This window comes from Geospiza fortis, unplaced genomic scaffold (assembly GCF_000277835.1).
Source record: "Geospiza fortis unplaced genomic scaffold, GeoFor_1.0 scaffold112, whole genome shotgun sequence".
Classification (NCBI taxonomy): Eukaryota; Metazoa; Chordata; class Aves; order Passeriformes; family Thraupidae; genus Geospiza; species Geospiza fortis.
In genome coordinates this window covers 5,802,555-5,874,643 of record NW_005054298.1, presented here as the reverse complement: position 1 = coordinate 5,874,643, position 72,089 = coordinate 5,802,555, and the positions used below count along the sequence as shown (strand labels likewise).

The window sequence follows — 72,089 nt, the reverse complement described above, 5'->3', positions numbered from 1 at the left end:
TTTTCAATCCTTTGCTTGCTGCTCCTGCCTTGGCAATGAGATGTGAGCTTCATGGTATAATCAGATGTCAAGCTGTGAACAAACTTGGTAGTAGATCAAAATGAGTAATTGTCAGTGTGCACTAATGGATCTTAATGGCTCTAAGAAGCCTCACCAGGCGTCTCCACCCCACAGTCTTTGTCCCAGAGTACTGGACACCCAGTTAAGCTCAACTCTGGCCCTTCAGATTTTGCCTAAACTAAGCTGTAGGTCTGTGCTGTCCTAGCCTGGTTTCTAGCCTGGCTTGCAGTCTTGATATTAGACTTGCCTTGTCCCTCTGGTAGCCTCCACACTGCTCCTAGTCCTGCTCTGACATCCTGACTTCACCTTGGAGCTGTGTGGCTGCAGGTGTCCCTTAGGGAACCCTCCAAGTATTCTCACAGTAGTCCTGCTTCCTTCTTCAAGCATGTTCTCCTCACCTGGTTTCAGCTATCTCTAATTAATAGCCTCTTTGCTTTTTTTCACTGGAGGGATAGACTGGAGTCAGTGCCAAAGCAAAGGAAGGACTAGGTACATGCCCTTCAGGATGAGATAGGAGAGAGCAAAACCGTCCCTTTCAGTAGCTGCAGCCAGGCAGTTCTTTTGGGAAGTTCAAGTCACCATCTGGCTTCTGTGGGCTGCCAGATCTTCCTGAGGAACATAAGCAAGGAAAGGAGATATTGAGAATATTAACATTTCTATTTTAATGTCAAAGCAAATTATGACTAGAACATTATGAGACATTTTACAGATAATGAAAGGGAGTTCTGCAGGATATTGTGTAGCTTGTGAGCTGTGCTGAACTAGAATATTAAAGATGAATATCTCTGAAAGCTTTTCAGAGAAAGTGCAAATAGCCCTTTCCTTTGTATGTGCTGCTGTGTGTGCATAGGTAAATATTTATCTAAAATAAATACAGTCAGGATATAAACTACCATGTGGACTTTTCACTCTCCTCTCAGTTTTATTACATGGTAGTCAGGGTTATACATGCAGCAGGTTCAACTGCTGCATCTGGCAGATGGAATCGCAGAATGAGAGAGCAGCTTTGGGCTCCAGCTGTTGGAAGTAAAGTATCCTCCCAGAGGAGCACAAAACAAGGTCCAAAACCCTGAGGTATGTGGAAAGGATGGAGCTAGCAGATCCCGACCAGGCCATACAGCACAGAGGGGATCAGGACCAGAGTTAATTTACCCAGCTGCAGTGAGATTTAAACAGACCAATCATTAGTGTTCCATAGCTGGCCAGCCTTTATTACCTAATATTTCCAAATAATGCTCCTGATTAGTCTTATTAACCTTAATAGCAAAGCCAAAGGACAGAGAGTAGAGTGGCTGTAATAGTGTGCTGGAGACTTTCTGCTAGCAGAAGCATCATTTCACTATAAAACTTTAAATCACAGCCAAAAGCACTTACTGTAATGCACTCTCCAGAAAATATCCCAGTGCTGAATTCATCTTTTCCTCCCTGTGAATATAAGTGTTTTCTGGGAGATGGTGGGGCACTGAGCAGAACAAAAGGCTTGAGCAGAACAGAAAAGTGCTTCAGGTCATATGGAAAGTGAAACAACTCTGTTAAGCAACTCCTCTGCAATCTCTTGCTATCAGTGTGTGTTCTTCCTGAGTCTGCATGAAGAACGACATTGAAAAAGAGCAGTGCTGGTGCATTATAATTTACTGAATTGCAGTGGAATTTACATTTGAGGACCAAAGAGCATAGGATTTCTCTCAGTATCAAGATGCCAAATGAATCACAGTTTTGCCAGGGCAGGGGTTGAAAGACCCTGGCCATGAGATATCCTGTTTCATTTTATTAGCCTTGCCAGATGCAGTTTTCAGATGGCTGTGGACACAGGCACCAGCCCAATAAAATAAAGGGGCAAGATTTCTCTTTAAGCAATATTATCTCACATTGTTGGACCATAAACATAAGTTTGATATATTAACTCATCCAAATTCAAATAGATCAATCTAAATTTCAATACTGGTTTCTGTATAGACCTTTTGTAGTTTTATGCATTGGCATCTCGATTATCTTGGTGGGTATTTTTAGCACAGAAGTCTTGTGCTTAAATTACAAAATTGAGCTTATAAAGCTGAAATTCAGCTAGATCCAGCAGGATTGCTGTACTGATTGGTATATTTCTTTCATGGAAAGATTTTCCACCCTTTATTTCCAACCTTTCGGTACAAGAGCAGTAGAAAAGCCTACAGTCTCTTTTCATGGTGTAATTTTCTGAATCTTTTCATCCTTATTTGGCCAGAAGTCAGTTCCTGTGTTATGAAAAGCTTTTTATTGTTTCAGGGTGTACCATAAATGAAATGTTTAATGGGCAGAAGAAATGTCTTAGTATATTCTCAATCTTACTGTTAGAATGGGATTGAACAAAAGCCTGAATTGCCTTTATCTGGTACCATCTCTGGAAGTGTTCAAAAAGCATGGAGATGTGGCACTTAGGGACATGGTCTAGCTGTGAGCATGGTGGCGCTGGGCTGGTCTTAGAGGTCTTTTCCAACCTTTATGATTCTGTGAAATCCTATACAGCACAAATAATCCAGCAACAGCATCCTTCAATGATGCACCAAGTCCAGGTTTGTAGGCACAGTTGGATTGCAGGTGATCTCCTAAACATCCATGCTAACAGAAGTAATTACCATTGCAGAGCATCCTCCTTCTGTTGCCATCTGCCTGCAGGCAGTTTACAATGTAAACACAGAGCAAGGGAATGCAGATGAATACAAATGGATAAGGAATGAGAGGATTAAAGTCAGGAGGAAAGTGTTTCTATTAATCAACAGGTAAACAGAGATGCAGTCTAACAGTTTGATTCAGAGGGAAGGAATTTGCAGACAGCACTCTACAAGTGTTGTACAAATCAGTCGTGGGGCTCCATAGTTCTCCAAGATGCTTTGTGTGGTTTACCAGCTACAGCAATGCTAAGTATTAAAATTTCACACAAGTACCTCAGCCTGAAGAGGTGTGTACCTAGACAAAAGCATTACAAATCCCTTGCTAAGCTGTGTGGGAAGCTTTTCAGCATCCTGCTCACCCTGGATCGTTTTCATGCAGTTAATGGCCTGCCCTTGAACATACAGAAGAAACAACTCTGTAAATCCATATATAGATCCAGGCCTGGGAAGTGCAGCAAAGTGCAAGAGGAAAGCAAAAAAAAAAAAAAAAAAAAAAAAAAAAAAAAAAAAAAAAAAAAAAAAAAAAAAAAAAAAAAAAAAAAAAAAAAAAAAACAAAATAAAAAAAAAAGAGGAAGTTCCAGGGATTTTGAAAATGCCCAGGAGGGCTGAGAATCTGATGCCTGGATCAGCATGTTGCCATTCAGATTGGTATAAACTGAATTTAAAAGGCACCTTAATATCCAGTACATCACACTGAACAGCCCTTAAGTCCAGCTAAACATGACAATAAAAGTTAGAGGAACAGCCAAGAAAAATCATGTCTAGGTTATCCATTAGACATTATTCCTTTATTGTTAAGTATTTGTTAAAAATTACACTGCTTAATCACTTAGCCATCACGTTCTGAGTATTTTAATATAAATAAGTTTTCCAGTAGTTGAGAGAATACTACAGAGAGCTAAAAATACCCAAAACATTTTATCTACCCAGATAAAGGATGTGTGTAGATTTCCTCCAAGAAGGGCCACAAGCAAGATTACGGTGTAATTGGTTGATTTTGGCATAGCTATAGCAACAACCATATGGGAGGCATGTAATTTCATGGAGCTGCACATGGTGGAGTCATGGCAAATTACCAGGAACTCATTTGATGTGGCTGCTCTCCAAGAGTTCAAGGTAGATACACTAAAACCATTAACTTTCAAAATATAATTAGTCCATATTTTTTTCTAAATGAAGGATGGGAAAAAACCCAGCTATAATTCTTGGTACACTAAAACAAGGTGTGTAAGAAATAGAGAAACTTATAAACTGGGGCTTGTTTATGTCCTTGGACTATTATGATGATAACACCACTATTGCCCATTTTATTTGGTAGGCATAACAGCAAATTGTATATCAAAAGACAAACCCAGAAAAAGAGTTTGATGAAAATATGATGCCTTAAGAACTTTATTTTCTGGGCTGAGGCAAAATCTGCAAAAGTTGAGGGAAACTGCATTCCTATTTACAGCTTGCTTTTCCATTCAAAATTGGCTATCTGCATGCTGTTATTCTGTTCTCACTCATAACATCTTAATTCTTTATATTGCCACTGAAAGTGAACTAGCAGAAGGATGGCAGCAGAATCCCTCCAGCTGCAAAGCAGGGCACAAACCTCTGTCCTGGAGTTGTATCTGTACTGCACAGGCTCCACACAGTCACACCCGGAGCCAAGGAACAGCAGTGCATAGTTTGCCCATGACCAGAAAATCTGGGCTTCTTTGTGTAATAGAAATATTATTACGTGTTCTCTGTTGCACCTCTTTACTTCCTTGCCTGGAACAAATGTGGATTGCTGCCTTTTTCATGTGACTTATCCACTTCAACTGAACTGAGAACCTGAATCAGTCACAGCTGTGCATGCCTGACCTGCATCAACTTCCACTCTCACTGTGTCATGAACACTAATTTGAGTAAAAGCCATGATAACTCAAAAATTTACGTTAAATCACCGTTTTTATTTTAGTGGTCCTTTATTTGTTTTTTTCAAGGATGTCAGCAATGTGCTAAATAAAATCAGTGTGTCACCAGTTTGCAGTTAGCAGGTGTTTAACTGTTATGTGAGCTTTTCAGCAGAGCACAGAAGTCCACAGGGGCAAAACTGAGCCTTAAAAGAGTGCTAAGTACCAGAGCAAGGAAAACTGGATTGGAAAAGAGGATCAAGGTGAACCTAGTGGGTCATTTCACAAAAGAAGTAGCATGAAGAGTCACAGAGAGTGCAGTGGCACCATGGGGTTTTTTTGCTACCCACCCACTTGAAACTTCAAGTAATTGAATGTGTGACAGGTAAACAAATGGGTTTCTGTTCTGAGACATTTTTTTGGCTTTCACCATTGCTTATCAACTTTTGAGAGGGTTTGGCTGCTAATATTTGACCTCTCACTCTAAATGGCTTTTCATAAGAGGATTGTTTAGAAACACTCATATTTTATGTGTTTGGATTTCTCCTTGGTGTGTGACTTTTGATAAAAATATATTCTCTTCAGCTGACCCAAACTGTGGACTCCTCAGATTGTCTTTGAGAAGACAATAGATGTGATAAGGTCATTATATCACATCTGTGGTCGTTGTGCCACATTACTCTTATTGTATTTACTTTAAGATAGTGTAGGGAGGAGAGGAGGCCTAGGAGGAGAATTTGGGACTCACATGGACAGGAGTCCTTCTCTGGATGAAGCAGGGTTCTGCTTGAATATAAGGTATCAGTCATCTGGACATTATAGCATCCACAGCTCTATCAGAGAAGCATGGATGAGCAATCTCCAATTGTCTCTAGACAAAATGGAACATAACTAAAAATACTCCTGATGGGTTAAATTATTTGGCTGCCTTCTTTCTAGCAGGATGGGGAATGTTCTCTCACAGAATAGGGAATGTTCCCTCCACCAGAGCTGGGGGAAGGCAATGAACAGCTCGTGCAGCATCTTTTTCAATTATCACAGCTATCTGCAGTCCAAGTTTCTTATTAGGATGTATGATTTATTTAGAAACAATATACAATGCCACTTAAGTTAGTCAGCGGTGGAACACTTTAAAAATACTGTGTTCTTCAATAACTGTATAACTCAATCTATTTCTAGTGACAATGCTGCTTGCATAAAAAATGGAAAAAATTTCAAAGCACTGTTTCTGAATGCTGGGTGCCTCCATACAGGGTTTATTGTTTCTCTTTGGTAGTATACTAAGAAACTGTTAACTCATTTCTGTAAAATTGCTTGTCCTGCTCAAAGACCGTGGGAAATTTTCCTGAAATAATACCTTAATGAATCACCAAAAAGTTTAAAAGCTGATTTGCAGCTCTGCAGTGCTGTGTCTGACACTGTAAGGATCATGTGGATGTCTTTGAAGAAGGCCACAGCCAATTTTTAATGATGTGGTCTTCACATGTCCAGTATCAAAAATATATCAAAACTAACACATTGTATTCAAGTGTTTCTCTCACTCTGCTGCTTTAAAAAACAGTGTTAAAAGCAATCACTCTGGTAAATTATGCCAATGAATATGTAAATTGGACAAAATCTTCTAGACAAACAGATTACATTAATTATGTTAGTCCTTACTGTGAGAATAGGGGCATTAAAATCTCTATTTGCAGCACTACATGCCTGTTCAATTTGGTGCGCCATCCTAACAAGCCAACAGACTTGACCTTTATGAACAATACACTTTGAAACCTTTTGATCTAAAAATAATGCACCAGCAAAGCCCCAAACCAGTAGCTCTGTCCATGCAATTCTTCACCTGATAAAATTTCATTTTTGGTGCAGTTTAAGATCATCTGCACTGAGAGGACCAGTGGTCTTAAAATTAGAAGATGTGAAAAACAAAACTTGCGTTTCCCTGCAGAACAGCTTCCAGTTTAATCCATTTGTGGGCTCTCTCTATAGAACCCCCACACACACAGGAGGTCTCCCTTGCTAGTGGGGTAAGAATCCACGTGGGACATTGATTCCTTTGCTTTAGGCCCATCCCAGGAGAGCCCCTGCCCTCTCCGGAGCATTGTGCATTCCCAGCAAGGGATCAGTTCCCTTTTGCCATATTGGGCAATGCTTCCATTCCCTTTGAATGCCACCTTATGTTGCAATGTGCCTCCCTGAATCATTGTGATTATTCACCCAGGAATGTGCAGAAGCACAAATGTAAAAATCTGTTCTGTGTTCTGAACATGCGGGGTCACATTATCAGCAGTTCCATCTGGTTGGACTTGTGCTGAGAGAACTGCTTGACTTGACCTTTAGAAGAGTTGCTTTCATGGGGATATTCAGTGTAAATAAAACTCACTTTTGGCTCTCTGCTAAGGCCTGTTTGGTGTTTTTGGCTCACATCTCCAGCAGGACAGGTATTCATGCTCACACATGCATTTCTGCCAGCCCTGGTGTTCTAATGGCTGTCTGGTTGTCAACATGCATGAATATTACACGTGCAATCCACTCCTACATATGATTTCTCTCAATGGTATGGTAATTCAGTAATTCAGAACACTTCCAAAAGGTTTACTTTCCATTTACTTTTTGGTTTGCTTGAGTGGGCTTGCAAATGGTTTTTAAATTGTCCTTTTTATAACAATTAATGATCACAACTCATCTACAGAAAATAATTGAGTGATAGCAATTTAATAATTTTCAGTCTGGGAAATCCCATTGGCAATTAAGCTTCCCGTTTTCTTTCCTGTTATAAATCAGCAGAGTAAAGAGACTGAAGTAAGTGATGGCAAGTTCCCCGAACAAGTTGTTTTACTCATCTGTAATTTTATTATTAGCTAATATTTGCAAGTAATATTCAGTAGGAAGCAGAAAAAGCTCTCAGTTCCAATTAATTTTCTACAGCTATTAAAAGTAATGGTTGATACAAAATTACAAAAATATTTGTGGGTTTTTTCTAGTATTACATCTGCAGAGTAACATTTTTCCTGTAAGTACCAGTAGTTCTCATAGTAGTCATCATAGATTTTATTCAAAATAATACATTCTTAAGTACTAAGATCTCTTAGAGCCTTGTCATCAGGTAAAACATTAAGAAAACAGCCATATAACAGCTCAGCAAGGTCAAAACCACAAAATGTTTGTGAATACACAAAAGAGGGACTGAAAACAGATTGGATATCATAACTTTAACAGTCTAACTATATTTCATGTATTCATATGAATGTTTTCATTTCAGCCTCTCAAGAATTGGGCCAGAAGGAGAGGAAGGCCGTGGGGATAATTGAGCAATAAAATCACTCCCTCAGTCACAAGAAGCTTCTTGCAAAGCTGAACTTTGGATGTGAGAACACCTCAAAGACAGTTGAGGACAAATATAAGGCAATTAAAACTCAAATAATGCAAAGAAGAAGAAATGGAACAAGGATTACAAGTTGTGTGACAAGATGAGTATCCAGTGGCCTAAACCTAAGCAAACCAAAACATTTTCTGCTATGTCATAAGACTCTGCCTTTGTAAATCCATAACAGCTCTGGTGTTACTGGGTTCACAAAAGGGAGTAGCCAAATTCATGGGTCCATCACAGCCATTAAATGCATTGTCTTAATTACATCCTTCCAGATAAGGATGCTGGTATCCATTTGTTTCTAAAGACTAGAAGGATGTGCCATGGAAACAAATCCCTTGTTTCCAACACCATTTTCCCCAGGCATCCATTATGAAACACTGGGGATTCTGAGCTAGATGGACTTTTGGTCTAACCCAACAGGACAAGGTAACACCCCACTGTCTGCATCCTACACTGAGTCTACTCCTGAACACTCAGACTGTGTCCTTTCCCTAAGGAGAACAGAAGTTGATCAAAACTGACTTTGTCACTTTGAATTTTTAATACAGTTTCTTCTGCTGCTTTGCCTTGTTCATCAACATGAACATTTTGTTCATCAAAGATCTGTTCCAAATCCTTTTGATGGAGGTATTTCTCTAAAATAAGTAGATTCCATTCCTTTGTAGAGCTCTATTATGAGACCAACAGAGTATTAAATTTCATTCTTGGGATCTGATCTATTTCTTTCAAATCAGCTTTTGTGTTCTTGTAAGTAGAACATATATGAGCAGAAACTAAATTCAAATTTTATTGATAAGTGCAATTTAGAAGCTTTGCATGTTTTGTGGATGTTTTATCTTATGAAAATATTATGGTGATGCTGGGAAATAGAATTTCGGTTTGCCTACAAAAATGCTGTGCATGTAACTAAAATATTCACAGCAAGAAAAATAAACATGCAGTATGTGTACACTTTCAAGATACATATTGTTTTATTACATGTGTTTACTAAAATCTAATTCCTGAAAAAGGCTCAGTAAAAACAAAAGACAAATCATTCTCATAATAGTTCCTTTCAGAGAAGACGCAAGATCATCACGTGAACTTTTACAATAGGAAGCTAATTACTTAATCAAGAGCTAAAAATACAGAAGTCCTGTGACATTTTTAAGTGTAATAACTACAAACTTCTGGGCTTTTGACAATGCTTATCTGTTTCTCTCAAAATTCCCCAGGAACCACAGTGTAAGTGCTTCATCCTGTGATGAAGAAATCTTGGCACTCAACCTGAAGGACAACCGTGCCCTCCTGTTTGCCTGCCCCAGTCAAAAGCCTTAAAATCAGAACCTGAACAAGGTGGATTTAACTGTACTGCCATTTTGAGGTGCAAACTGCTGCATTGCCTCCTAAAGAAGAAAACTCATACACATGAGAGGCCACATGGAGCTACACCCAGAAGGCTGCTCTTAATTCAGGTGGGATTTCATGTGCTTTCCACCATCAAAGGAGACTAAAGCATAAATAGAGGCAAAATCTGCATATCACAGATATTTTGTCGTCACTGCTGCTGATCACTGTGGGAAAGCATTTTCCAGGGGCAGCAAACCAAGCCTTTTCTCTTAATCAGGTCAGATAGAAGAGCCTGGGAATCTCAACCTTCCCTGCTGCCTTGTTTATTCCCCCTGTTCAAATGCAGCAGGGAATTTTTTTTTCATATAAAACATTCCCCCCATTTTAGTATAAATTATGTATAATATTTTCCAATATAATATTTAGTAAAGGCACTATTAAATCTAGGGAAGTATTACATGCAGTTTCTCTGTCACAATGCTGTAGTCATAACTCTGGTTTTCTCTTCAGGTTTTGCTGCTGATGAACTGACTGACCTTGAGTAAGCTGTGTAAGTTTACTGAGTCTCTGTATAAATACTAAACAAAGACCAAGAAAATTAGTGGCTGTGAGATGTACACACGTTTTTTCTGTTACATTGTATATATTTTTCAACTCCTCTGAATTCCACAGAATGCACCATCAAGAAGACTGCTGTTTTCCTGAAACTTTGTCTAAGAAATTCAGTTCACCTAAAATCTCTTTAGACAGTTGTAAAGTCACATTTCATGTAAAAGAACCCTGCTGCACATTTTGGCAATTTCATTTTGGCCAATAGTGATAGTGAGGCCAGAAGAACAAATCAATACTTTATTTATAATGTACACTCAGAGTACATCAAAAAAGGACAGATTGAACCAAGAGTATAATTCACTGCATGTCCTTGTGCCATTTATGCTATAGATGCTTCAGGGTAGGGATTGTATCTTACTGCTTCTAACAACCATTTTTATGGGGCATCAAACTTGTAGGATGTCTCTTAGTGCTACTGTATGCAAATTAAAATACAGCTGGATTGTGAAATTCAGGCTCACAAAAAAAAAAGCCCAAACCAGTTTCACACTAAAAGTTCTTCAGGTTTGGGGTGGGTTTTTTTTGTTGTTTGTTTGTTTTTTAAGAAGAAACTTATGTTTATCTACAGGGAATAACTCAACCCCAACAGCAAAACTCACCCAGAAAAATTATGATAAACTATCACATTTTTATATGAGAGGGAATGGATTTTTTCAATCACTAATCTATAGGAAGTGTGAAATATCACGTTCAATTTCAACAGTTTGTAAGTGTGAGTAGCATTTAAAATAACTTCACAGCTATATCATATATGTCACCTAATAACAATTAAACACCTTTTTATTCATGTGTATACATTGCTTACTATTGTTTCCTAAGTTTTTGCTATAAAATTTCCAAAATATGTAATAACTAAATGCCAAAAACTTTATTTCTGTTAGCAGGTAAATACTAAATAATCAGCAAGATGTGACATACACTTGGTTATCTTTAGGTTGGTAATGTGAGTTTTATTCTTAAATAGTAATCAACACTGACTACAGAGAGGACTAACATTGGCTACAAAACCAAACCAAACAGGACCAGAATCTGACTTTGCAATTTCATCTAAGCCTATTCATTTAATTCAATACTTTTGATAGACTTTGGCTAGCATTTCCTTTTGCAGCTTATTAGTCACTAACATATACATCTTGAAATTTTGCTTTAATTTAGCTTGCATGTCTACACAATATCACTTTTTTATGCTCTTACAAGTGTGTTGATAGTGAAGCAAAAATTTGATAATTGCCACTGCTTTCAGTCCTGTGAGACTTTGTATCACAGAGTGTAAAGATTATGGCAACTATGGAACTAAGATTCCACCACCTCGCTGCATTTTAGGACATTTCTCAAGGGTCTTGCACACTTCTGTTTTGCTCCTTCCCCTTTTTTTTATTTTTTTTGACAGACTAGTTTCAATCTCCATTTCCACTTCTCCATCTCTAGTTCTTCACTCCATGCTCTCTTCCTCTGCTTTCTCTGTTCCTTCATATTTTAGTTTTTTGGTTTTTTTTGGTGGGTGTGGGTTTTTTTTGTCTTGCTTATCTTAAAGTTTTGGAAGAGGCTGTATAAATGTCCGTGCCCAGAGCAGGGCTGCCTGGAGGGACACGGGGCCCAGCCAGCACTGCAGCGCAGCCTCGGGATGGGAACGGGGTGGACATGGGAATGGGAACGGGATGGACATGGGAATGGGAACGGGATGGACACGGGGATGGGAACAGGATGGAAATGGGGATGGGAACGGGATGGACACGGGATGGGAACGGGGATGGGAATGGGATGGACATGGGGATGAGAACAGGGATGGACATGGGATGGTAACGGGGATAGGAACGGGATGGACACAGGAATGGGAACAGGGATGGGAATGGGATGGGAACGGGGATGGACATGGGGATGGGAACGGGGATGGGAATGGGATGGGAACATGGGGATGAGAACAGGGATGGACATGGGATGGTAACGGGGATAGGAACGGGATGGACACAGGAATGGGAACAGGGATGGGAATGGGATGGGAACGGGGATGGACATGGGGATGGGAACGGGGATAGGAGCGGGGTGGGAACATGATGGACATGGGGATGGACATGGGGATAGGGATGAGGACAAAGAAGGAGAAAGCAATTTGGCCTGGGATGGAGATGGGAAGGCTGATACTAATGGGGTCGGTGATGGCAATGGGGACTTGTGTAGGGACGCAGACAGGAATGGGGACAGGAAACAGAATGGGGATGGGGACAGGGATAAGGATGGGCACGGGGATGGGTTTAGGGATGGTGATGGTGACAGTGATGGGGACAGGGATATAGATGGGGATGGGGACAGAGATGGTGATGGTGACTGTGGTGGGTACAGGGATGCGTACGGGGATGGTGACGGTGGTGGGGACAGGGATGTGGATGGGGATGATGACGATGAGTGTGGTGGGGACAGGGATGTAGATGGGGATGGTGGCGGTGAGACGGTGGTGGGGACAGGGATGTGGATGTAGATGGGGATGGGGACGGTGGTGGGGACAGGGATGGACAGATGGACAGATGGACGGCTGGGCACGGCTGGGTGCGGATGGGCAGATGGACAGATGGACGGCTGGGTGAGGATGGACAGCTGTGTCCTTGCCTGTAGCACATCTGAAGGTGTGGGACAGCACTGGGGGCTTGTGTGGGTGGATGTCACCAGGCTTATGTAGGGACTGGGCAATGAGCCCAATGGATGGACAGATGGACACAGATCAACATGGATGGACATGGCTGGGCAGCAGCAGCGTCCTTGACTGCAGCACCTCCAGTGACCCTCGGGAATGGAGTGGGATGTGCACTGGGATCCTGCCCTGAGCGGCAGATGCATGGATGGACAGATGGACGTGGATGGACATGGCTGGACAGCAGCAGCGTCCTTGGCTGCAGCATCTCCAGTGACCCTCGGGAACAGGATGTGCACTGAGATCCTGCCCTGAGCACTGGGGACTCGAGTGCCTGGATGTCACTGAGGGCAGGTGGGACCTGCCTAAGCCTGGGCCCCGCTCCGTGCCCTCGCTCCAGGAAAGGCTCTCAGGCGCTGGAGCGTGTCCGGGGAAGGGCAGCGGAGCTGCTGAGGGTGTGGAGCACAGCTCCTGTGAGCAGTGCCAGAGGGAGCCGAGGGAGTTTAGCCTGGGGTAAAGGAGGCTTGGGGAGACCTTGTTGCTGTGCACTGCTCCCTGACAGGAGCCGGGCGGGGGTCGAGCTCCCAGGCAGCGGTGACGGGGCAAGAGCGCACGGTGTTAAACTGCGCCAGGGGAGGTTCAGGTTGGACATTTGGAAGAATTTCTGTACAGAAGGTTGATTAAACAGTGGAGTGGGCTGCCCGGGGAGGTGGTGGAGTTGCCGTCCCTGGAGGTGTTTAAGGAAAGCCTGTGCCACGGTCTGGTTGGCAGGGTGGTGTTTGGTCACGGGTTGGATTCGATGATCTCAGAGCTCTTTTCCACCCGAATTGATTCAGTGATTCTGAGCTGGCACTGCTGTCCTGCCTGGCTGGGGCTGTGAGGGGTACGTGCTTCCTTTCCTGTGGGCTACAGCTCCCTTTCCTTTCCCCCTGCAGTTTCCAGTGAGTTTCTGCTTGTGAGTTTCTAGTCACTCTTCCTCCCCCGAGGTCCCCAGGGCTTGAGCCGTGTAGCTTTCCTCTTAGGCATTCACTTTTCTCTGAGTGCATTGAGAAGACTTACTCATTTCCTTCTCTTTGTTCCTGCTCCTTTTCCCCAAAGATATCTGTGGGCAGGAAGGAGACCCCTGTTCACTCCAAGTGCAGTGATTTCGTGGATTATTTCTCCCTTGCTTGGGAGGCTGTTCACTCCAAGTGCAGTGATTTCGTTTTCTCCCTTGCTTGGGAGACTCGGCTTCCAGCTGCCAGGGTGTCTCTCTGCAAGCTGCCCTGCTGGTTCTTATCAGGAATCTGTGTCTGTATATCCTGTGACAAAGCACGATATGTTTAGTCCTTGCACTAGACAAGATTAGATCTGCAGCATGTGAAATGGATGTCATTTGTAATCCTTAGCTGATGTTAAATGTGGAGCTACTGGTGGCTGGGATTGTTCTGTACGTGGTGAAGCTTAGAGAGGCCTTGGCAGTTTGACGTGGAGTTTTTTCTCCTAATGTTGCTGGACAAGAATAACAAGGAGGTCAGTGTGTGTTGTGCTTGTCAGTTTTCACTCTGCTGACCTGAAACTTGGCTGTTTCCAACTCCTTCAGTTAGACTTAAGTCCAGCAGGGTCACAGCCTTGCAGGGCTATCTTGCCTTCTCTGTTACTGAGAACTGAGTGCTTGGGTAGGCTGGTGGCTGGTAAGGACCCTGAGGTATAAAACACATCAATACTCTGCACTACTAGTTCTATATAGGAAAATTTGTTTGAAGCATTGTTTCATGAATTTTGAGTAAGTGCTGAATAGGAAGCTTTCATTTCATTGGTGAAAATGTTCAAACATTCTTGTTCTTTTTATTCCTTAAATACCCATATCCAGCTGTGCCATGACAGTTTGATAGCATGACTGTTCCATACCACCAGATTCCAAAACATACCTTTGATTAAGCTAAATTATCTTATTTTGGTAGTAAAATTAATGTGTTTTCTGTGCAGACTTTAGTCTTGTGTAACTTCCTATGCAGATGGGAGCAGTGATCTCTACTTGCAGAACTCAGTACTGATATGGAAAACTTGGTTGCTTTTTTGGATCTTTTGCTTTGCTATATTCTAAGATCCTTCAGGAAGCTATCTTTGAGTAAAAGTGACAGGGCTGCAGTGAATGTAATAGTCATGTTGCATAAGGCTCACTTTTCCATCTCTTCTGAATATTCTTGCCTTTGCTCTCACCTCGTGGTACCCTTTGGAGGTTGAGTAGACATCAGAATTTTGTTAGATTAATGTTGCTTTAATGTAGGCTTACAGATTTTGACTTGTAAATCATTTTACTTTCAGTTTTTTTTTTTTCTGGTTAAAGTGAAAGCAGTGTCTCTGTTTCTCTTATCTCAAAAATAATCCAATATGAACATGATGACAGAACATGTTAAAAGGGGGAGGAGGTTGTATCCCAGAACTTGTATTGTTGGAGCAGCTGGTATAACTGGAAAAACTAAACCCATTTATTTTGCCTGCAAGCCTTATCTTGATATGTTGTCTTTCAAATTGTATATGAAATAATCTTGAGTAAATACAAGTTAGAATTTCCAGTTGACTTGCTTGCACCATGGCTTGTGACTGAGATGCTGTTCTGTGTCTTTTGGCATTCTTGTTATGTCCTTTTTTCTATTTTTTGGTGGTGGAGGGGAGAGACAGGCTATGTGTTTTCCTTCTGGAACAGCCAGAACAGCAAGACTTCTGTTTTGCAATGATTTGGCAATTCTTTGGCCTATAATGTTCTCTTCCCTAATTGTCAGTGCAGTAAAAGTTTGAGAATTTCATGTGATTTTGTCTTCTTGGGTGGAGCTTGTAATGTGGAAATAATCTGCACAAAGAAACATTTGATGCTGTCCAAATCAGCTTGCACATGAGGTATCAATGGTGCAGTTTTATTTCCTGCCCTCAGAAGTTGCTTGTTGCATGTTCAGGAGAGTTGGACAGGCTGCTGAGCCTGTTGGCTTCAGTGCAGTCAGCTGTGTGAACATGCACTGTAGACTACACAGTGAGACTACTTTTATATCTTTTGATATCATAAATTGAAGTGGTGGCTCTTCTTACATGATCTAGGGTACTGCAGCATTTTAAAATCAAAGCACAGTGTCATGACAAGAAAATTTTTAATGTTTGTTTTTCAGAAGATCTTCATGTAACTGGCTGAAAAATGGTTCTGCAAGATGACAGCATCAACTCTAAGACTGTTGGAATGGTAAATAAATTTAAAAACAGAGACTTTAAAAGGTCTCAGTGCTGTTTGCTGAAAATTATAATGATATTAAGAAAAGTATTTTAAATGAATATTCCTTTAAATGTCAGATTAGAGCTGGTATGTTTAAAGTTACACTATGTGGAAAGCATATTATTTCCTAATAATGGAAACAAAGGGCAAATATGCTTAAGTTTCTGCTCTATTAATAGAGTAGAATATGATATTTACTTTTAAACCATGATTTTCATTGCAGTCTCTGTGTCTTCTGGTGGCCTAAATTTATCATAACTTTTTGCACTTGATAAATTAAATGTTCTGTAAGGGTAAAGCCCTACAATATTAATGCCAGGGTTCTGGCTTCAATCCCTGGGCCATTCACTTAAGAGTTGGACTTTATGATCCTTGTGGGTCCCTTCCAACTCAAAATCTTCTGTGATTTTGTGATTGATTGCCTTGGTGTGCAGGATCTACAGTGAGCATTGTCCTTGTGAAATAGAAGATGGATGGTCACATACTTTTGTCTTAAAAATGCATCTTCCAGTTTGTTGGGTCTTTTTAAGCAGTTATGGTAATTTGGTAAACTGTGGAAAAGGTTTGAACTTGCTGTGTGTTATGTTGAGTTCAGTGGGGGCTTGTGGGGTCCCTCTTAATGAGTTACCTCTTAATCTAAGAGGTGAAAAGCATGAATTGAGCTATTGCTCCCTGTTAACACTTTACAAACTCTCAGCCATGCTTGACAGGTGATCAAAAGCTAATTTTGTGTAAGCATTTAATTCTGCCCTTGGTGCCACTTCTGTTGGGGACACTAATTTGAGACTCCTTAGCATAGTGTGTGACTCCTGTTGATTCAGGATATCCCTAAAACAGAGCTTAGCAACGTTTCACATTAATAATAATAGAAATAATAATAATAATAAAAATTCCAGCACTTCCAGGCAATAAAACTTATGGATCTATTTTGTATAATGTTTCTTTTCCTATAAAATAGTGGATTTTATTGAATGTGTTTATAGGCTCTGAGTTTAAAAATGATAAATAAATTTTATGTAAGATGATGTTTTGTTTTAATACAATAATAATGCTGTATCCATTTAAGGAAGGAAAGATACTGGGCTTTCTCAAGACATAACATGGAGGTGCTTTATCTTTCTAGGTTATTTTAAGGCAAACAAGCCTGTATGTTCTTCCATTACCTTCCTAGTTCTAATGTTTAAATTCTTTGCTTAGGAATGTGCACTTAAGAAATAGTGCCTTTCTCTGCATAGCTTAGCAAATCAGAATTTAACATCATAAGGTTCTTGTTCCTCATGTGAACCTCCTATAGTCAATTAATAAGGAAGGGATTGTGTTCTTTGTAATATCAAAAGTAGGTAAGGATCCTGTGTCTTGCAAGTCAGGGCTGCCCTGCATTTTTGATGCAGACCAGTTCTTAAGGTTCTAGACATGTATGTCCCCCACACTTAGGACTTGAGCTGCAGAAGAACTTGTAGAACTTGAAACTTTAGACAGTATTTTGCAAAGATAAATGTTTAATTTACCTGTGCACATGATGTTTCACACTTTGCTTTTTTTTCGTTTTTTTTTTAGGAGACTATCTTCACTTTGACATGAAGTGTGAAGTTTGTTAGTCACCACTTTTGTTTCTTTTTACAGTTATTGTGGAAGGTAATGTGAGAAAAGTCTTGTTCTTGTGTGTTCATTTCTATCAGAGCATATTACCCTCAATGTACAGAAGCCAAACATAAAAGTGTGGATGGATATTTCATTGCAAGCTCATGAGTACTATTAATAAGTGGGACAATGTATCTGTCTAAAACTTCTCAAAACAGTACTTTCAATCTGTCTTTGCGTTTTTGCATTTTGTGTGATGTTTTACAGGGTTTTAATTCTGTCCTAAAACTTAGTATTTAGGTTTCAGTAGGCTTTTGAATTTCTGCTGAACTTTACAGGCATTTTAGTATTGCTGCTTGGTAACTTTTTTAGTCAGCTATTAGCTTGAAGGTGATGTGCTGCACTTCATAGTCACCTTTTCTTGTTAAGCTTTTTGCCTTGTTAGGGAAGGATCAAGCAGAGGCTATATTAGGCACACAGAAATGTTAAACAGCTACTTGGTAGTCAGATGAGAAGTAATAGCTGCTCTTACTGCAACATAAAAAAAATTCCAGTTTCCAAGGCATAATTATGGGCTCTTTATTTAGAATTTTAGCATCTACATAGCAAAGTTACAGCAGAAATGGTGTAAAATGTGCATAGACTCTGAATAACTTTGTGTAACCTCTTATCTAAAAAGTGCTGGATGTTCCATCATCCTTTACTTTGCTCCTGTTGAAGGATTTTAAAGGGATTTGTTCAAGCCTAAGGTAGACAACTGAGCACAAGATTAAACAGCTGCAGAATGTGAATGTTATCTGTGCATGATCTCTGTTCACAGAGTGTGCTTTGAAGCAGCCTGTGGTGAGAGGAGCAGAGCTGTAGGTGTGAGGGAACATCTGATGTGCAGATGTCCAGTTGATCAGTCTGGGCCATTCCCTCCTGTCTCCCCAGCTACCTCTCCCCTCCTGCCTGCAGCACAGAGCTGCTGGAAGGCTGCAGTGCTTCCTATTTCTAGGATCATTTCCTACTGTCCATGAGTTGTGCTATAGCCTGGCAGGAATGAGATTTCTTCCTTCCAGCTTCTTTGAACTCTTCTATGCCCAGCTTCCACGTTAGCTGCATATTATGCAAACACACAAGCAATTTTTAGGCTATATATAACAAAACTTTTTGTAATGGCTTCTAGGCTATTAGTCTAAAATGAATAAAGGCAAAGTTTGTAGAGTATAATTTGTAGTATTTGTTAAACCAATTCCTAAAAACTGAAAAAACCTTTATAAGCTTTCAAGCTTGAAAACCTTTATGTTAGTTTCTTCAAGTTTAAGATAATACATTTATTTGCTCTCTCTTTGAGAACAAATATTTTCTCCTTTATTCTGTATCAAGTAGAAACTATAATTCCTTGCTGAGTCTTTCATAACTTTGCTTCTCTCTACTTGCAGATTTCTGCTTTCTTTTGTCAGTCCCACCATTTTATCAGAAAAGCAGAGTAATTATCCAGAACTGATGCCCACACATGGAATATATCCGCATAGATCTAGTGGTATAATTATACTTCAGGAACTCTGCCTGTTCATTTTCCTTTTGAAAGAAGCCCTTTGAGAAATGGAGGAAAAAGTGTCAAAATTTGAACATGCCAGAGACTGTATAGAATACGAGTCAATGCAGAAAACAGTGCTGTGATCTCCAATGTGCTTGTGCATATCTGGGCACTTAAATCCTTAATCTGAGGCTGTTCTGGAAAAAAAAATGTACCTTCCTCACTCACTGAGGACATTATTGCACTGTCTCTTTCATAAATCATTTGTAAATAATGAAAAGAAAGCAAGTATTTGTATGTTGACACATGTGGAAAAAACAAAGTTCAATTAAAATTTATCAAACCATATTAGCAAAGCAGATGACCTCTATTTCCTGTGAAAGTCAGAAGCTGCTCTCTAAAGATGACTTAGATTGCAGTTCCTTAAGCAGTTGTCTCAGAGATGGTGTTTGAGTTTATGGTATGCTGTGCCATCTGTAGTTAATGAACTCTTAATAAATTGGTTCTTAAAATATATACATAAATAACTGAAGGTTAATGATAGAAATACCACATACGTGTTTGGCTGACATTCATTAGAGAGTTTGTAAAGGATTCTAGTACAAGAATGAGTCATCAGTCTTTGTCAATTGTATTTGAATCTTTTTAGTAATATAATTGAAAGTTTTCCTAAATTTAGGCCTTACATAAATTTAGGCAATCCAATGGGCAGCTGTAAGCCTGTGTCACAAATGTGAATTCCTTTGCAGTAGCATTAATGAATTTTTGATAGATTTTCACTAGAATTGGTTCATGCCTATATTTAATAAAATAACAAATGGCCATATAATTTTTTAATACAATTACATGTATTAAATGTAATTGTATTAAAATTACATTTTATTTTACTTTGTAGAATACTTAAAGTAGAATACACATTACATGTGTAGCCTACTTTAGGTTTACAGTTAATTGTTCTATTTTTTTCTTGAATCACCTCTTGTTGTAAGGGTTTATAATTTACCCAAATGTTTTCCTATGTCTTCTGAAATATTTGTTGAATGCCTCTAAGTTTAAACATGTTTCTGACATTTGTCACAACACATCAATCTAATTTATGCTGTTTGCAGAACTTGTAGTGTAAATTCCAAAAAGACATTGTGTTTTACCTACTTTTCTCTTACTTCATTGATAAAGCAGTTGATAAATTTTTGTAAAGTCGAGATTTACTTTCTAATTGTCCCTAATATCTCAAAATTTCCTGCTGGATCTGTCAAAGATCTGCTTTTTAACAACACAGTTGTGTGTCCTTGCAAATCAGGTCCTGTTTATATGTATGAAACAGTTGCCCCCAGTGTTTATTTTTTTGTGTGTCACTGTAACTTCTGTGTGTTATTTTTTTCCCCTTGCCCAGGTTCCAAATGGTGTGGGTTTTTATCATGAACAGGATGAGCTCCCAGAGCAGCTCATCTGCCCAGCGCAGGCGAATGGCTCTAGGAATTGTCATTCTCCTCCTGGTTGATGTCATCTGGGTGGCCTCTTCAGAACTCACTTCTGTGAGTATTGTTCCACACACTTTAAGGGAAAATTAATGAGAAAAATGCAGCAGAATCATAATTATCAAACTTGGTGTTTCATCAGCCTGAATCCACTAAAACTTACAGATAAGTTCAACTCAGTGCCTGTTTCTTTTGAGACAGAAGGTGTTACTGACAACTTTAAACTTAAACAGCATAAACTCATCACTGTGTACTGTAATCAGGGAGTTCATTTTGTTATTGCTATATTGATTAAAATCATGCCCATATGGTTCCCAAAAATTGGTAAATGAGCTGTCACATGCCAGGCTGATTGATGTAGTGAATTGTAGTTCAGAGCATCCAGAAGTTCAGGATGAAAGGACTCAAGTCATGGAGTTTAAACCCTGTAATTTCATCTAGTTCATATATTAACCATATTGAAACTGTTGTGGTATTTTTTTCTTGTTAAGTTTTAGGGCTTAAACCAGAGCTTTAGCAATGGAAATTGAGTTTTTAATAAATTCCTAAATTATTTTTTTCATTAAGTTATTATGGAAGTTATAAATTCCTAAAGTTATAAATTCCTAAATTATAACTTTCATTAAGTTATTAATTCTCATTAAGTTATGTTTTATATCAGTTTTGAAGCTACACATACACAAATGTCTGTCCTTATGTGATATTAATAAAAAAATTTTTGGAATGAGCTGGTGGAGTTACTTTTGATACTGAAATGTTATTTAGCCAAAGTAATCTTCTCTAATTTATGATTAATATATTATTGCTTATAAAAGTGGTCTTCAATTTAAAAAATATTTGTAGGTAAATGTATTTTCAGTAAATATGTTGCTTGGTGAGATGCAAGTAGTTTTCCTTCTGTGGCATTGTTTCTTTCAAAAAGTCTCCTTTTTGTTGGCATTGGAATAGTTTGGGAGAGGGTTCCCCCAGAACAGGTAGGGCCACTTGATTCCTTTGGTTATCCATGCCAATACTCACAACTCTGGTATTTTGGGAAGCAGGCTGTTCTGGACTGTGTATTTACACTTGATCATTCATTTTGTGAACTCTTACCTATTTGGTAATTTTGGATGCTGCAATTATTTTCTTTCCACAGTATGTTTTTACAAGGTACAACAAACCCTTTTTCAGTACATTTGCAAAAACATCCATGTTTGTTCTATACCTCCTGGGATTTATTGTTTGGAAGCCATGGAGGCAACAGTGTACTCGTGGGTTTCGTGGAAGGCATGCAGCTTTTGTAAGTATTACAACTCTGTAGTTGTTGTGATATTTGTCTAAGTTTGTACAGAAAAAAAACCTTAAAATAGAGACTAGAGAAGAGCAAAGGTTACATATTTGAGGTATAAGCTGAATCATGCCACAGGAAGACGTGCCAGCCATAACAGTTGTCATGTGAAAGGATGAGAGGTGAGAAAAAGCAATGTGAGATGTGTCAGGAGCTGTAAGAAATGCTCTGCTGGGCCAGGCCATTGGTCCCTGCAGCCTGGATTTGTATCCTGGACAATTGCAGAGGATAATTCCTCTTAACAAGAGCTTATGAAACTCACTGCTGGCTCTTGGTTCCCTTTGACTCCCCCAACATCTGCAACCAATGGAATCAGAACTTGAACTTTGTAGTTGATTTTTAGCACTGTCTCTTTTTGTCTCTGGCACAACTATGAACTGTTTGCTGACTGTTTTGAGGGGTTTAAAGTTACATTTAGTAATGTAGGGTGGTAGAATTACATGTTTGTTGTTGTTAATATTATAGCTTTTATGCATGAGTGATCTTCTGATGCCCATTCCAGAGTTAGGCATATTTTGTGCTAGAACCTAAAATCGTTGTTATATGACAGAAATACCAGGGTTTTTTCCAAGAGATGCCGGGAAGAGCAGTTGTTCTGTGCCAGTGTTTCAAGATGCTGAACAGCAGCACTCAGGAAGCAGGAAGGCATTTGGCCTGACACTAATCTCACATAAAAAAACCCAGAAAATGTGATCCAAGAACATGTTGTTAATCAACATGTCTTTATAGAAAATAGCTTGTATGAAAGAAACGGCCTTAAGATTTTCTGGATACATTAGCCTTCACTAATAGTGATAGTTGCAGGCATAATGTTTAAAGTGTGAATTTTTTTTAAGAAAAGACAAAGCACAAAGAACAACTGAAAAAATATTTGTAAAAAATTCTTGAGTTAAACACATAGAGCATTTAAAGTTGGCTGATATGTTGATACAATTTTTGCTAGATCAGCCTTTAATACCAAGTGTTTGTGTGTAATATGGCATGTGTTAGACTTGATGTTGTTCAGCATCTTCATAAGATAATTGGGAATAAACAGAACTTAATTTCTTTGCTGACAGTAATGAAATACGAACTGGAAAGCAATGACTAAGAGTGCCCAGTCTGTCACATGTTGTGTGTGGCACTCATCACACTGCTACTGGAATCCCATTATTTTTCCTTTTCAAAAGAACAGTGCAGACAGGACTGTAATATGCTGTTAGAAAATTCCTTTCCCCTTCAAGGGGTGTAGTTAAATATTCAACTCTGTAATTTTTGCAAGTGCCTTTAAAGTGTCTTGTGTATTAGTCTGGACAACACATCCATTTATATAGTTTTATTTCAATGATTGCTTGGAGAAACACTCACACTTTACTTTTAAGTTGTCTTCCATGTTAAAAGCTTTGTTTAATAATTTTGCTACCATTGTGGTAGAACAGCAAGCTGCAGGTCAGGGAATATGGGTTTGGTAAGGTGCAGAAAGGAGGAGGGAAAGGAACTTTGCCTCAATAAAATGAAGAAAAAAGCATCTTGTTGTTAATAGATGCACAATCATTTAGTGGGCATTGTGTCCCTAAGACTGAATTTTGCAGGATTTCTGTATCTAAGAGCCTCATCCTGCATTCATACCTGGGTAGTTGAATTCAATAGGGTTCAAGAGGTACAAGGAAGTACTGAAATTATTACTGAACTTGTAAGCCCTCTTGGTATTGGGGAGGGGGGCTGAGAGGAGAGAGGGAATTGTGACAGAATGATGGAAAAAGTCATAAAAACCTTACTCTTCAAAAATTTTAGTTACTAATAACTTTGCCTTGGTAGTTTACTACATTAAGATTTCTGTAATTAGTTTGCAGATGCTGAAGGTTATTTTGCTGCTTGTACAACAGATACCACTGTGAACAGTTCTCTGGTAAGTACCTTAATTTATGAAGGTGAATGCTTTACAATAACATGGCACAGCTATCTTGACTTACTGTTTATAAAATATGGCAGTTTTAAATGTAATAGGTTTTGTCAAAGGGGATTGGTAACTTGCATGCTTAATGTTACTAATAAGTACTGCAAATAATAGTATTGCTTACTATAAGAAATATGGGTTCTCAGCTCAATAAAGCACTTAATTGAATGCTTCTGTAGTAGTTTGTCAAAGAAATATCTTCTACAGAGAAAACCTTTACATATTCAGCTCAGTACCATCTCTGTAATAGAGTGGAGGAAGCAATGGAGTATTGCAAATAACTGTATGGATATTTTATACAGAATTACTTGAAGAGACATTTTTTTAGATGTATTCTTCATTTAATTTTTTGGGGATTTTTAACTTTATCTCTGTTTAAGAATAAAATCTTCTTGGCCTTCTTAATTCATTAAGATCATGTGACTCTAGAAAATTGGGTGATTTTGCATTAATTTAAACATCCACCAAAACTCTTATCCTAAGCAAGCCTAATGAAAATCCAACTACCAGATCTTTTTAATGACTTTACTTTTACAGTTTATCAATTTAATCTAAACAAGTAGCTTAAAACTTGTCTTGTAAACAAAAGTTTTAATTGCTTGAAATACTTCTAAGTGCCTTATGTATTGTAGATATTTCCCAAAGTTTTTTGATGTTTAGGTCTAGGGTAGAAAATAAGAGCTTTTAGGGTCATGGGAAGAAAATGAGTACTTGAATTTTTCTACATACAGTCTGTATTTCATGTTTCTAGCTTATAATTTGGACAGAAGCTATAGCTATATCTGTAATAATGATGACTTATTTTGTAATTTTAAATCAGTAGGGTGGTCATAAGTTTTGTGTTCATGAGGATACACACAAAAGAGCACAGTTCTCTTTAAGTACTGTGTTTTACCAATATGTGTAACATATATTATATTGTATACATGAATTTTGACAAGTCTATCCACTGTGTGCAGACCTGCTTTAAGTCTGATTCTCTTGCTGTTAACTAAGTGTTTCTTTATTTAATTTTCTAATTTGCTAACTAAATTCTGGTAATAATTTAAATATCCTGCTTAACTGTATTTTTACTTATACTGATTCATTGCAGAGTGAACCTTTATATGTTCCTGTAAAGTTTCATGATTTGCCAACTGAAAAAAATGGCAGTAATAGTAATGATGCAGAGAAAAGTGAGTAAAGACTTTTGGAATGCTGTAATGTTAGTTCTTTGGTGAAGGAGTTACTTTTCTCTTTGTTTAGTATAACTGCTGTCATGTTGCAGGACATGCTTCCCCTTCTTCCCCTCCTTTTTTTTTTTTTTTTTTTTTCTTTTTTCTCCTTTCTGAAATCTCTTATTGCATGAATTGCAGTCTCATATATTTACTTTCAGGTAGAGAAAACATAGGCCTGTTGTTCAGTTTACCTTTCTTGGTCACTACAGATGCAGCCTATGTTTATCTCAAGGGACCAACTGGGTTCAGTACTTGTGATTCTTTCCTCTGGGCTTGTAAGACCAGCAGCAGTGAGTCAGCCTCTGGAAAAACAAGCTATTGTCCTTTTTAGAGCAGGAGCAAAGCAGTCAAAGTAAGAATTTTAACAGTCTATGTGCATTCTGGTTTTATTTAAGCCTCACTATCTTGTGATAGTACCTGAAACAGGCCTAACTGTCCCAGACAGTTGTGGGAAGGTTGGCTTCAGAACATCCAGTTAGCCAGTCCTCAGCAAAAGAGTTCCTGCTTATCAAAGGGAAGCTCTCTTAGTTTCTCCATGGCACACTTTGGTAGGCTCTGCTTCCTGTGGCAACATACACAAATCACTTCAGAATTGTTCCAGCTGCAGCTTTCCCTTTACTTTTTTTTTAGGAAATTGGGTATTGTTTCACATTGATTTAAGCTAATATTTGTCTGTAGTGTTTAGTGTAATGTTTTCTTTATGGAGGAATCTAATGATACTAAAATAAGCTTCTAAATAAAACCTGATCCTAGTTTGCAAGATTAGTTAGAGAGTGGATTTCAAAAGGGCAAGTGACTTTTATGGTCTCTGCTAAGCTTTGAGGGCTGTTGGACTTTAATCTTCTAAATGAGACATTGTCCTTGCAGTTAGGTATAATTGTGTGCAGGTGTTGGCTGTTTGGCTATTAGACAATTAAAGAAAATCACATATATATCTATAATGTTTTTTAAGATGGAATAATTCCTATCTAAAAATGCGTTGTTACCTTTTGTTGATGTTTTTGACAGGGAGCAGGGGTGGTGCTTTTCAGTGAGGTTTCTGTGGGTGGACAATTTACTGATTGAAAACAGTAATTAATTGTGCTTTGTCTTATTAGTGGCCTCCTGAATAGCAAATTATTAGTTTTATAAATCATGATGGCACGTCTTCTTATTGAATAAGAACCTGTTATTTGTGCAGTATTTTAATAATGGTTACAATATCATAATTTTATTTGCGTATTATGTTGGTTCAAAAAGTTTAATCATAATATTAATATTTTCCTTTTTAAAAATTTTGTTTTCTCTTTTTTCTGTCTCTGAAGCACCCAAGAAGCCTCGTGTGAGGTTCAGTAACATCATGGAGATCCGGCAGCTGCCATCAAGCCATGCTTTGGAGGCAAAGCTGTCCCGCATGTCCTATCCAACAGTGAAGGAGCAGGAATCCATCTTAAAAACTGTGGGAAAACTCACTGCAAGCCAAGTAGCAAAAATTAGCTTTTTCTTTTGCTTCGTGGTATGTGCTCCATTCTTTCAGAAAACTTAAGTAAAGATGCATTTAAAACTCGTATAATAAGAGTGAATAAGTATTGAGATGACTTGTATTCTTTAAACCTTATTTTATAAATGTGCTATAAGAAGTAAAACTTTCCTTGTGCCCGAGTTAATTATGGATCTGCTGGTAGATGCTGTTGCTGCATCCTGCCTCAGTTCTGGGGGGAGAGAGAGAATCCAGGCAGGATTTTTGAGACAGAAAAATGTAGAGGGCAGATCAGTGATACCTTTTCTAGAAGCACCTTCACTGATACTGCCAAATGGATTCTATGTAGTGTGGACTCATCATGACTTTTCATCAGGAAGTAGAGCTATTTAAGCATTATTGTTGTTATTATTATTACCATCAACAATAATAATGCTACCACTGATGCATGTACCAGAAAATAGTGGTGTAATTTTTTCTAGGGTAGTGTCCTCATGTCCAAAACAAATCCTGTCTATTCTGTTCATGGATGCTTCTGGCATGTACATGTATTTCTTCTTGGACTTTATGAATATTTCTACATAAGAATAGAGTGGTTACTTCCCTTAGAATATATCTGAGATATTACTAGTGAGATCTCAATCAAGAAGTGAGAAAACATTTGCCATTTTATACTTTTATGGAGGAATTAAGAAATATTTTTTAGGCATTGAATGTAAGAGATGCTTGTTTTTAACAGTGGAGATGTGTGCTGGTTTTAAGTACTCTGAAAGAACCTCATTAGGCTGACTAATGTCACATGCATTACTGAAATTTCTTTCCAGCCCCTGTGCAGTTATCATCTTGAAGCACTCCAAAACAAGTTAAAAGTACCTTTAGTTACTACAGACTAGCTATTATAATGTCATTTAAATTATTTTTAAGTTCTAAAGTATGGTATTTCGTTATTAAACATGTACTTGAATGTGGTTGGTTTGAGCCAGTTCTAAGTTTGCTACTATTTTTTAATGTGCCTTCCACTTTAATAGAAGTTAGAAGTCTCTTTAAGCTAAAAATCTAGTTCTGATTTTATTTTTTAAATAACGAGTTTTTTTTTTAAGTAGGATTTTATTGCACTGAGAAACTTAAGCTCTGTTGTTGCTACCCATATAATAACAAAATTATTTTTCTTTTTCCCCAGTGGTTCTTGGCAAATTTCTCGTACCAAGAAGCTCTGTCAGATACCCAAGTTGCCATAGTTAATATCTTGTCATCAACCTCTGGTAAGTTTTATTTACACCACCAGATGTGCATTACAATGCTGTTTATAACATAGAAATCTCATTACAATGGATTTGTGTAAAACTTTTACCTATAGATTTGACCTAAAGGCATGGAATATGTGTGTTTAGAAAATTCATTTTGTATTTGCAGAGTTTTTTAGAGTACCTTCATATTTCCCCTGCTTTTTGTGTGTGTACTTCTGCAGCTACATCTGTTTATTAAAGAAATGTATTTGGAATATAATAGCTTTGAAGCTGTGTAGTTTTCTGAGCAAACTACTGGCAAAACTTGGTTGTATAAACTCCTCTGAATTTCTCTTGCAGGGCTTTTTACATTAATCTTAGCTGCAGTCTTCCCCAGTAACAGTGGAGATCGGTTTACCCTGTCCAAATTATTAGCTGTTATTTTAAGGTAAGATAATGGGAGGGAACATTGGATCCAAAACTCCCTGGTACAGTGAGAGGACAACTGTACCTGTGCTATCTGTGACAATAAATGATACCCATCACTTTTTAAAAATCCTTGTTTCACAGATGAGTTGAGCAACTGATTTAAGGATTCTTAAATGCTTCATACCATGAGCCATTTCCAAATCTCATTTTCCTGTAGGAAATTAGGTTAATTTCTGTTGGAAATAGATGAACTTATTTTCTTGTTGTTTATTTGTGGTTTGCTTTATTTTTGTGTAATGGTGAAAAAGTTTGACACTCAGTGTTGTCAGCTTGTTTCATTAAATGCCTGGTGCATTGTTCTGGGAAGTTAAAAGTGGGGTTGGTTGGTTTTAACTTGGGATCATGCCTTAGCAGTTGAGAGCTTCTTTTGCCTTTCCAGAAGTGGGTTTCAGTTAACTAAAAATGCCTAAAGATAGAACTGTGTATTTGTTTTTCTCTTTCTTTTATCTGTTTTTGTAAAGAAATTCCTGAGTTCAAGCAATGTTTTGCATTTCTTCTTTTTTTTGCTAGCATTGGTGGTGTGGTACTTGTTAACCTTTCTGGATCTGAAAAATCTGCTGGAAAAGATACAATAGGTATTTACTTATGGGTTTTAATCTTGGAATATGCAGTGATCAGTACCATCTTCTGACAGTACTAAGTAGTCGTATAGCAAGCTCTATATCTCTTATTCATGTAACATTTCACAATCTGGCTTTTTAGTTTCAACTTCTAAAACTTGCCATTTATGATAAATTTTCACTCTGTGCATATATTGGGGAAGTTTTTATATTCTAGAGCTTTCTCCATTTTCCCATGTTTTTAATTTAGTAATGGATTCTGTAATCAACAGAGGTTTAGGAGAGTTGATCCTACTGTGCATAACATGTTTAGTATATCTCAAGGGAGTATTTTTTCCATTTTTTCCAGGTTCCATTTGGTCCCTTGTAGGAGCAATGCTGTATGCTGTCTACATAGTCATGATAAAAAGGAAAGTAGATAGAGAAGATAAACTTGACATACCAATGTTCTTTGGTAAGACCAAAAGTAACTCTGTTGAAAGTTTTAATTCAATGTATGATTAAATGATATGCTGTCAGGCACTGAACTGTGTCTGAGTGGCAAAGGGGTTTAGAAAAGCCAAGGAAGTAGAGAAAGCCTCTTACTCCCATGGTTATGAGTCCTTTAGAGACTGCTTGTGTGAATTGTTTCTTGTTTACAGCTTTAACAAGAGGAACTTTCTGTAGGTATGCAGACAGCCCCACTGACTTAATGAGATTTCTTAATTTTTATTTTATTTTCAATTTCAAACCGGTAAACATCTGATGCAAATTTAGTTTGTGAATTTCAGGTTGAGTTTCTTACATTTGTTTCCTTTGAAATATTTAAAATATTGCTTCATGGCTGCTTTTCTATATGCGTATATAGAATAGTCAAAATAGCAGATTTTAGCTGAGATTTTGGTTATGTTGAAGAAAATTTATTATGATTTACTTAATATTGTTTTTATATCCAGGTTTTGTAGGACTGTTTAATCTGTTGCTGCTGTGGCCAGGGTTCTTCCTGCTTCACTATACTGGGTTTGAAGCATTTGAGTTTCCCAATAAACTGATATGGATGTGCATTGTCATAAATGGCCTTATTGGAACAGTTTTGTCAGAGTTCCTCTGGCTGTGGTATGTATTTCCTACATTGAATATATTTCACATCTTGAGATGTAAAATTGCCTAGGCTGAGCTTTGTGCCCTTTTCTTTTTCCTGTTTTTCCTGTCCACATGTGCAGTTTCACCATTGCATCACAATGTCCTCTTAAGACAACAGCTAACTTTAAAAAGTAGCTGATGTGTGTTTGTGGTAATTAAAACACTCTATGTTCTTAGCTTATTCCAGAATTAACATTTGAGACAAAGAGGCTCTGTGCTACAGAGTTGCAGTAGCAGAAGTAGAGTGTGAATTCTGTTGTAACAGTTCTGTGGCAATATTGCAACAAAAGATCAAGGTGGAGTAGATGGAGTTCCACAAAAACCTTTTGGTTGTTTTAGGGGGTGTGGATTTTTGTTTGTTTTTCCAAAGTTTAAAGTTATGTATGAATTTTAATGACTTTTTGTTTCTTGGCAAACCTTTACACCAGTCCTAGGTGTAAATGCATTGTAACTTATGTTCTTTGCAATTGAACTGGTTTGTTAGAATATTTTTGTGATGTTAATGCCATCCTGAAAGATTAAACTGCAGGTCAGTATCAGTATCAGGTTAAATGTAATTTTAATGTAGGCAAAATAACAAACAAACACATAAACGCCCCAAACCTCAAACATTGTCTCTCCAAAATAAAGTACTAGCATGGGGTTAAGTACGTGGGTGTGAACAGACTTTTTACATACATGGTATTTGTTTAATTACTCAGAATGATATTCCAGTAAATCAAAGAGCTAGTTTTACTTCCAGTTCCTTTTCCCTAGAGTTTTGGACTGGGACTAATTACAGAGTTTGTGCTGATATCATTCTTTACCAGTCCAGTGTGCCACTAGTATAGTCTTCTCTAATTTTTTTAGAAGTATATAATATCATTTAACTTATTTGTTTACTCCACCCAAGCACATATTGCCAACTACATAATGTAGGGATAGATGTGACTCTTTCTGTTTTTTCTTTAAACTGCTGGTAAATTTTTATTGGCTTCTGTACCATTTATGCATTTCCAGTTTTCTGTGGACAGGTTGGTTGTAATTCAGAAGCAGTCTCTTATGCTCTAGAGAATCAGGGTATGGAATCAAAATGCAGATTTTTCTAGATGAAGTTAGTACATGTGAAATAGGGAAATTTCCATCATCTCAAAAGATTGGTATGGGAATTAAACCTCAGCCCAGAAGACATCCATTGCCTAGTTAAGAATTCTGTGCATTTTCACAGTTTTATGATGGAGTGTGATGGTGTGAGTTAATTTTTGATTATTAAAGAGTAACTAACAGTTCATCAAATATCTTCCACATGTGATGGATTACTTTGGTTGTCTTTTAACTTTTAAGAAAGACCTAATTTTTATAATTATTATTTATTGTCATTAAATTGTATTATTGTTTTGATTTTATTCTCTTTTAGGGGCTGCTTTCTTACCTCATCATTGATAGGCACACTTGCCCTAAGCCTTACAATACCTCTGTCCATAATAGCTGACATGTGCATGCAAAAGGTAAGGTACTACTGAATTTTGATCATTGTTTACAGAATTCCTTTTAATAAAATTCTTTTAGGCTTGTACTTGTTTATTTGGTACAAGAAATTAGTCGAGTTTTGCACTTGGAATGTTTCCAGCCAGAAAGAGGCTTTGCTGTTCAATCTTTTCACAAGCAAAGTGTAAATTGTAGTGCGTACCTTTAGTCTTCTGAAACTTCGTGCATGTAAAAATGAAGTAAAAAATCCCAAACACAACTTGTATTTTGCTTTAACTTCATGTCATTGTGGATTTTGGAAAATAAGTCAGAAAAATAAAAGGATAAATATAAGAAAAGTCAAAAACAGTCAGACCCTAAATAAATACTTTTGTAATGAACATGTGATAGGCAGTGTATTTTGTGTTAGTCTTACCTGCATATTCCAGCATGGAAATAGAGCAAACACTGCAGTGGTTCCAACAATAATAAAACATTTGTTGATAAGACAGTTGTATTTGTGTTGCTCTTAAAGCATCCACAATGCACACTTGAGATGTAAAATGTTATGGGATGGTAAATAACTTGTGATAACTGTAAAAGAAACAAGGAATGAAACATCTGTAGACTCCTCCCCCAAAATTCACTTTCATGGGGTCAATACATGTGAGCTGATGCTGGTAGTAAAAAATAAGAACTTTATATGTAGGTTGTGTTTCAGTACACATTTTAGATATACACAGATGTGTGTGTATGTGCAAATACATTGGTAGAGGTGTATATTATAGTTACATATATCAATATATGAAAATTTTAGGTTGCCTTCTGAAGTGATTCATCTAAACTTTCTTCTGAGATGCACTGAAAAATGGACTATACTTTTCTAATTCCCAGTAAACAGTCTAATCTCTAGACTGTTTATTCTGAATAAACACAGTCCAGATCATGTAAAATTAATTTATTCTTCATGTACTAATGCAGCGTGGAGGCATTTCAAATAGCAGAAACATCTCCCAAGCTCTGTTGGATGACTTTGAGCTGACTTTGGTTACAAAAGGCCAAATTACCTTTTTAACTCATGTTCTGGGAAGTAAATCCTTTCTGTCTTACATTTTAGAAAATAAATCACTAGTATTAGAAGCACAAGTGAGGGACCCTGATTAAAGTCAAAGTGCTGCAGACTTTGAGGGTTTTTGGACAGGTGTATTTGTGCAAGTCTCTCTCTGTCATACTGACATCAGAATATCCTAAGCCAAGCCCTGTGCTCACTGAAGTCTCAGGTGTCCACATCTCAGATAACCTGACAGAAATTTTAGCTGCCCTGCCTCAGGCCAGCTTTGTTTTTACTTAAAAGAACCCTGCACAAGAATGCCACTGGCATGGCTAATAATCATGGAATCACAGAAAATACTGAGCTGGAAGGGGACCCATCAGGATCACCCAGTCCAGCTCCTGGCCCTGCCTAGGACACCCCAAGAATCACACCATGTAGTGTAAAGATTAAAATATCAATACATGCAGCCTTCATATTTCTGTCAAATGGGGTGGCAATTATACAATATTCATAATTACTAACTTTCTGGGTATTTATTTTTCTGTAATTTTCTAACATAAATCTGAATCCTAGGAAATTACAAGTAAGTTTCTAATGACTAATTCCTTTTGGCAACTTACGTGTTCTGAATTTCATTAGAAATCAGTTGGGAAACACAGGGCTTAACAATTGCAGTTGAGATCTTTGAGGAGGATCATCAGTACCAGGTGCCAAAGCTGAATCTGTTTTCTCCAAAGCCTTCAGTTTTGGATCCTCTCTCCACACGGGGGGGCTGTGCCCACGGCTCATGGCTCTGTCATCCTGAGAGGCAGGTCCCAGGCTCTTCCTGTTCTTGTGCCCTTGGTTTGGAGTTACAAACCATGGAATGCTTTGGGTTGGAATGGGCTTTACAGATCATTGCTTTCCAACCCATGGAAGGTCTAGGAGACTTTCTCCTTGGCACCAGAAACACAACTAAAAACCTAAACCTGAGACTATCTGCGAATAGCAGCCTTCATTCAGCTCCCAGTGCAAACACAATGTTCCATTGTTAAGAATGGATCAGTGGGAACAGGTTATGCAGTTCTTAGAAGAAGCAATAACTATAGAAATTGTACAGAATAACTCACACTGTTTAAAATAACTCAAACTGCATCTCAAACTTACAATAATAATCATTGCAAATATACAGCATGTCAATCACGTCAATTCTTTTTTGAGCTATCTAGTGAATGATGTTTGTGTTTCAATTCCAGGTGCAGTTTTCCTGGTTATTTTTTGCAGGAGCAGTACCTGTATTTTTTTCATTTTTCATTGCAACTCTCTTGTGTCACTATAACAACTGGGATCCAGTGATGGTGGGAATCAGAAGAATTTTTGCCTTTTTTTGTAGGAAACATCGAATTCAGAGGTAGGGCAGTCACAAACTATAATCCTGTCTCTTTAGCCTTTTCCATATCCTATAATCCTATAGTATTTTGTAAGCCACAATACTCATACTCTGTTTATTTTTACCTGGTTTTATATTCAGGTGCACTAATTTCTTAATAGCAGTAGTTGCCAATCCAGTCATACAATTAACCTATGTAATGCTCAAAAAATGGAAAGATGTGAAGTCTGCTTACCTTTTAGAAGAAGTTTCCTAGTGGTTGTCACAATTTTTTCCCTTAATGCATCTGTAATAATTTCTGTACCCAGCACATGCAGTGAAAATTGTGCAAACTTGAGTGCATTTGATAAATTTCAGGAGTCTTTGCATGGTTTTAATGGCTAAAGTTCAAACAGCTGCATATTTGGTCCCCTATGTTGGCTTCATAACAATCAATTTCCTGTATGACTTGAAATAAATGTGTTTCTTTTAAGAATGCCAGAAGAGAGTGAGCAGTGTGAAAGCCTCATCCCTATGCATAGTGTTTCACAGGATGGAGATGGCTGCTGTTCATAGACAAAAGGTAAACCTTTAATAAACCTCAAACAATGCACAGAAAGGTGAGGATTGGTTTTCATGGTGGCATTTGTGTTATGCAAGGACACGTTTTTAAAGAGCATGCAGTCAGTCTTGTTCTGTATTGATGGACAGAGTGTTAAAATGTATCTTCAGAGTTATTATTACTACTTGTTGCCAAACATTATTCTCACAGTTCTTGGTCAATAGTTTTGAAATTTAGTTTTTTACTAAAGAGTATTACAAAGTTCATCCAAAACTGGATGTGAGTTAATACACCAGAAGAGCCATACAACTTCTTGGCATGGGTGATGTGTTTGGAAGACATCTGAAGTAATTAATTCACTCTTTAGTGCTGTTGGGATCTCAGTTTGAGCTGCTGCAGATCATGAAAAACACCAACCATTCAGGGGAGTATAAAGATCACCAGACTTTATCATTACTGGTCCAGAAAGTGGAAAGGAGCCCTTGTGTTTGTGGATGACAAGAATTAAGTTGGTAAATTCCATTAAATATTAGACTAAATATTTCTCATGGTAAGCATAGGGAAAGTAGACTAGAATAGCTAAAGAGTTTGCAAAATCTCCTACTTGTAAGAGGAGGTTGCATGTATACTAAAAGGAACATTACATGGTTTGTCAGTATTGGCCTGGAGCATTAAAGCAGACAAAATGTAGAGCTCTCCTAGCCCTGTGCTTCAGGGTTTTCAATAATGCGTGCAGAATTACATGAGAAGAATATTTTTATTTTCCAATGTTGTTTCAATCTAATAATGAAATTAAAAATATTCTAATCAAAACACTAATTGTGATGTCTTAAGACATGGAGTTATTTCCTTTGTTAGTAAGATGGAATTAAATACTTATGGTAATTTCTGTTTTGTAATCCTGAGTTATGTACCCGTGATAATTTTTTGCTTCTTCTTCTTAGTTTAAAAATGGAATGATGCCCAGCGAAGAGACAATCTTCTGGAAAAGTCCCTAAGGAATCGTGTTTCAGTGCCTATTCTGAATTTGTAGTAAAAATAAGAAGTTTCAGTTCTTTTGAAACTCTAAACTTTTTCTCTTGCTTGCTTTCATCTGATTTTATAAATGAACAGATCTACTACTTGCCTGTCACCATGGGAGTCTTAGTCCATCTGAGCAACCAACCTGCCTTATAACACTTGAGCTGGTGACATTACTTGACAAAATCAAGAAAGCAAATGCTGTTAAGTGATTTCTTTCTTTTTTTAAGTCACAATTTTGTTAAATGCTGGACAATATTATTTTTAAAAGATACTTTAAAGTGAGTTATGTAAATAAGTTTGCAGGTCATCAAGTCTTACAGGCTTTCAGATGAAAAGCTAAATAGATATGTTACCTGTAGTAGGTACAAATTAAATTTTTTATGTTGTATAAACTATTTGCATATTAATAGATGAAAATGGAAAAATAATTTATTAAGTGCATTCCTATAATTCCTGAGGCAGGATCTTTGTATGGTCCTGGAACACTACATATACAATGTCTTAGGCCATTTTGAGTAGCCTTGTCATGGCAATGGGTGCTGATGTTTAAAAACGAAAAAAACTGCCCAACAATCAGGAATGCTTAAAATTTCAGTGAATGGTTAACTATTTCTAATTACAATACATTTGGGTATACATTCTTATACATGGTTTAAAACAGACAGGTTCTGTAACCCATTCTCAATCCCAGTTGTCTCTCAGACATGGAAATTTTCAGGTGTAGCTGCCACATTGTGAAAGAGATCAAATTAATTGTGAAAGTTTTCAATCAGTGGGTTGGCACTACACTAATCTGCTAAGCAATATGAAGAGGAAAGGTGTTTGCATTGATTTTTCTTTCCCCCCAGCTGTATTAATAAATTTATTCTAAAACTGATAATTATCTTCCTTCCACTGCAGTGTTTAATCCTTTTGACTCCAGAGAAGCTATTATAATTTTATTCAGGAATATTTGAAATTAGTCAATGCTATTTTTCAGCTCCTGGCTTATAAGACACTTAGATCAAAGTTAATTTTGGCTTTTGATGGATTTGAGTTTTTTTATAATGAATGTGAGATGGATTTTTAGCCAGGAGTATTTTCTTCCACATAACAAGGTTATTAATAATGTAGGGTATTTCTACTGTCTGTCCACACAAATATAGAAAGATGACATAGCAGAAATGCCTCTTCACGTTTTGGCACTCAGTAATAATCCTTCCAAAAGCAATTTTTGTGTTTTGGTAATATAACTGTTATTTAAGAGGTAAAGCAGGAAAGCAACATGCTTAAGCTCTACATTTATAGAAGAATTCGAGCCAGCAGCTGGAATTTAATATAAGCAATGTGTGTAGAGTAGGAAGACAAAATGAACCTGGGGCTATTCTCTTCAAGTATTTAACCTTTATCAAGTTTTTCCTTCTTGTTTTTAATACTGGATTGCACTATAAACTTTGGTGATCTGAGGCATGTCTTTAAGATGAGATAGTAAGTCCTTCCTGGACCCTAAATAAGAATTAAAAAATACTCAAAACCAACCACAACAAAATCACAAACCCAAAAGAGACAAGAAAGTAAATTAAATTTCACAGTTAAATTTCCAAACCCAAGTAGAGGGGTCGGAAATGCAGTATGTTGAACTAATTTTATTTTGGTTGAGTTGTCAGGCATTTCTTGATCAGTGGAGCTTCCTTAGGTTTTGGATTTGTCCTTCAAAATTATGACAAATTTAGAGGATGTTTGCTTCAACATTTTTTCAAAAAGTATCATTAATGCCTACTTACAATAAAAAAAAGTCTATTTTCAGTTAATTAAATGTTTCAGTGAGATGCTGCAGAATATTTGATACCAGGCATTAACTCCAAATTTGAATCAGCTGGGACTTATGGCATTTGTGCATTAAGCCTGGGAAAACCAAGTTTGCTTTCAGATGGCAATGACAGTATTTGTAGCAAAATCTTCTATGACTGTTTTTTGCAATTGGTCACACAAACAGGATTGGATCTACAATGTCAAATATGCAGTTGCTATTTATATTTGCCCTTATGTTCATGGCTTAAAGTCAAAGATCATCATAGCCTCCCATGTATATGACTGTTAATTTTCATTATTCATTAGTTTTAGAGAGGTTAAGAAAAGAAGTACTAAGAGAATATTCTTCTGTGTCTGACCCCAGGAATGATGAAGAACATTCAGTACATTCAAAGTCAGGGCTTTCCAAATGTTTTTCACAAAAATGTGGGTTTTTTTTTTAATAAGATATAAAATATTTTTATCTTCTGGCACTAGGTAGCTTAAGCTGTGTTTTTGCATTAAATTACAATTCTTTAAATAGTAGGAACAAAACAAACTGTCCTTGCTGAGAGGATTTTTAAACAGTGGTGCCCCTGTAGTTACAGGAAACGTGTTACACTTTTAATTACAGAAGCTATGATATACAACATTGTTCCTGCATTTAATAGAATGTGATGGAGTTTTTTCTACAAAACCTTGTGATTTTTAGTACAATGATATTTTATAAATATAAATGTCTGATTTGAAATGTAAATTGCATAGCTCTCTAATGGATGCTTGGTAAATGCACAAGAGATTTAGCTTTGATTCTCAGGTACCTCTGATACAATGGAGATGTGCTGGGTTTTCTTCCCTGTGACACAACTGGAATGTGAAGGAGCTCTCTCATGAATACTTTACCCCTGTGTGATGGGGTATATTGTCATTGCTCTTACTGTTTCAATTTGGGAATGGCTTCATTCTGACTTACTTCTTGTAGGAACCACATATGCTTTAGAAAAATAATGTCGAGCATTTCTTTGATTGTCACGCGCTGGTTAAGGAACAGTGATTTCCCAGGCCTGCAAAATGGGGGATGAATACTATGTCAAACAGTTGAACTCATTCCTGTAATCCTTTGAGACAACTAAAAATTTCTTCTGTGTGTGCAGTTGAGGTTTTGGGGCTGTTTGGTTTTTATATATGAAGGAAATTATGATAATTTGCCAAAAGCTACAGAGCATGCCTTTGCTTTTAGGGTTTTGGTGAGTCTTGCCTAGTTTCATAAGCCATGTGCCGCACTTCAAAGGCAGAAAAGGATTTCAGTTTTTCTGGCCACATTGTTTTGGGTTTCAGTCATACTGAAAATGTGTTCCCTACAAAAGGCTGCTGCAGATGTAGTGCTGGTTCAGCAAGGGATGGAACTGCCACCTGTGTAACGAAGTCTGGGGCACATGAGTGCTCCTGAAGGCACTGAGGGCTTGCTCTTTGGCTTTCCCAGTCTTCACTGCATCCTGCTCCTTGGCTTCTGGCCTCTGGGAATGCCTGTAAGGGGTAGGGACTGTAGGACAGGACTGGGCTGCAGGGATTGCACACAAACTCATCAGCTGGAGGCTCAGGCACAGCCTGGCTGTCCCTGTGGCTTATTTGTGCAATGGGGTGTTGAGCGGGGAACTGCAGGTGATTCTTGGTCTATTCATGGCAGACCTCCTTGGAATGTACTAACAAAAACAGGAGGGCCTGCAAATTGCTTTTCTTGGTGTGTGATGCGGTATTTTGTCATTCCTGTCACAATACTCCTGCCTAGGTACTGCTATTCACAGCTGTGATCGCTTTAAATAAGGTGGCAAAACAATTTCTTTGTAATTCTTGGTTCCATTTCTCTTAATGTTGAATGTTGTCTTTCCTGTTCCCTACTGAAAATCCTCCTATCTTAGGGAAATTATGTTACTGAGCTAAACTGAGCTCTCAGAGGATGGGGAAAACCAGTTAAATTTTGGGGATAGGCTGAGTTTATGGACACACTTTGAATTTTTTATGGAAATAGACCTCAGAAAGGCAGAGTGTAAATGAAGTGAAGAACTGGCATGCTCAAAAATCAAGATGCAAACTGATGTTAATATCACACTCTTGCGTTCTATGGCTAACTGTAGGATGGTACATTGAATCAGTTTCCTTTACTTGGCATAAGTTTTGAGTTAGTTACCATTTCTGTTCTGGCTGTCACATGTAGTGCCTGTGATTTAATAGTTATAACTCCAGTAGCATTTGTGTGATTCATAAACTGTTGTTATGCATTTTTCCCTGTCTAATCCACAATTTCATTAATGTTGTATTTTGTTTTACATGATCATTTCAGGGCATGATTTCTCAGGGAAATATGGATGATATCATATGTTGTGAGAGCCAATAATTAATTCCTGCTATTAAAATCACTACAAACATTTCCAGGTTTCACTCAAACATTTCACATGATGTAACTTCCATGTTGAATTTCCTTAGGCTTATCAAGTAAATCATGATGAGAATGTTAAGAGCATTTAAAGATGTCAATAAAATTTACTCTGCCCAACACTTTGTTACTTTTTGGAGAAACATCCATTCTAAGGTGATGAAATGTATGTGATTTTCTACTTAATTGTTCTCTTTGCCATAGAAATGAATAGTTACTCTGCTGATTTTGAAGCTGCATTTCTGGCTTGACAGTGACATTAACTTTCACAGTCAGGCAGTGCTGTAATAATACATAATTTGATTCTGGGATAGATCAGTATAAATCTCTAACATAAATATATTAATTTATATCATTAAATTTTTTAAAAGTCTCATCACTTTGGGGGATTTTTTCTTTGTTTTTCCAGTAAAGTTACTTTGGCCAGAATGGGATCTGATCCAAAGCCCACAAGAGTCATAGACAGCATTAATAAAGTAAAACTTTATTGAAAAGAACTCTGCAGTCAGGTTGACCTTTATGCCTTTGCAGTATTTCTGTCTGCAGCATGTATTTGGAGTGGTTTGCTTTAAGACCTCAGTAACATAAATGGAGGGGTTTTAGTGCTGGTAAAGGTGGTAAACACACTACTGTTACTGATTACAAAAGATATTTCCACATAGCCAGTATGCAGCTTAATTATTTAGAAGGTGAATTTGTCTTGTTAAGTGACTTTTGTTTAAAATCAGCAGCATGAGAAATATTAACCCCTGCACTTTGCTGTATACTTCTTTTGTCCATAGTGAGAACATGTGATCATAGTCATCAGCCTTGAGCATCAGCTTCCTCTTGATGAATTCTGCTTTGACATTTCTATTTCCATGCCCTGTTGCATTCATTGCAAAGTGAATTTCCTCTCTAGGTAAAGCCAGTGTAATTGTATTTTGACTGCCCTAGTCCTCTGTGGTGTTAGAAATCTGACATAAAATGTAAATCTGACGTGTGACTACTTAGAGATCTGTGTTCTCACTCCTGTCATTACAACAGGTGTTAGTAGGTAACCAGACTTTTTCTGGATATGCCTGTCATGATGTGGAATGCATCCAGAATTCCATCTGGCTTTCACTTCCTACTTTTAAAAAGCATAAAGGGCTTTTCTCTGGGGATTTTTGTAGAAAGCAGCTGTTTAGTTCCACAAGTTCAGAGTCCTTTAACTGCATCTCAGTTTATGAAGTTGCATCCAATATTCCCTTTCTTTTATTAATGAACTTCTTAAGGCTTTTTCAGGAGAGGTGCACAAATTTTCTTTATGTTCCACAGAAGAAATATGACTGGATACTGAAATGCCCTCAGAAATAAAAATTCAGGGCTGTTTATTCTGTAGTTCTTCACATACACTCCTGATTTTTACCTCCTTTTTTTGTTTTTTTTACAGAAACCCAACCAAATAAAACCAATCAAACCCTTATACTTATCAAGCTGAGGGGAATTAGCCATTTAGCACAGAACTAATTTTATTTTATGCAAATGATTATATTTTTATCAGTTGTATCAGTCAATGTGTTACTGATGTGGCCAGTCCACAAGTCTTCCTTGTCTCTGTCACAGGTGATGCTTTGCTTCTACCTAAATCTGACCTCTTGCATACCAATTAAGTTCCACTGCCAGAATGAGTAATTTCTAAAATATTTTAGAATCTACTTTTTCCTCTAGCTAGGGGAACAGCAGAGGCTTTCCAACCAGTGTCACTTTCCTATTGAAGAAGAAGAAAAAAAAAACCCTAAAAAAATGTAAGACAGAAATGTTAATTAAAAATCAAGAATATTAGTAGGAAAGTAGGAAGCATATGCTGTAAAATCATTGGGGTAATTTCTTGCATAGCACAATTCCACATAGGCAGTAGTTTATTGGATTGATCTCTGGTTGAGTATTTTAAATAATCATTTCATATTGAAGCTGAAGGCTTAAATTAAACCCTGTGATTATTTAAAAAATTTTGAAAAAAACCTGTATTTGGAGACATAGGAGGTATTTTTTTGTTTGTGGTTTGGTTTTTCTGAAGTCCATCCAATGCAGCTACAAAGGAATGCTCTGTGAATTGGCACCCATGAGAGGCTGTTTACACAAGGCTACATGGAAAGTACAGCCAGGTGTTGGAGTTGACATTACCTGAATGGAATTAGAGAAATGTACTAAGTATGAGGTACAGCTTCAGCATCGTAGAGCTGAAGGGGCGTTTGTAATGATTTAAAATTCGTGTAAGGTCTCTTTGGAGTAGATATTAGTAAAACAAAATTGGTTTTGAAACCTTGAGTTCTGAAACCCCTGACACCTGAGTGCATTAAAAGATGCACAAAACCAGTTGTAGTTCTGATGGTTGTTCTGGTGTTGCATTTTGTTCTGACTTTCAGGGAATTCTCGGTTACACTTCTAAAGGGGAAGCTGCTTTAACTGAAGAGCTTTCACCTGAAGAAAACTTTTTTTTTCCCTGAAGTCTGTACAGTTTGCTGATAATTCAGATGTTCTGGGAGCACAGCAAGTTCCAGATATCCAAATATCCTCTATGAAACATCTTTATGCATCATCTTTTAACCATTTTCCTTAGTGAAAGCAGAACCTGAATTGCTGATGTGTATTGCATTTGCACTTGAAAACTTGATTTCAGAGTGTGTTAAACCTTGATCTATTTTTGATAAAAAAGAAATGTAGCATTTTAATCTAATTTCCATTTAATGGCAAGGATATTCATGCAGAGAAAAACATATATCAGGGTTTGATGCAGTGATTTTTAAGCCAAGAAAACAGCAGGATGGCAGTGGTAAATCTGAAATGGAGATGCATATCTCTTCAGAAAATCTGGTTTCCTCCTGCCCTTTTTATACCAAATTGTGTCTCCGTTTATTCCAGGATAATACAGCTGAAGCAAGAACCAGAGCTTTTACCCTTTGTTCTCTGAAAGTGAACACTGGCTTTTGCCTGGGGTGTCTTTGTCCTGTCACTTCATTTTCTGATGGGAGGTCAGTTAAATAAAAAATATAGAATAAGTATTTTTAATTAAAATCAGATTTAAGCTATTAATTATTTTGAAATTCTCTATATTGTTAGAGATCTAATGAATGGAAATTGAAGTCCTATATTGCAAATACTGAACAGTGCTTATATATTTTTAACAAAACCAGTATATATATGAATATTTGAAACATGCATGAAGGTGGAAATTGGAAGATTGTTTTTATGTTAAAAGATTTATAAATTGAAATTCTTGATATCCAGTACCAAAACCCTATAAAAGGGCTAAAGAAAAGAAAATGTAATGTATTCTGATTAACAGCCTGTGTAATACAATCAATGGGTGTGATGTTTTTGTTCTGTATTATATTTATTATATGTAAGTAAACAATAAAGATGATAAATCTTATTTTCTTAACAGGAATTGGTATTTGGTTGGGGTTACTGCTTGATGTGTTTTATATCATCAGTTCAGAAAAAGTGGTCACCAGGGCTGGGGATAAAAGTCAGTGTTGGGATATCTCGTGTTACCTGGAGTCAGCCAGGATGTGGAAGGCTGGAATTTGTGTCAGCTTGGTGTGAGTGCAGGTATTGGCTGGGGCAGGGTTGATTTTCTTCCCCATGGCTGGTTTGGGGCTGGTTTGGGTCTGTGCTGAGCACGGGGTGTTACTGCAGAGATGTTTCTGCTGCTGCTGAGCGGGGCTTGCACAGAGCCGGGGCCTTGCTGCTTTTCCTGCTGCCACTCTGGGAGGAGTTTGGGGTGCACGGGAGGGGACACAGCCAGGATGGGGGACCAGGGCTGAGCAGGAGACATTGCAGACCATGGGACAGCGTGCTCAGTGCCTACAGTGGGGGAGGAAGTGCCACTGTTGGGAGGGATACGCTACGTACACACCCACTTGTGTACAGACAACAGCAGCTTCTTTATTACAAGTTGTTCTGAAGTTTTTATACCCTTAACAAAGCATGATCTTAAGTCATTAGTTACATCAAAACAGCTCATTATATTCACTGGACAAAGCAATAGCTTATTGTGTTTTATTGGTATAAAGTCATTAACATCAATAATTAATTGGTCAGAATTTACAACAAATTATTCAGGCTGCTCACTAAGGCATGTATCTTCTGCCAGTATCTTTTATGGGTTTGTTTTATCAGTTTCTATGCTAATGGCTTTGCTTTCTTCTTTGTTATAGATAAACTCATATTTTATCAATTTCTTCTGCTGCTAACTCAGTTTGGCTTGCAGACTAGCTGTTAAGGAAGGAAGAAGAGGGGACATTGGGAGTGATGGTGGCTGTCCTTCCAAGTCCCCATTGGGCTGGCAGGGCCCTGCTCTCCTGGGGATGGTAGGAAGGAAGAAGAGGGGACATTGGGAGTGATGGTGTTTGTCCTCCCAAGTGCCCATTGTGCTGGCAGGCCCTGCTCTCCTGGGGATGGCTGAACACCTGCCTGGCCCTGGGAGCAGGGAATTCACCCTCGGTTTGTTCCACGTGGCTTTCGCTGTTTCCCTGCCTTTTTCCCAGCCCACGGCGCTTCTCGCTTTTACCCTTCCCCTTCCTCCCTGATGTCCCTCTGGGGCTGGGCTGTTCGCTGGGATTAAAGCACCACAGTCGGGCTATTTCCACAGTCCAACACCGATTTTTGGTGTGTTTCGTGTGGTTTTTATTGGCGAGCTCCTGAATGGCAAAGCGCGCACAGCCTGCGAGCAGCAGGGGGAGCTCCGGCCGTGCCCATCCCGCGGCTCCGGCTCAGCAATTATTGTGTAAGTGGTGAAAGGATAATTAATTTACCTGTTTATCATCGCTGATTCCCGCAGTTAGCCAGGGCTAGACATTGACCTTTCTTCTTGCAGCTGAACTTTCAGCGTCTTTAGTAATTAAAACCTCGGGGATGATAGGCATTTACCTAAATAGTTCATCAAAAAGAAAAAAAAATTTCCACCATAGGCTTTTCTGAGTTTTCTGGATTAACTACAGCTGAATTCTTTTTACCGAGATCTTAAATGTTACTGCACAGCTATAGCAAGAAACAGCTTTTTACACTAAAACAAGGAGATACTTGCTTTGCCACAAACTAATTAAGGAGCTCACCTCAAATTCCCAAACAAGCAACAGGAATTCTGGAGCTCCAATGAAGAATTTGAAGCAACTTAACTTAGAAAGTTTCTATATACTTTCAAAGGCAAGTTGGCAATAACAACCCTGTTCTTTTTCTAGTGTCCTAACTGATGACTAGAATCCCAGTCATTGTGTGATTCCTCCCTTTTGAGTAGCAGAGATAAAGTAAAATGTGGAATAATTTTTGGCAGGTTCTGCCAAAAAAACCATAAAACCCTAAAATGCATCACTTCCTTAGGCTCTGTCAGTACTTGATGAGTTGTGCTGAGGGGACAGCTGGCTGCATAAATGGCTGGGGCAGGTGGTGACAGAGCCACAGGCAGTAGGTTTTGCAGGGGAGGCTTTGATAGAGATGTGGGGGTCAGAACTTGTTTTGTGGTTTGCTTTTTCTGTTGTTTTGTGGGTATTTGTTCGTTTGTTTTTCCTTATCCACACTGTGAATCGATGTATTGTTATTCTGTTAGGCTGTTAAGATCTAAACTGTCCTCTGTGATATCCTGACACTGGGTACTTTTCTGTATCCAAAGGAATCAGTCAGGCTCTCTGGATTGCTTTCAGTCTTTAGGATGTAATTTGTTGACACATTATCTTGTTCTACTCTGTATGCTCTTCAGTTTTAGGAGACACATTTCATACATGAAACTGCCACTTGCCAGAAGCTCAGTGTCACTTGCTACAAGGTGAGGTTTAAAGCTTTTGAGAAGGATGATTTAAACCCCATTTTCAGACTTCTTTTTCTATCAACAGCATGCATGTGGGAGACATTCTTGGGTTTTATTTATATCTGCAACCCAAGTATATTCTGTTTATATTGATTTTAAAAAACTTGGACAAAACTTAAGGTTTCCAAAGAAACAATAGTTTACTACCTCAATGTGAGCTCTTCTTCCTCTTTTCCCCTCACTTTCCCCTCCTCTTGCCCCCAGCCACTACTTCAAGATCATGTGAAAGAAAAGCCAATTCTAGTTTGTGGCTTTGCAAGCTTTCAGGACTTTTTTGGCAGTGTTACCTAATGTGTTATAATTTGCTGGGAGATGAAAATCTTCATATCATAAAGATTCCTTAATTATCTAAATAGGCTTTTCTTTGTGGGAATCTTCCAGTGGTGGGGCCTTTTCTAGGCTTCTTTGATTTAGCTGCTGGGGTCCTGCTGCTAATGGTGCTAGAAAACTCATGATTACACTGCAGAGTGTGCATTTGCACAGCACTAGAGAAGCTGCATAAACATAAAGGAACATTCTGTCTATCTGTAATAGTGTTCCCACTTAGAAAGAAGCTCATCTGCCAGCAGATCTACTTTTTTATTTTTTTAATCCCTTTGGAAGGAAAAACAAAAGTTTAGTTATAAGCAGATGGCTTTTGTGGCTGCGGTTTTGCAGACAAACAGAAAAATGAACCCATGAGAGGTTTCTGACCATGGGACATGTGCTGATCTAAGCGCAAAGGGAAATAAAGAGGAAGTCTGAAGCAAGCACTATGATGGATGGAGTTGGGTCGCAAGCACGCCTCTCCTCAAGTCCTTGCCTTTTTGTTTGTTTCCCTCCTCATAAAGGAATGTACGGAAGACACTTTTCACTAATTGAGAGGATGTCATTAGTTCATAGTATAAATATTTAAAATATTATGGATATGCGTTAGTAATTTAACACATGTCTTTTGTTAAAAACACATTTTGACAAAAGTGCTGAGACTGACTTCTACCTCCCCTTTCACTGTTAGGTAAAAGCTGATACAGCTCCATCTGTCACTCTTTTGCATGTGATGTTTTCCCCAGTACTTAAAAATGGAGCTGGATTCATTACTCTTCCTACAGGAATGTGTTGGCCATAGTGAGTTTCAAGTGTAGGAAGAGAAGCTTCTGGAAAATGTGTTCCTAGGGTAAAACAGAATCTCACTGAAATATTTTTCTCAAGGAAATGGTGATGGACTAAGCTGGTGTCCTCTCTGAGATGAAAAGGGGCAATCAGGACCAGCCTAACCTAGAGAAGAAAAGAACAAAGGGATGATCTGTCAGGAGCTGATGGAGAGCCATGGGAGGGAATGAGGAGCCCCTTGGAATTAGATACATAATGGATTTCCAGTAAATGAGGTATACCTGAGCTCTTGCAAAAGGAGTCAGCCCAAGCTGAAATTATTCCTGTCCTTGTCGGCTCCTTTTGTACTCAAGGGTAGGGTAAGATGGTGAGTTCTTGTTAAAGCTTCAAGACGGAGCAATTTTTGTAAGAGTCTCAACTCTTCTGTGAATAGTGGATGAATCACCTTCAGATTGTCATGGATTAAAAGTTACAAAACACCCAAAACCTGAAGGGTTTCATTATTTTGAAAAAACACTAATTTGCTTTTAGGGGTCTAAATGATAAAAAGGTTTGGTGACACATCAAGTCTGTCATGAAATAATAGTAATGTCATATTGGCACCCTGACAAAGTAATTCCTCAAAACACTTAGTTAATGCTTTTAATGATGTATCTCTGCTTTCTGGCTCTGGTCTGCCATTATACTTGCCAACCTACCTCCTCCCTTTGCAGATGATTTCTAAAACTGACACATTTATGTCTCCCTTTATAAATTCTTCTTTTTTTCCTTTTTTTTCCCCCTTCTCCTCTCACAGGTTTAAAAAAAGACAGTTCAATTCTAAATTGTTTGAAAACTGGCAGCAGAGTCACCCTAGCAGTATAGCAAAGAGGCACAAGTACAGAGCTGAGAATCCTGGTTTTGTGAATTTCTCCTCACATACCAGACTATTTAAATCTAAAGTGTTTGTTGGCCTTGAAGTGGATCTTCAAGAGAACTCTAACAAAGCTGCTCGTTCCACATAACAATATTTTGTTATATGTTTAGAAAACACTCTGCTTCTTGCTTAGCTTGGCTTTTCAGGAGAGGATGATAGTTTCAAGGTAAAGGTTGCTGGGTATAAAACAGAATGAACTCTTAGAGAAACTCTAGATTCCTACAGTCAATTCCATAGTGTCCTTCTGAATTTGACCTATTCCAAGGACCCTATCTTTTATGTGTTGCTTTGAGTGTTGTGAGTAGACACAATATTGATATCATACTTTGGAAAATTCCTTCAACTTCCAGTGGTTTGAGTTTTCCCCTTCCTAAAATCATGGTAATGTTTACAATTTTTTGTTTAGGATGTGGAAACAAGACAACAAATTGTTGGCACAGTTGCTTCAAGGCCTGGGCAGAAAGCTGTAGTTCCCATTAAGAACATTAAGTTCCTATAAAGAACTACTGCCTCAGTTCCTAAGGAAGCAATAGCTACAGCTTTCAGCCCAGGCCCTGCAGCAATTATTGCCATCTTGTCTCTCATATTCCCTTAAATCTCCCTAATTCCTCCTGCCCTGCCTGACCTGTGCCACTTGAGCAGTCAGTTCACTTCCCAAAGTCCTTTATCAGTCCCCACTGGAGGTGCCAGCACTGAGATCAGTGCTGGGCCAGGACCTTTAGTGTGGATGCCACCAGAGGGACACCGAGGAAGCTGAACTATTTGTTACATTTTTAAAGGAAGTCTTTTAGCTGTTTGAAAAGAGAGTGGGAATTGCTCCAAACACTTAAAAATCTTTTTTTCTTTAATGTAACAGGTGTCAGTTTACCTTGACTGCTGCTGCTGCACCTACATCAAAGGGTGCAGAGCCATCTAATGGAGATGTAGAAATGTTAGAAACTGTGCCTGAGATTCAGTGTTTAAGGAACTGGCTCAGCCTCCCAAAATTCACATCTGTGGGAGACCAGGGAAAGGACTAAGCCAAGAAGGAAAGAGGAGTAAAAAGAGAGCTAAGCAGGGTGAAGGTTGCTCAAGTCCTCTCCCTCCCTCTCCAGTTCTGCCCCTTAAGGTAAACCAGGGAAAGGACTAAGCCAAGAAGGAGAGAGGAGTAAGAAGAGACTTAAATAGGGTGAAGGTTGTACAAGTCCTCTCCCTCCATCTCCAGTTCTGCCCCTTAAGGTAGTTATCAATAATTCCCAAAACTCTGGAAGATCAAACCTTTTCCATGTTTACTGTTCTCTAAGCTATTCCTTCTTCCAGCAGCGAAATAATTTTTATGTTCTGTCCCCTTAGACCAGACATACCTCGCAGCATTGAAACACCCAAGAGATGTTTGCATATTTACTTTTCTGTCTTAGAAAAATCTGTACATAGTGAAAAACATTTTGAAAACATCCTGCTAGAGATAATTTCATCACTCTCCACCCACAATCTATCGAGTCTGAACATTTACTTCCTCTGAGCCACCTTGCTGCCTCTAAACCTATTCATGGATCTCTAAAAATGCTTTTCCTGCATTCTGCTAATCACCAAACTCAGGTTAGGTAGGAGAAATTCCTCTACTGGTAAATGGACTCTGCTGGTTAGTGGTACTCTGGTGTGCCTTTTATTTGGTTTTTAATCACATGGTACTCCCACAAACCTACTGTGGTTTTTTTTTTCCCATCTTTGTGTTCACCAAGTTACTCTTTGGAGACAGTCTGGCTTCCAGAAATTGGGAGTCTGAAATGTGTGTCTTGTACAAAAAGTATACAAACTTACATGTAAATTGTAACTCTCTGAAGAAACATCTAAAAAATTCCCCCTCGCCCACATGTTCACTGTCCCACTGAGCTGAGATTTCTTTGTGCTTTATGGGCTTTAAATAAAGGGTGTCCCTTTCCCCTTCTTAATTTGCTGCTGTATTGGAAGGGTTTTTTGCCTTCCTTTGCAGACAAAGCAGCCTTTTGGAGAATTCAGGAGAGCTGAAACATCTCAGCAGGTGTGGTGTGAAACTGGGCTCGCTGTGAACACTGACTTACAACTTTTTGCTCGGAGGCATCCCACTGAGTCTCTGTTCAGGTGAACAAAATCCCACTTCTGAGACCGTTACAGGCTGGATCATCAGCTGGGAGTCAAAGGCATGGCCCCATTTATTTGGATGGAGCTGTGCTAATTTACATCAATGAAAAAAATCTGATTTTAGTGGATAATCTGCAGTTAATCCCTACAGTGGGTAAATAACTGTCTCTAAATGCTGTCCTTTGAGTGCTTATTTTCTGTTTAATTGATTTTGTAACTTTTCTGTAGATTTTTTTGGTAGCAAATTGAAATGTATGTGACTAGAAGAAAGAGATACACCTGAGGCTTGTTACAGTAAAAGTGAGAGTAGGAACAACAGAAATGTCTTGCTCCTTGCTGATTTCATGAGCAAATGATCACACGAACAAATTCTTTATATTTAATGGAACTTCTTTGTTGTCCATCACCCTAAGAGAATCTCAGAGTTTTAAATTTTGTCTTTCCATTTCTTTCTTAGTTACTGCTTTAGTTCTTCTCTGCACTGTACTTGGAATGGAGTTTTTAATATTATTTCTCAAAACTGTTTAGTTTTGGAATGGTATTAACGTTATAACTAATAGTGACTAAAGTGCAGATCTTGGGGTTAGTGATTTCATGGCTATGTGCTGGTTATAAATCTCTGGATGGGGTTTAACAAATTGTGCCAAGAGAACAGAAGGGCATGCTGTCCTGGACCCTTAGTAATGCTGATTTTCCTGAAGAGAGTTCTAGTCTCTAGTCTTGTCACTAGTCTTGATCCTTTTACAAAGTATATCCCTGCTGCAATTTTCTGTCTGCAGAACATCCTTTTAAGAATCAGTTATGTACACTGCAATAATTATTTACTCTTAATTAGTGTGATAGTTTTATTCATGGCTTCCTTTACTGGTCATCTGTTCTGCTATTTCAAATCCAGGTCTGGCAAAATTTCTTTGCCTGCAGTTGCTTGAGAGGAAGATTATACAACTAATTGAACTGCCTGGCTGTGGTCCATGGCCTGTAAATGTCCATCTTGCTCAAACAGCTGTATAGAATTTTCCAGACCAGCAGGCTGGTCTGGCATGCAGAGTCAAGTTTTATTCACCCAGTATGATTATCACTCATCCCAAGTGAAAGGAAGGTGAAGATAACTTATTGTGAGGGATGCTTCAAGAATAAGGAAAGTGATTAGTAAATCAGTTTAGTTAGGGGTTTAGTTATCAACTAGAGATCATGTTATCAAATATACACTGTATGAGTTATCTAAATAGTAATATGGGCAATTACTAAAATATCCAAATTATTAAAATATCCAGACAATTGCACAGTTAAGGCAGGAAGCTGAACCTGATAGCTGCCACAATATTTGGTGTTCAGCTCACTATTGCTCCTTAGTCTTACACACATGGCCTGGGAGCGAGGGAGAGGGTGCAAGTGTTGCAATAACGGATCAACACACTGAAATGTGTCATTCAAACTCACTGCAGGAAATAGGTTCAGGTGTGTAAGGTGCAACAACAAAGTAATCACATGTAATATTTACTGATGTTGAAAGAGTTAAATGCGCAGAATTTACAATTCTGTGTGGCATAATAGAAACTAAGCAAAAATATTATGGCAAAACCAGACTCCAGTGAGTGTATATAAATATATGTGTGTATATATTTATTTATTTATTTATTTATTTATGTTTAGAGGAGCTCTTGCTGAATTCACACAGTTTTATGGCTGTGTTCATCTCCTGGCTGATTTTGTACTATGTCCTCCTCTGTGAGCTCCTCCTCCCCCTGCTGCCCTCCCTGGGCACTCTCCAGGCTGTCCCCCACAGCTGTGCCCTCAGTCTCTGGTGCCCTTGGCCCTTTCTGAAGCGCCCAGGTGTCACTGCTGGGCTGAGCTGTGCCCTGTGTGTGGTCTGTGGCTGTGGGGAGCTGTCTGTGTCCAGCACAGAGGGAATCCCACAGCCCAGGCACGAGCAGCAGGAGCTCTGGGCTGTGCTCTGGATCTGTCTCTGGAGGATTTTGGAGCCACCAGCTGTGGAGAGGGAGCCCTGGAAACTGTGCTTCAGGTGTCTGATGGCAGCAGGGCCAGGTGAGCACCAGGATCTCTGGTCTGGGGCCCTCAGGGGTGGGTGGGGTGTGGGTTCACAGCACAGTGTGCAGTGATGAGGCTGGGAAAACCATCAGATCAGCTCTGTTACTTTATTCTTTCCTCACAAAGGAGTGTCCCTGAAATCATAATCCTACTAACACCCCGTGTCTTTCCATAACCTTGTCCTCCAGTTGTCACTTCCCACGGGTTCTCATGGCCACAGTGCTTTGCTGTTGCCCAAGTGACATGAAGTCTCAGGGAGCTGCCAAAAGATGCCCTTGAAATCATAATCTTACTGACATAAGCTCATATTGATGCTCTTTCATGCTGATCTACTTATGTGGTCTCCAGAGATGGCTTTAACACTGATTTGGTTCATCTGGACATTACAGTGTGCCCTCCACAAGTGCCTGTAAACTTATCTCACCCCTGGCTTTAGCAGGGACACCACCCCACAGAGCTGACACCCTGTGCCCCAAAATGTGATCATGTAGAGTCAAAGGTCAGAAAAATGCTGCAGAGATTTCCCCTTTGGGTGCTTGGCCCACGAGTGCTTTGGCAGCTGGGAGCTGCTCTGCCCCCACCCATCCTGCAGTGCCTGGGGCATGGAGCAGCTTCTTGGGAGCTCCTCCTGGGGCTGGAGGTGCAGGTTCCTTGGGAAACCTGAGAATTCACCCCCAGCACCTCCTGCTGTGCTGCTGATAGCTTGGCTTGGGCAGGTGTTGGGTTGGGCTTGTCCCTGTGCTGGGAAGATTTTGAGGCTCAGGCTGAAAGCTGCAGGTGGCTCTGTCCTGGAACACTCCAGCCTGAGCCTGGGTTTGCCCAGTAACACCTCAGGGGTTCAGCTGCTTGCAGGGAGGTGGGAGGAAAGGTGTTGCCTCCACTCCCTCCCCAGCAATCCATTCAATCTCCAGCAATGTGGGAACCCAGGAAATTCCTCTGGCTGCCCTGGAGGACTCGAGACCCTGCCAGGGGGCTCAGAGACCTTGGCACAGAGCCCAAGAGCCCTGTGCCTTTGATCTTGACCCATGAAAAAAACAATTACCAACCTTATATGAGGATCTGCACGCCACAAAAGTATAAGTAGAATAGTAATTAGTTTATCACAGGGTAGAAAAATAGATTTTTGGGGTTTTTAGAATGGGGGTTCAGGGGGCAAGATAGAGGAATCTGGGTGTGTCCAGCCTTTTTCCTTCTTCTTGGCCTCCACCTTCTGCTGTGATGTTGGCACTTACAGATTGGTTTAGAGTAGAAGCTCACTGTCTAACATAGGTGATAGGTATTGGAAAGTAATTGTAAACATTGTACACGTAGTTTTTCGTATTAAGACATAACACTGCCCTGGGGGCAGGCAGAGTGCCTCTGTCTGTCCTGCTGAGCCGACCTGGGCAGGGCAGGAGAAAGAATTTTATAGATAAGATACAATAACCAACCTTGAGACTGAGAACAAAAGAATCCTGACTCCTTCGACTGCTGGGCTGGGACAAAGAAGCTTGTACAGATCTCAGAGTCACTGTGACCAGCAGAGATTCTGAGAGAGCAGAAGCAATGGGTGACAGATCTGTCTGTCCTGTCCAGCTGCTCCTGCAGTCTGACTGTCTGGGCAGAGCTCCTGCCTAAAATCCTGTCTTTTGGAACAGCAGACAAGGTCTTCTGGTCTGCTATGCCCTCTGATTGAAATTCTGTGCACTGAATTTTAAAATTCAAAACCTTTCTCATCCTTTCTTGCAGGAGATGGTGTTGTCTTGCAAAGCCAGGCCTGGGGTGACTGAATGTGATAGCACTTTGTGATTTTTGATGGAATAGGAACTATTCCATCAAAAATCACTCATTCACTCTGAAAGTGAAACAAACCTAATGGCTCCATGTTCTTGGTTTTCCAAGGAAGAGACCTTGGCTTCTTTATACAAGCACAGCAACTTTTTACTCGAGTAAAAAATTTTCAAGATATAGAATGGGGAGCTAAATAACCTGAAATATAAAGTATTAAATAAAAAATAATTTAAGAATAATATATGTAGTTAGTTTCATCTATCACATATGCTAGTCTTTCAGATAGTACTAGTAATAGTATAAACTGCTCTGCTGCATACTAAAGCAAGTGAATTCAAACAGCCAAAGTTGCTGTTTCTCCAAAAATTCTCTTTTTTGAGAACTAAATAAAACAAACATATGGAAGATAACAGGAGGAAAGAAATCCTCATTTAGGGGTAATTCTTGCTTGCAGCCTGACAGCTGAAGAATTACAGTGGCAGAAGATACCCTGAGCCACTCTGAGACTGCAAGCCTGCAGGAGAGCCAGGCTGCTTTAAACTGCTGCTTTTGGAGCTTCTCTGCTGCCCTCAGCTCCCAGAGCCACTGGCTGAGCTGCCTAAGCCAGGCTCTCTTTGGAGAAAAGGATAACAGTAAGGAGCAGGAAAGGAAACTTATCAGGGACAGGAGGGTATCAGGAATTACAAATCTTGCCTGGTGGTGTGTGGGTGTCTCAGGCTGATGGAGATAGATAACCTCAGATTATCTTTGCTTCTGTGTCTGCTCAGAACTTCTTCAAATGCGAGCTTGATGACATCTGGGTGGTGTCCCACTATCTTGGGAGCTCTTGAGGAAGGCAGGTCAGGAGAACAGCAAATTGTTTTGAGTTCTTCTTTATAGGGGTGCCTAACAAAAATTGAGCATAGTTTCCCCAAAGGGATGGGTAAATAACCAACTACCACATCTAAATATTTTTAATGATATGATTTTCATCCTGGAATATCTTCTTTGTTTCACTGTTTTTCTAGTTGATTCTCGTTTTGTTTTTTACTCATAATCAGAACACCCTTCTTGGGAATATTTATGTATTTGTATAAATTTAGACCAAATAATATTTTTGTGGTAAAAATTCAACATTTTTATCATCACTGGTAGCTGACCCTTTTTTTTCTGTGCAAGAGCTATGCTGTTCAGGCTCCCTTGAGGCCCAGTTGTGAAACCTTCCAAAGAATGAAATTATGACCTCACTGAAGCCAGCAGGAAAACACCTTTTTTGTTGATGGAGATAAAAAAAAATTCTTTTGGGGGAAATGCTGGACATCCATAAATATAAGTGCATCTATTATGTCTCTTTTTATACATCACTTTTAGATCTAAGATGCTCTCCACTAAAAGAGGCTAAAATACCTCTTATGTTCTCCTGGGATTTCTCCCTTTCCAGCTCCCATCATAGGTCCTTCTAGTAAGTTTTGGGATCTGTGGAAATTTCTGGCTCCTGGAAGTGCTTTTACTTTTAATTTAAGACTTTGAAGTCTTAAATTTCTTACACTTTGTAATGTATTCTGCAGAAGAACCATAAGAATTGACAGACCCAATAATAAACACAAACCTGTACTTACACACTGTGGATTTCATACAAATGAAATGAGCATGCACTATTCATTCTCAAAGAGAGAATGGGAACACAGCTTTCCTACATTTCTAAGATTTTTTCACAAAATTTCATGATGGTCTTAATTATTCAGTACCTATTATGAGCCTCCAAGATGGGAATGAGCTGTGTTTCCTAGAAATGAAACATGGAAGTGTTCTCTGAGCTATTTTAATGCTAATTCTTGTTCACTTTTTCAGAGCCTGAGCTTTAAACACCGCAACTGCGAAAAGATCAGACCGAAGTGGGAAATGTATTTTGGCCATAAACATGAAATTGTGAATTGGCATTTTATTGTGGGAAGTGATTCTGTAGTAGGTCTTTTTAGATCTTTCAACTGGTGTGAGTCAGAGAGCTTTTATGGCAACAAAATTGCACAGTAGGCTTTAATTGTGCATAATTATTGCACTGCATGGTGCACATACTATACTGTAGGCATTCAGCTGCATTCTGTTAGATGTTTTTATTGAAATCTCTGAAGAAGTGTACCTGATGTTATTTGATATATGTTTGTTTAATGTGCTCGTGCTCTTTTTTGTCTTAGGAAAATGAAAATAATTATAATAGAAAATATTTCCTCCTTCCCTCTCCCCCATTCTCCAGATGACTAATTACACTGTATGGGATACCTGTGGGCATCTGCTAAAATTAACTGGACTCTTATTTCTGATTTCAGCTTCTAGAATCTTACAAAAGGTCTTTGGGTTTAGGAGTGTAACTTTAAATAATACAGACTAGGACAGGGTTCAGGGTTTTTACACCCATCTGCACATTATTCTAAAGGCTGAATGATACTTGGTAGACTTTCATCTTGTTACTTCTGTAATCTGCAGCTGTTTCCAATTTGATTATTTTTCTTCCTTGAGTGTTTTATGTCTGCTGGATCTGACAAATGCACCCACCTACAACACAGCCTGTGCCTTGGGATTTGGAAAATTTTATTTCTTCCTCTACAAGTAAGTAAAACATTGTTATCACTATGGACCTAGTGATTTGTGAAATCCTGTTGTACTTTCTTATTCCTCCTGCTGAGCTTTTAAGTTGTCAGCAGTGATCTGATTGTTTCCCACCCTTTCACCAACAATGGAGCCCAGGCCAGCACTCTGTTGCTCTCATGAATTCAGTATCACAGCTCTCAGCTATCAAAAGGGCTTTATGATGTTTCTAGGCTGTGACATTTCTGTGGAAAAAAACAGCTTTGGGTTTGCAGCTTGGGTTTTTGGGGAATGAAAAAATAGAGTGTGATATTATTGTCATTATTCTGCCACAAGATTCTGTATTTCTCCCGCCTCTCCAGGGATGAAAGTAGCGTGTAACAAACAGTGGCTCTGGCAGATCCTTTTCCTGTCGGTGCTGATGAACTTGCCATTGCTATAATGTAGATAACAAACCTCACAATAACCCTCCTTCTTGTTAGCATCTTCCAGCACAGCAGCTTCTGGCCTCAAAGAACAAGGGCCAGGAAGAATGAATGTTGATTGCACCACTGCAAAGCCTTTTATTGTTCTTGTTTGTATAGTAAAAGTGAAGTAGCAGGAAGAAACTTTTTTTAAAATAACTATTCTGTATCCAAGACAATCTGAAAAATATTGTTTCAGGCCGGGTTAAGCCAGGCAGGGATTTTTCCCCTCTTCCAGACTATTTTCTACAGTTATTCCTGGTGATCTATACAATTCACAAAGAACATGTGAAAAATTCCCTAACAGTCTTTCTTACAGCTCTTTTCATAAGAGTGTGCATTTGGGAACAATGCAGGATCATTGGCATCCCACCTACTCTGAATTTTACCAGGGAAGTGAACTTTTATCATTTGTGCTTCACTGCTTGCATGAGTGGGCAATAACTGTACAAACACCAGGTCCTGTCTGACATCTGCCTTCCCACAGTGCTCTCAGGGCTGAGAACAGACACCTCCGTGGGAGCTCAGGGGTAGCTGTTGATAGGAACTGGGAAAAGGAACATTTAAACACAATTTAAGACACTTCTCTTCATAGGCTGTACCTGTAAAGTGGGGTCTGAACCTCAGTTAAATAAAGTCATTTTACAACGTGGCAGGTTTAAATGTTTGTTTACTTCAAAAGCCATTGCACTTCCAGAGGTAATCAAGTCTTTGATAATGTGCCATAAGAACTGTATCCACTGTAATGCTTCAGTCTGGTTTTTGTTTAGATTTTTTCTGTTTTGTTGTTTTGTAATTTTTTAAAAGATTGCTATTTGAAATTCTCTTTGTTTTCCTTGCTTCCTCCTTGCAGGAGGAAGAATAAGCAACAATAAAAGGGAAGAAATTCTTACTGATTATCTTACTGCCTTAAATGACAATTTGGATGTCGTCCCAGATTGTACATCTGCCCCTCTAATGTACATCTGAAATGATATTAATACCAAACCAGACATCTGTGCGCTGGATGTGTTCAGCTGCTTGGGAGAGTGCTGCTGCTGCTGCTGCATCTGCAGAGAGCAGCCTGAGCTCCTCGTGTGCTCAGCAAGGAGCGGCACGAGGGAAGAGCAGCCCTGGGCTCTCCATGGGGCTCAGAAAGCTCTGAAATTGGCATTTCACCCCTCAGTGTCCATCCTGCTCTCTCTAACTCTTGTAATGAACTCTAGCTCACATCTAGAGCCAGGTTATGCTGTGGAATTATAGTGGCAATGGAAAAGTTTTTCTCAAGGTATTATTAACTGGACAGGCACAGCCCTGAGGTCCTGATGGGATGGGCAAGGGCAGCCTTTCTGTGCAGGCTTGAAATGAAGAAAACTGCAATTCCCTGGCTGCACCAGCTACTCAGACACACCTCTATGACTGTTCTTATGCTTATATTAATTATTAATTAATACTTGCACCTGCAAAAAGAGCTGAACCTGTTTTCAGCTCAGATGAAGCTACAGACCAGGCTAGGAGAGTAAAAAGGTCAGGACAGGGAAGAGGTTTTACCATCTTTGTTTATTCATAAAAACATATTTATATTTTTGTGTTTTGCTAATAATTCTAACTTTAAACTAGTCCCAGAGTGGAAAGACTCATTTGCACTTGAGATCTTTTGTGAGACAGCTTCATTTACAGTGGAGAAAGATGACTGATATTCAATAGGTCCCTTCTTCCAGGTTCCTTTTCCAACGACGTCATTTATAGGTTGCCAGGTAACCATAAGTCTTTGGCTTTTAAATAATACTTCACAGAGGTACAAAAAGCAAGATTCTTTTTCCAGAGCTGAAATGGCAAGAGCTATCAGAAATGAACAGTAGCCTTAGCACAAGTGTATGGAGCTGACCACTGATATATCCACACCAAAATGTGGAAAAAGCCATTTGTTAAACTCTTCTGTGGCCCTGTGGATCCAATCCCAAGCACAGACTGTGTGCATTTACCTAGCTGGTTATTCATTTGAATCTGCATATTTTTACTTAAAGTCATATTAGTGTTCAATAGGTAAATAATATTCTTCATCACCTCCAGGAAAAGCAGGTGTCTGCTGCTCCCAGTCTGCTTCTGCTTCTCCACTGAGCTGGCTACAGTTTCTGCAGTGTGGGAGAGAGGAATAAAAAAGAGAAGTGTAATTAAAATTGTCAGCATTAACATAAGAAGCCAAATGTCCCTAGAGGACAGTGCCAGCTCTTCCTTTCTCCTTCTGCTTTAATCTGAGAAGAAGCTGAGTGCTATGGAATGGCCAGGATCACTCATGGAGCTGGAAGAAGGAGCTCAGCGATGGCCCTGCCACTGTTTCAGCCCTCTACAAGGCTGTGGCTCAGCCACCACTTAGGCAAGGTATCTTATTCTAAGAATGTAACCCACTGTAAGCCAGAGCTAAACCTATGCCTATTACTGCCCTGTGCTAAGCAGCACCAGATGCTGGGATTTTGGTTTAACCCCTTGTTACCAGGGCACCCCAGTCCTGCCTGTGGGGCAGGAGAGCCCAGGCTGGGACTCAGCCTGGGAAACGGTGGATCTCAAAAGTTGCTGGTGCTGCCAAAGGTGGAATTCACTTTCACAGCAGTTAAAGGAAGATGTGACAATGTGGCCTTAAAAGCAAGAAGGTCATTGCTGCAACACTCCCCCTGCCCTAGCTGGCTTCATGGTGAATCTTGCTCCAGAGCAGCTTTAGTCTGTGTCTTGCAGTGAGTCCAAGGGGCAGGGGATTGCCTCAGGTGGTTGCCTCTGGTTCTTGCCTCTCTGATGTTTAGTGGCAGGGCAGGAGCTCCAGCCCAGCCCTGCTGGCAGGGAGCTGCCTGGGGCCAGGAGCTTGTGTCACAGGGTTTGCTGTTTGTCCCAGTGTGGCAAGGAATTTCAGTTCTTACACACCTAGCTTTGAGTCTAAAATCTCCACACAGCTTTCATTTCCCCTTAAAGGCTGGCTTTTGAAAGATTTCTCTGAGGCCATTGTGGAATATCTTACTCAAACATTCAAGTCAAATAAATTCTCTATTTCCAGACCTTCATCACAGCAGCAACGTGTTAGAACAACTAAATAAAATGTTTATACCAATGTCTGAAGTTCACAGTAATCTGGGAGTGTGCAATGACATCCCTAGGATAAATTGTACAGCTCAGCACTGAAACATGACCACAGTACAAAGATTGTTTGGAAATCTACTGTCAGACAAGAAATCCAGCTTTGCAATTTTGGCTTCAGAATTTATACTGACACTTCTTTATCATAAATGAGATACTTACATGGCATCCTTTTGGGCATTACAGAATACTTCAGGATCAGAATTGGTGCTGAAAACACAGCCCATATACCACTAAAACCAGCCAGATTTTTCCCAGCAGTGTGCTCATGTTAACTTTTCTGATAAGGTAAGACTGATAACACATTTATTGTGTGATTTGCTAAGTCTGTGCTTCTGATGAAGAACTCTGGCATTGCAGCATAAAGACTGCAGGCTTATTTCAACAGAACATGAAAGTCTTAATCCTTTATTGCTGCAAAAGCAAACAAATGTCCTTATGAGCAGCCTAAGCCAGAACAACAGAGCTCAGAGAAGAATCCTTCCACCCAGAGTCACTGCAGTGCTTGGGTAGCAGGTTACCCTCTTGTGCCTCAGTGTGTGCTTATTTATACAGATATTGCTGAACTAGGAGGACTTTAGTAACACAAAGTACAAATCTGGCATCTGCAGCCTGCTTTTCTCTCTTTGCATTCCTACCAAACCCCAGTAAAACAGATTCACACCTGCCCATGTCCCAAAAAGCCTTCAGCACAGCTAATACACCAGTTTGCTCAAATTGCAAATGGAAGTGATTCATCTTTGCCACACACTGGCTCCCTACTGTTAGGTCAGGAATAGTAAGGAGATGTGGGGGGAGCTGGAAAGCTCACCTCAGCAGCTTTTTTCATTCATAATTCAGTTGGGGTTGGACCCAAACCTGTTGAAGAACTATTGCAGTTGATTGCAGTAGGATTGTGGTATCCAGCCATTTACTATGCAGGCAGAGAAAAGCAGAGCTTAGAAATTAAGTACGGCCATGTGATGCAATGGAATATTCCAGTCAAATCACAGCCCAATCCTTCAGACCCCACTCAAGTGTTAGGCTGTTTCCAGGTGAAGACAGCAAAATTGTCTGTAGTGATTCAGAAATGTTCAGTGAAGTTTCTTGGTTGATATCACAGCAGGAAGACTTAAATAGAGCAGCAGATCTGGTTGTCTTGCACTCTGCAAAACTGAAAAGAGGATTTTTAAAATGGCATCTCTGGTCTTGTTATGCTTTTTTAAAATGAGGAAATGTGGGGTAAAATAGCTAATGTAATAGCTTTTTCAAAAGATTTTAAAAACTTGACATGGGTTAGAAATGACACCCTCATCCTTATGTTGGCAAAATAATGGAAAAGTTAATAAGGGATTTAAATGACAGAGATTCAAAGGACAGAAATATAATAAATGTTAATCAGCACACTTTTTCTGAAAAATATAGCTTATGAAGGAAGCCTGATTTTGAATGAGATTACAAATGTGTTGATAATGGCTGTTGTATAGATATTGATAATATTTTTCTTATATTCTATTGAAAAATTTTGCATTCTGCAGCTTCAGTGAAGCATGCATTGAAAATGAGCTAGCAGATCTCAAAAATGAGATATCATTGGCAATTATTCCAGAACTCTTAAATTGCTCCAGGGAGGTTGGCTGGGGGAACATTAAACAAAGTGCAGCAGATCGACCGATGAGCTCGGGCTAATCACGGGCTGGAGCTGGGCACCCCCTCTGGGAAACAGGAAAACCTGGATCTATTTCAGACAGTTCAAACAGCATCTGAAACTACTGAACGTTTCCATCAATGATCCAGCTGCAAGTGCATGGATTAAAGCCTGAGGCAGTGGTCAGCATCAGGGCAGGGTATCCCAGTTTGTTCTACAGTTTAGTCAATAAATCTGAGCCCGTGCACAAAATGCAACCAAAAGAAAACCTGAAAGGGATGCTTCTGCAGAAGGGAGAATCCCCTGGAAACCAGCAGCTTGAAAGATGTTTTAGGAGATTAATTGAAACTCAATGCCATTTGCCAGGGTGATTCTGTAGCAGAAAGGAGGAGGAGGAGGAGGAAGAATGGAGTGTTAGCTGAGAAATATCTGATAGGACTGGGAAGGTATCTCCAGGTGTCCCTGGGGCTAAAGGCAGTAATGCCTTTCATGGGAAACCCTGACCTGGGAGGTGTAAAAAGCTGGATTCCAGGTAGAAAACAAACAAACGTGACCAGGGCCAGATATCTTGGTATAGGGAAGAAATAATCAGGAAGACCACACGCAGGTGACAGTACATGGGTGACTGGAAGAGCCTGCAAATCCCTTCTTAGGAGCTGTTTGACTTAAATTAGAGTCACAACAAGAGGCAGAGTCTGCAGGCAGAAATCAAACAAGTGCAAATAAGAAACTGTACTCACATTTTAAGGAACTACAAAGAGAAATGATGATGCCTCCATCTCTTGTGGTCTCTGGGTGGAGAAAGGTACAGATATCTCAGGCAAACAGCAACTAATGTGCTCACTGTGGTGGGACTGGGGGATTGTCATGGGATCCAACCAGGCTGTTCCCTTCTGGTCTTCAATGTAATGAGCCTAAGAGTGAAAAAGCACAGCTTTTATTGAAGGCAGTGAAATTTTGCCTGAAGAAGTTCTGCAGCACAATTCCAGGTTTTTGAAAATTGAACAAAGTTCTTGGTTCTGAATACAAATCTTGCCTTACAGTGTTGCTCTTTGCACACATCACAGAGTTCTTGAGCTATTTAATCCTCATTAGTGAAGCATTATTAATCCACAACACTGAAGGACAGAAGGTATAATTTAGAGAAATCCTTATGGGAAGGATCTCATAGGAGATAAAAAGGAATGAAAGTGTTTCCATGGACTAGTAACACAAATCATGGCATTCTAATGCAGTTATTCTATTAATGTTGTAAATCTAAAATTCTGCACAAGAGTTTTGGGTTCCTATGGGTGCTATAAGGTTAGGGAATAATGTTCATTTTTAACCTGTGTTAGATATAACCCTGGTCTGTGGGATTCCCATCTTGTTTGCTCCTTCAGGCTTTCCAGTAGTGTAATGTATTAGAGAACTGAACTGTTCAGTTTACTATCTTGGGATTATTTTCTTTTATACTGACTACCAGTTTAACCTGTCAAAAACAATTATTAAGCAATTTGTAACATAGTAGAAATGTAAACGGTCTCAAAAACCAGATGACTGAAAAAAAGAGCAATGACTTGCTGGAGCTTGCATACTGTAGAAATTTGCAATAACTTGTTTCCCAAGGGTTAGAAAATATTTTGGGAGGTTAGAATAGTCAGGAATTATCAGTCTGGATAAAAGGGGAAGGGTTTTACAGCCACCTGCTCAGGGAGAGGGAATTCCCCCTGCTCATGGGAGGTGCTTCATTCTGTTTCGCACAGAGCAAAGAGGAGCAGCTCTCAGGGACACATTCCAAGTTCCCTGGGAAGGATGTGACACCCTCAGTTTGAGAAGCTGGGTCTGTCATTTCTCACAGCTCCCAGGTAAGAGCTGCAATGCCTTGGAAATAGCAATCTCCCCAAGTGATGCTGCAGCCACAGAGGGAACAAAACAATGGTGCTTTACACAGCACAGACAATGGGTGTGATACTCTACTCCAAAATGTTTCAGAGTGGGAGGCAAATTATCTCTGCCAGTAACAAAGGGAGCAAATAAAAGAGCTTGTATTTTCACTTAACAGAGCAAAATGGCTGTTTTGATCACATTTACTGGTTCCTCAGCTCCTTCTCACTGAATTCCCCACACAGAGGAGTTCAAGATGTAAAGTACTTAGATTTCAGACTGACATTTATTTTTATGGTAGCACTACATAACTTCCAGAGCAGTATGGGGCTTCCTACAAGCCCTGCAGTCAGGCTTGACCTCAGTGTTGGTAGTAGGAGACTTTGTCAATTCAGGGCCAAAAGAGGAGGGAGAAACCTCAGCAGGCAGGAGTTTCTCACTGCAAGGCTGTGGAGCTTGATCTAAATAAGAGAACAGTTATCCTCTGGCACTCACCAATCTCAGACCTGCCTCTTGGTTTGCTCCTTATTTCCATTCCTTTGCCAAGCTGTGTGCATATACCCCATGAGGAGAGCAGGATGAACCTGCAGTCTCCTACCCACTCCAGGTTTCCTGTGTGGAAGGTGCCCTTCAGCTCTGTCTCTGAGTGTGTTCTTGGGTGCAGGTCCTCTACCAAGAATTTGTTTTGGAGATGAGTGCTGAGAATTGCAGGGGGGTCCCAGTGCAGCCTCCAGAGCTGCAGTAGAGCTGCAGAGTCCCCGAGTCAGTCACCCACCTGCAGAGCTCCATGCAAGTCTCACACAGAGTTTGCAAATGCATTTTTAAACTTTGCTTATGTAGATGTTGTCATTATATTGCAAAGGTTTCATATTGCTGTCTCCTTAGTGCAAGAGTTTCACACCTCCTTGATGTTTCTTGTAGGCAGCTCCTCCAAGCACTGACTCTTCCTTCTTCTCACAGTAGAGAGCTGACTCCAGTTTTCCTTTAAGCAACCAACCCACTCTTTTATAACACTCTTCTTATTGGCTACAGCTGAGGCCTGTTAAAGTCAGGCCTGTTCCCAATCTCTAATAACTGGCTCAGCTGCAAGTCCTTAAGGGGTAAGATTACTTTCTATACTTCCTTTATTTTCTTATATTCTATCCCCCTACATGTAGACATGCAGACAAAACCCGAGACCAACTCCAATCTTGCAAACACTTACACACAAAACATTTTCTAGAAGACCTTCCTGATTTATTGTCCCTTTAGGATTTTGGTTGATGTTTGATGGTTCCAGGTTTCTTTTTTTGCCCTAGAAACCCTTTCCTTCCTGTAGATAATTCACAAATTTGAATTAAAACTTTATATTTTTACAAATTCCAACTCCTTCTTTCTGGGTAGCATCTGGAGGGACTATCTGTGGACTGTGGACAGTGTCTCTACATAATTTCTATTCCTTATAAAATGTTTATTTAAGAGGAAACCAGGCAAGTCCATTCTGGAAGAGTGTTTTCCTTTGACCTAGACCCAAGTCCTTTATTCATCTGAATGGGTGTCCTGTAATGACTCTTGAGCAGTCTGTATTGCTAGCTGGTTTCTGCATGCAGTGATTCTTCCAGGTGGCTCTTAAATCAAAGAGAAGTTAAGACTGGGAGCTACAATAACAAAGAGAAGCCACCCAACAGTTGGGCAATCAAAATAGCATTCACAAAATGTGTGGGATATGTCAGCTGATGCACTCACAAAGATTTTTACATGCTGTCTCCATGCTGTGTTTGTGCTGGGAGCCCTTTCTGTCAACAGAGGAAAGAGACACTCCCAGGGCAAGAGGAATATTTTGAAAATTTTCTTTAGGATGGCATCAATCAGGTCTTGGTTCTAGTGAAGAAGATCTTCAGTGCCAACAGGCACTCCTGGGGTGACAGTGTCAGGTGTCACAACAGGCCTGGTGGCAGCAGGTTGGCATTTCCAGCTGTTCAAAGCATATGTTTTCTTAGTAGGAATAGCATGGTACAGAACAAAGATAGAAACTATTGTCAACAGGGGTGGGGATGAGGGGGAGAGAATTAGAGATTCAGAGAGCAAAGAGAAAAAAAGGCTTAACTAAAATATTTTCATGTTAACTTGATATAATTCATGCTTCAAAATTTATATAAAACCATTCCGTTCACTACAGAAAAAGGTGGTTTTGTATTTTTCCCAAACAGAGGAGCTCTACTTACCTGGTATGTGGAGTCATAACAATTTATTGATCATAGGTATGTCCTGTTGTGCTTCAACAACCACTTGCAGAGAATGCAGGACCACATAAACCCAGGTGAAATAAACAGTTTGGCATCCCATTTCCTGTTTTCCCTGTTCAGTTTTGGGATTTACATCTGTAGGACAGTGAGCAGATGGTTCCCATGTCATTGTTGAATAGAGGCATTTCCAGAATAAAGGAAGTTACACTGATAAAGTGAGCATAAGTGCATGGCCAAAGGAAATTATGAAACACACACACACTGTGCAGGGCCATCAGAAATCAGTGCTGCAAGCAATGCAAATCTTAACTCTGAGGTGAAGTGTGTGCTCTAAATTTGGAACAACTCCCTTGCACGTTTGTTTGTTTTATATTTTCCTTGCTTGACTTGCATTTATCAATATAGGGCTAAATTGCCAAACAGTCCCATTACACTGTTAATATTTGCTTCTGCATTTCAATGACAGCTAAAATGCACTGAAGAAAAAAATGCAATCCTCCATGAGTCAACACTGAGCTGATAGAATATCCTGGAGCCAAATTCACCTAGTGTTTTTGCTGAGAACAAGAACTGAAGCCCTGTGTTCTGGCCAGATTTCAACTCTGTCAGAATTTACATGTTTTACTTAGAAAACAAGATGTGGCATCTTCTAGATGCATAAATTACTGTATAATATTAATTTTCCTGCTGAATCCAGAGGTGATTGTTGCTACCTGTTGTAGCCCAGATCAGAGCAACAGGTGAAGCACTCTGCCTTTTCTCTTAAAAGCTATTTAAAATTGAATTTGGTGATGTTTCTGCAAGGGAATGAACTATATAATGGTAAAACACAGGACCCTTGAAATGAAAAGTTGGATATTTTCACATGTATTGTGAATGAGAAGGAGCAGGGTGGCAGGAGTGTCCTTGCTGTGGTGATGTGCTGCTAGGACTCCTTGGAATTGGGTCAAAAACCTATCATTGGTTTACTCCAGGCTAAGCCTCATCAGCTGAATTCTGAAAAGAGGCAAAATTATTCTGTAATAGCTCACCTGGGCACATGAGTGCAAGTCCTGACAGTGATAAAATGGCAAGCACAAGAAGCAAGCAAGGGGATAATTTTTGCCTTTTTTTCCCAATGATAAGGCTTAGTATTTCTATAAAGAGATTTTTTTTCAGGAGACTGGGATTGAACCATCAACATTTTTAAAGAAGATTCTCCAGTAGTTTGGTAGAGAAAAAAAAAAGCATATTCTGAACTGCAGTGTTTTGGTACCTGCATGTGACAACCATTTCCATAGATTATCAACCTTGCAGATTTTTTAAAAAATTAAAGAGAATTCAGGATGTGAGATGCATTTTTACAGAAGTTCTCTCTGTCTTATCACTTTCAGCAATGAGCCACATTCAGAGAAAGAAATCTCAAGGTTTTTTTTCTAGGGCAGTAGCATAGCAGCATCCAAAAGTGTGAACCTCTGTCAAAAGTTGAGCTGGAAAAGTACACTGCACAGAAGAGTTTCACTTAAAATATGGCATAAGGAACTGAGTATGCTCTCAAATAGGAGCTTTGAATTCTTTGAATTGTATTTTGCAGCCATTAACATCTGTTTGGGCAAGGTGGCAGTTCAGAAGTTACACAGAGAAGAATGGGATTTGATTCAGTGTGCTGGGGATTGTGCCCCCAGTCTGAGATTTGTTGAACCAAATGTTGCGCTTTGGGGTCACTGTGCTTCAGACAGAGGGAAGTCTGACAGATATTTCAGGATATGAGTTCAATATAATCAATTTGTGGTTAATGGGACCTGGGCTTAGTGTATGTGTTGGTTTTGGTTGTAAGTTGCAGCTCCTTTGTCAGGCCTGGGATAGAAATAAACTCATTTCCTTTGGTGCCTCATGCCCAGAGGATGCAAGAAGGACCATCTCATTTCAGATTTACCTGCATTTTCCAGCCTGTCTAATCAGCTGCTCTCCACCTGGGGCCAGGACTGGTGGCCTCTCCTTGGGCTGCTAACACCTCCTGCAGTGTTAAGGGACAGAGAAAGGAATCTCGTACCTTAATGCAAGAGTGGAGCTTTAACCCTTTCACTTCCTTGCCAGGCAAAGTGCTCTTCCACCTAATCACAGCAGAGCACAGAGCTCCTGGTGCATTTGGTTTGCTTCAGACAGTGTTGCTATTGAACAGCTTTAATGTCTTTCATTTACCAGGGAGATCAGACAGCAGGTGGTGCATTGTTCAACAGTTCCAGATATGACTGTGTTATGAGTTTTGGTGCTGTACTTGTGCTTTAATTACCATGAATTTTAACATCAGTTAAAAGCACCAGAGCAGCCAGTGAAGAAGTGTGGAATTGCATTTGTTGCTCAGCAGTCTGGGTGCTGCAGGTCATGTGAAGAAGTTAGCAGGAACCCAGTGTACTGGTGAGGAGGCTCAGGTGTTGCACAGATTTTCAGTATCTTGGAGAAATCATTTATTCTCACTGCGCCCACTTTGTTCTCATGTTGCTTGCCTATTTGTAAAATACACTGCAAGCAGAGAAGTGCTTTCATCCATTTATTTAGTAGACGGAATGATTTGGAGCAGAGACCTTTTTCACTGTGTATCCTGGAAGCACTCTTGAAATCCTGTCTCCATCCTCCAAATAAGCAAACACTCCCAGTACACTGCTCCAAGAGGATGGCATCACAGCAGGTAGCACTGCACGTGGCTGAATAAAAGATGCCAGCTTCCCACGTGCCACCTTTGTGGAGGTCATCTGGTTCCATTAGAATTAGAATTCCATTCCTTGAATGGAATCTAATTCCATTAGAATTCATTATGGATGTTCAGATTACATGGAAGATCCACTGCCCAGCTCACATAACTGAGCCTCTCATGCTGCCAGAAGAGAAGGAGCCAAGCAGTTAACAGCACAAGGGTCATTAAACTGTTTCACCCAAACCCAAACTCCTAGGGAAATTAATAAGAAATAAACTTCACAAAAGGCTTGTGTTTATTTATATTATTAACTACCACAATAATCTTCCAAAGGGGAAAAATATTATTCAAGAATAACTCACCAGAAGAATAGAAAGGGATCTTAAGGGTAAAGAGACTGCTTAGATTCCAGAAAGCAGAAAGAAGCCACAAGTTATCTGAGAGCTGTCTTTAATTATTTAAATTTCTAATGAAAAATAATTTACAAAGCCAACATGGGCTCTCTTAAGCAAATTGATTTCTTAAAACATTTAAAATCACTCGGACAATTCACTTTTGTCTGTGTTGCTTCTTCCTTTCCCTCCTGCAGCACTTTCCCCTCTGCCTGTGCAAATCAGAGTAGCTGTCACTGCAGAACAGCAATCTCATTTTGTTTACTTTGTGTTTCAAAGGGAATCGAACAAGCCCAGGATTCACTTTCTCTAAACAAATACTGGCAAGGCAAAGGTATCACAGCTATTCTGGGGACAAGAGGTTCGCTGAGATGGGAAATGGTAAAGACTGGCAAGAAAAACACAGTCAATGTGTTTTTATCTGAAAAAAAGTTAATCCTTTTCACAGCCTCATTTTCTTTGCTTTTGAGATAGCTCTCCTTTTTTCATTTAGGTTTTAGAGTTTTTAAGCTAAGGGAACAAGAAACCGAGATATTTCCTTTGTTCCTGTCAAGTAGCTTGAACAGTTCGAGAACAGAAACCAGTCGGAGCAGTGTGATTAGCGTAGCCAATTAAGGTGGATTTGCATATTCACAACGCAGCTATCGAGAAATAACTCTGCAGAGATAACGGGAGTGTGGCAGTGCCCGTGTGCCAGTCAGAGCAGCCTGGCACTGTGCTGTGTGGCACTCGAGCAGTAACCACGGGGTGATGCTGCAGCAGCCTGGCACAGCCAGGGAGGGAAGGGCTCTGGGCAGGCAGGAGCAGCCTGGCCCTGCAGGCTGGAAAGGGTTAACCTGCAACCTGCTTACCCAAACGCAACAGCATCTGTCCAACGGGTTTGTTTTCCCAGCATTCATTCCAGCCACGATTTTTTGATACCTGACAGTTTTTACCTCTTCAGGAGTTTGGGATGCCTGGTCCATGGGCACGGTGGGGGGCAGACCAGTGGGTGAGCTTTGCAACGTGCTCAAAGACAGCTTCACTCAGTGGGTGGATGGTAAAGCTCTGCTTTCTTCTGCCCCATGTTTTTCACCATGGTGGCATCCAAGGACCAGGCAAGAAAGCAAAACAGCCCTCCAGGAAACCTTGTACACTGTGTTGGATAACAAACTGGGGCTGGCCATCACAGCAGCTTCGTTATCTCTGAAGGTGAAAAATCACCTTTGCACTACAGCATCAACAATCTGTGCTCCATCTCAGTGATCTCTTACCAACTGCATCTCTACAAACATTTGTGTGAGCATGGAGTGGCTGAGTGAGGGCACTCAGAGCCAGCTGCACCCCGAGCCCATGGGATCTGCATCCCTAGGAGGCTCAGCTCTCTCACCAAGGGGATGTGCAGCATCCATGGGTGCTGATATGGAAGGGAAATACAGTGGGTTCTGTCCTTAATGCTCTTTCCTCCTCCTCCTCCTCAGCAGGTGAAGTCATGGCGTGCAATTGCGACAAACGGGGTCAGGAGGCACTCCCTCGAGTGTTCTCCCAGGTACAACTCCACATTCACCTTCAAAACTGCTATGGGAAAGGCAACAACACAGAAATTAACTCATAGTATTCACTGCTACAAAATATTAATGAAAATTTAATGAAATGCCTAAAGTGGGACCATTACAAAAATCCTAAATTTATAAACTGGTTTCACATCCATTGGGGTAAAGACTGTGAGCTCTCAACCTCCATGCCACAAAGAGGCATTAAGCATATTTAGTTGTGGAGAAATGCCTCTCTCCAGGAAGATATATCTTTCTGTAATCACCCACAATAGGCATTTTACTCTGGAATACTCACTTTTGGTTTATCTAGTCCAGTAACCCATGGAGGATTTTTTTATTTTGAATAGTCTCCATCTATGATTATCCACAATTGTCTCTTTCCTTCCTATCCCCTTTGTGGCACCAGCTCTTTATTAGAAACTTAATAAACTTTGTGTATGTTCTAAAGATAATATTGAAAACGTAAAATTGTGTTCTGCATTTTATAATTGGTGAGGAAAAAAAAGGGAGAGATCTAATCCTATTGGGCCTTCTCTTTTGCTCTCTCTCTCTCTCTCTCTCTCTCCCCCTTTTCCCTTTTGATGGTAAGCAGCAAATTTTAATTAGCTTCATTTCCACAATTCAGTCATGCATATGTAATCTTTGTTCACACTTTTATAAAGTAAAATTAAGTGAAAGAAATGGGGTAATAATAGAAAGCTTGTCTGAGCAGAACAAATGTGAATTATCAAACGTAAGGAAAGATGACTGGGACTACACAGCTTGAAGTTCTGCCAGGTTTGAGGTGATTTTTCGGAAACAGAAGTGCATAAATAATGCACAGAAACAGGTGCTGATTATCCTGTTTGGGGCATCTTTCTGTTCATTGTGTACTTGGGCTGCTGAGGTACAGTGATAACCACTGAATGTGAGGAGACTGTTTAATGACAATTTCCTAATATTTCTCTTTTATCATGAGCTGCAAGTGTCACATGAGCTTGTCTAGTTAATAAAAATCACTTTGTGAGCCCACTGCTCTTAGATTTGGCACTGGAGCAGATCACTGTACTGGGCCTCTCTCTATTACAGCTGCAAAAGCTCTACTGTCATTTTGCATTGTAATTTAAAGGTTTCCTAATCTATATACACCCCCTGTAATTAAATGTTTCCAGGGGTTACCTCGGGAGCCTTCAGTGCTATGGTTTGAAACTAAAACTAAAGACCACATCAAATTCTTTCCCTCTGGGGTGAGACACAGGAGGGGGAAGAACATTTGCATCCCTGCCGCTCCAGATTATTTGAAAGCATTGGCATGACTGGGATTACTGACTTGGTTATTTCTGTTATCTTATATGAGAAGATGGAAATTTGAAGGGAAAGAACCCACGTGTCTAAGTCTAGAGCTCATCTTATTTTATAACTTCAAGAAACCTCTTTAGAGTCTGTCTAAGCGGTTATTTTAAGAAGCTACCAGTTCATAAGCAGCAGCTGAAAACCAGAACCTCCTGTTGATGTAAATCAGCCTGTGGCTGCACAGGCTCCATAACCAGCACTGCAAATGCGAGGTCTTCGTTAAAGGAAATGTGCAGTAGTGAAGCATGTGGGCAGTAACACACACAGCAGTGAAGTCTGGAGCCCAGGGAATGTTATCATGAGGAGATACTTTCTCTTCACCACACTCAGCCTGACAACGAAACCACAGCTTTAGGAGAAACACCTCTTCCTGTGACAGGAAGTGACTTTCAGATATGAGGGGCTTGCTTTTTTCTATTTTTTCCCTCTCTCGAAACCTGCTGTGCTGCCAGTGACTAAGGATGGCCAAGATTTTGGTTAATGGTTAACAGAGTAGCAAAACCACACAGACTCTGACTTCCTCCTGCTGGGGCCAGCACCAAAAGCTGCTTTGCTTGCTGGGGAACAGACAAACGTGGAAAGCAGAGCAGCTCACACCGTGAAGGGCTGGAGAACAGAGGCTTCACCCTGTGGAGAAAGGAGGAGGAAAATCCAAAAAGAGCAAGAGGTGTTTGGTATAAAGAAAGGTAAGAGCTGAAACACTTTCCTGTTTAACTTACTGACTCAGAGGCTGTTGCTCACAAACCAACAAACCCCACAGGTGTGGCTGGTTGAGACACACACGTTATACCTGACTGCTCGGACATGTGTGGCTCAGGGAGAGGGGCAAAGTGAGGAAGGATCTGTTTGCTGTGAACCTGAAACTTGGAGAGGACAGGAGAGAACCTTGTCCACCCTGGGACTGCTCATGGCAGGAGTGACACCCCCTTCAGACTGTTCTCATCTCATCGACCACAGCCACGTCCCAGAGTTTGAGGTGGCTCTGTGGGTCAAGATCACCTTGGCCTTGGTCTACATCTGCATCTTTGTCGCGGGCCTCTTGGGCAACAGCATCACCATCAAAGTCACCAGGATTCTGCAGAGGAAAGGCTACCTGCAGAAGGAGGTCACTGACCACATGGTGAGCCTGGCCTGCTCCGACCTGCTGGTCATCCTGCTGGGCATGCCCGTGGAATTCTTCAGTGCCATCTGGAGCCCCTTCTCCACCCCCAATGGCAACG

At 39.5% G+C, this 72,089-nt stretch overlaps 2 protein-coding genes across 2 annotated transcripts in view; both read left to right on the top strand.

Annotated features, from left to right (window-relative positions):
* Positions 1-12,979: 12,979 nt before the first annotated feature.
* SLC35F5 (solute carrier family 35 member F5) lies at positions 12,980-42,733 on the top strand. The gene is made up of 17 exons (XM_005415743.2): positions 12,980-13,002; positions 15,673-15,743; positions 17,331-17,408; positions 20,270-20,411; positions 21,490-21,633; positions 23,507-23,569; positions 24,711-24,792; positions 26,139-26,329; positions 27,474-27,555; positions 27,880-27,967; positions 28,519-28,583; positions 28,918-29,022; positions 29,504-29,663; positions 31,087-31,177; positions 33,426-33,580; positions 34,033-34,121; positions 35,045-42,733. The coding sequence occupies exons 4-16, from the start codon at positions 20,277-20,279 to the stop codon at positions 34,112-34,114; spliced, it is 1,443 nt and encodes a 480-aa protein (XP_005415800.1). The 5' UTR covers positions 12,980-13,002; positions 15,673-15,743; positions 17,331-17,408; positions 20,270-20,276; the 3' UTR covers positions 34,115-34,121; positions 35,045-42,733.
* Positions 42,734-71,776: 29,043 nt separating this feature from the next.
* GPR39 (G protein-coupled receptor 39) overlaps positions 71,777-72,089 on the top strand; it is a 74,004-nt gene continuing 73,691 nt past the window's right edge. Inside the window, exon 1 of the mRNA XM_005415742.2 lies at positions 71,777-72,089. This exon is cut by the window's right edge and continues 555 nt beyond it. Coding sequence (XP_005415799.1) covers positions 71,777-72,089 — 313 coding nt within the window.

What these genes read in the sequence shown, in the direction of transcription:
- SLC35F5 (XM_005415743.2), top strand. Translation starts at nt 20,277, where the DNA reads ATGGTGTGGGTTTTTATCATGAACAGGATGAGCTCCCAGAGCAGCTCA. An exon ending in CCTCTTCAGAACTCACTTCT is followed by an intron (nt 20,412 to 21,489) that starts GTGAGTATTGTT and finishes TTCTTTCCACAG; the next exon opens with TATGTTTTTACAAGGTACAA. An exon ending in CCACTGTGAACAGTTCTCTG is followed by an intron (nt 23,570 to 24,710) that starts GTAAGTACCTTA and finishes GATTCATTGCAG; the next exon opens with AGTGAACCTTTATATGTTCC.